This window comes from Mytilus californianus, unplaced genomic scaffold (assembly GCF_021869535.1).
Source record: "Mytilus californianus isolate M0D057914Y unplaced genomic scaffold, xbMytCali1.0.p SCAF_1, whole genome shotgun sequence".
NCBI lineage: Eukaryota > Metazoa > Mollusca > Bivalvia > Mytilida > Mytilidae > Mytilus > Mytilus californianus.
The window spans coordinates 44,092,747-44,153,694 of record NW_026262581.1 but is presented as its reverse complement, the minus strand read 5'-3'; the positions used below and the strand labels follow the sequence as shown (position 1 = coordinate 44,153,694).

The following is a 60,948-nucleotide window of genomic DNA, read 5'->3' as shown; positions in this document are numbered from 1 at the left end:
GAACGTTAAGGAGTATCAATACAAAAAGTGCCCAAAAATAATGGACAGTATAACGGACCACACCTATACCAACTGTACATATAAGCATTTTCAGATCATCTCCGAACAGTTTTGCCTATTTTCTTACTTACAATCAACTATATATACCAACATTAAAATCGAATATCGCTTTATACATGAAGCCAGAAATACCCCATTTCCCTCTGACACAAGACAAAAAGAAAAGATATTGGTTGGTAAATTTCTTCAACTTTCAAAGTTATATAAAAAATAGTTACTTTACGGCTAAGAACAATGATAGACATTCAAACAAAGTGTACTGCATCATTTACACTTCAGGCAAACTACGGCTTGGACATCACACCCTCAAAACAAATAACATCGATGTACTCAAGTGAAACAGATATTATCGAATACTATTATCATTGATTTTTTACACATAAAAATAGTAACAAAAATTCTTAAATCTGGTCTAGGATTAAAATTACAAATACGTAAGGTAAGTGAAGTAAGAACGGTCGATGATAAGGTCCTCGCTAAACTCATCTTTATAACGATCTACATTTTAAACTTTAAATTTGTTTTGTAATTCGAAAAGTCATGATCACATGTTTAACCCATAAAAATGTACGCATCAGGAAACACCAAGAATAGTTCCTTAAATACCAGCTACGTGAGATCAATTCAGGCCACAGCCAACATGGCTAATAACTAGTTAAATGGCTTATCATTGAAGGTGAAATGTAATATATAGTATATCTGGAATTATATACAAACTGTAAATAAGAGGTTTCATTTAGTTTTTGATAAGCAGGTAAGTCATACAAAACAGAAAGCTGGCTACACTGGCAGTAATACCGGTATCACATCAGCTTGCAAGATAATCTGCCAGTTTTTACTCATTGTTTAATGTTCAGGCTATGTGTATATTGAAGGTAATTTAATTGATGAATAATTTGATTGATGAATAATTTAGCTCAATAAAACCCTTTTCACAAAGAATTTTGGAGCACATATGTAGTTATAAAAAAATGATTGCGTAACATTATTTTTTTGCAGTACATATGAACTCATTAAAGGTACAACGTGACTTCGGATAATTATGTTTCTACTGTGAAATTGAATATTTAGAAATGTCAGTTACAGAAATATAAAAAAAAAAAATAAAGCTGTATCCATTTATTTTTCATTGAAAACTGCGTCAACTCATAATTAATTCATAAATTTATCCAAGTAAGGGAAACGTGGATAAATTTGATTGAAAAAGCTCGATTAGCATTTCAACAAAGTTTGTATACTGCTATACTGCTTCAAATAGTTTCATTTACATTGTGTTTTTCTATAATTCTGTTTAAATTGGATTTAAATTTTAATCTGACACCATATTGTTGGAAAAAAAATAAATGTATATTGTATCCTTAAGGGGTTAACCATTGATGATGATAAAGTATGCTGGATAAATAATTTCTGATATAATTTGAAATGATACAGGATGATCAATAATCCTGACAGGTAAAAATTATTGATCGATTGTTGACACAATTTTCAGGTGTGTAAATTGTGTGCTGGAACCATTTAAGAGCAAGTAAAACAAGATGTCACGATTGCAACAATTTGGATTACTTTTACACAAGAACTGGATACTACAAAAACGTAAAGTGTGTGTAACTGTTTTTGAAATTTTAATGCCGGTAGCTTTTGGGCTATTACTGTTGGTTATTCGAAATCTTATAGAGACAAACGATTACCCGAATGGGAAAATATGGAGCGCCTTCAAGCCTTCGCAAGCAGTATCAAACCTCACGAAGACAGAAATTCTATACGCTCCAAACGATGCAGCACTTGGTACAATAATGACTGCAGTCAAGAGCGACATGGACACAGATTTTCCAGGATTTTTAACTGCAGGTATACTTTTATTATGCAATCAGAATTTAATATACTACGCCCACATTCAAAGGGTTAATATTCTCGTAATTTGCACATTATTTAACATAATAATAAGGACGATACCAGCAAAAAACCATAAACATGTCTGGAATAACTATCAATTGGTTTATTATACCCCAATTCAGGTATAATCCACCATTTGACATATACGTGTTCATCAGAGCTTGATATGGTAAATGTAAAAAGATGCTCCAATATCTCTTCAATTTTTTTTTTGTTGATAAAAGCTGCATTATATCCAATTGGTGTATTTCATTATATGTCAAATGGTGAATTATACCTGAATTGGGGTTTATTCTACCAATTGATTGGTATTCATGACCTGAAAAATAGTCAAAAGAAAAGGCTAACACACTATCACTTAAAAGTGTGTATGTTTTCTAGGCTGTCATGTATTTACACAATTATTGACTATCGGAGAGGTTTTTAAAATAAATGATCCCAATCACCGTTGTAATATTTATGCCTTCTGTTACGTATATTCCAAGAGTGTACATGGAATAATTAGATTTGGTTTTGTTACAGTTTTCACAAAACCACAACTAAAGTGCTGAACTGGCTCCGTTTTATATGTAACTTTGCATACACTGCATATTGTTTGTCAGTCTTTCTCCTCCCGCAGACATGAAATTATCACCTGGTCCAACTTGAGAGCTTACTTGCACAGCTAATGTTTTATTAACAAACCACAGTTTTCGCAACGTTATGTGTCGCGGTGCCTCTACTAAGTTTTAATTTTACTCAATCTTTATTTTTTTCAGTTACTGGGTTTGCGTCTAACAGTGATGTAGAAACCTATCATACCAATAACCCAAGTAAAGTGTTAGCTGCTGTAGTGTTTGATGAATCAGTTAACTACACGTCGACTACTCTACCACAAAATGTGCAGTATTCTCTGAGGGTGTCGCTTCTTGATGGAGATACAAGATGGAGAACTGACCGCACATTCCCGTTCGTATTGACAACAGCTCCGAGAAACAACGACGCGACTGGCGGAGAACCGGGTATGTATTGTTATGTTAGAAAATTCATAAAACACCTTTAAAAATCCTTCTACAAAATGCATTGGCATAGAAACTAAAACTAGTACAAATACAAAAACCTAGGGCCATGGAAGGCAAAGGATACGAATAATGAATGATTATCATAGTCTGTTTGCTAAAATAATGTTGATCGTTGTTGACATTTTCTTGCATATCAAAGGCTCTCCTTCAAATTTATGGTCTGTATAAAATTATTAGATAAAAATCTGGTCATTTGTCACATACGTCTTTCATGAACATTGCATGAGGCCCAAACTCGGTAGTTGACTAAAAGAACAGTCGAGAAAACGCCAATACGGCTGCAACAATTTAATACAAATTACGGATATATGCATACGAATACGAATACTTTATTTCTCATAAAACTACAATTACATAGTTATAGAGAACATATATAAACGTAACTATCATGTACAATTATTACATGCATGTGTGAAAAGTACAATGACATTAATTTGGACGACTGACTTTCACATTTATAACTTTGGTAAATTTACATAATTTTTCTAATATTACAAATTACAATATTTGATGAGTTAAACATTTGATCAAATTTATAGATATTAGGGTTTGACCAACAGTATTGCGATAAAAAAAAATTTCTTTCTAACTCAAATGTTCTACAATTCATAACGTAATGGTACTCGTCACCAATGTCGTTTGAGTCACAGAGACGGCAGACTCTGTCTTCTCTCGGTAAACCCTGCCACCTTCCAGATTCAATCGGCAGATGGTGACTACCACATCTATATTTGCATAATGTATCAATGAAATTGTAAGGTAAAAATGAAAAATATTTTCAAATTGTACATTTTTAAAAAAATACGATAACATAAAGTTTTAGGTGATTCTGCAACAAAAGCAAAGCATTCTTGTTGAAACTGGTCTTAAATACTCTTTGAGTTTTTGCTCAATACATGTTGACACCTATTTATCAACAAACTGTGCATTCCATATATTGGACCTACCATAATTATCAAAAATATTTTTTATATGATATCCACTTAGTTTCTATTCCGTAATCATTATGATATACACACACAAGTTTGTATAATACAACACAAATTTTAATTTCTTTTCCATTAAGAAGTCTACTCCAGAAATTGATCATTCGCAACTTTACAGACACAGTAATGGGGTATCTTCCAAGCTCTGAATACACTATGAAATTTTGGGCTGTTTTAAATGTAAAATCATTTTACAAAATTGTAAATGTACACGTTCAAGTATATCTATATTTTGAAATCCCCATATTTCTGAACCATATAAAAGTATTGGTAAAACCATTTTATCAAACAGATCAAGTTGACATTCTATTGACAAATTGTTTTGTCTACATTTTGTTAATACACTATACATAGCTTTTGTGGCTTGTTCCTTGAGATATTTTTTATTTGATAAAAAGCATCCACTTCTAGAAAATAAAATACCTAAACATTTGTATGCTTTTACAATTTCAATATCGTTACAATTTACTGTGAACTTGAGATTTGCTGGCATTCTGCCACTGGAAAAGATCAAAACTTTAGTTTTGTTTGTATTTATTTTCATTTTCCATTCTTCACAATATTCGTAAAAAGTATTTAACATGTATTGTAGATCAGTACTATTCTCTGCTAATAAAACAGTATCATCCGCATATGAAAGTAAAAATAATTTCAAAAACATTGTCAGCTCATTTTCGATATCTTGTGATATCGATTTTAAGCCAGTTATATTTTTCTCTTCAAAAAAAGTTTGAAGATCATTTAAAAATATAGAAAACAGAGCAGGTGAAAGGTTTTCTCCTTGCCGTACCCCCATCTCACAAGGGAAGAAATCGGATTTTTTTGTCCTGATGTATAATACGAGATTTGGCATAATCATACACATTCTGAATAACACGAACAAATTTTCTATTTACTTCATTCTGCAATAATTTAAACAGAAGTAAATTTCGCTGTAAAGAGTCAAACGCTTTTTTCAAAGTCGATAAAAGCACAATGTAATTTTTTCTTTCTCAATTTCAATAATTCAAATAAAATATGTATGGTAAAAATGTATTCAGTCGTAGAGTAATCACTCCTAAAACCTGCTTGATTTTCATTTAGTATACATAATTCATCAAGATAATTGCATAATCTTGTGTTCAATATTGAAGTAAAAACTTTACCCAGAGTAGATAATAACGTTATAGGCCTATAGTTTTGTGGATCTTTTTCAGAGCCTTTGTTTTTTGATCGCATCTTTTTCATTTTGAAACGTAAATTTTCATTAGATGATCTAATATTTTTGTCCATGGTTTTTGTCGAGCCTGCGACTTTTGTCGCAAAAGCGAGTCATAGCGATCCTACATTCCGTCGGCGTCGGCGTCGGTGTCGTCGTCGGCGGCGGCGGCGTCCACAAATATTCACTCTGTGGTTAAAGTTTTTGAAATTTTAACAATTTTCTTAAACTATCCTGCATTTCAACCAAACTTGGACAGAAGCTTGTTTATGATCATAAGATAGTATCCAGAAGTAAATTTTGTAAAAAAAAAATCCTGTTTATCCGTATTTTACTCATAAATGGACTTAGTTTTTCTGCCAGTTAACATAACATTCACTCTGTGGTTAAAGTTTTTTCAAATTTTAATAACTTTCTTAAACTATCCTAGATTTGTACCAAACTTGGACAGAAGCTTGTTTGTGATCATAAGATAGCATTCAAAAGTAAATTTTGTTAAAAAAAATCTTGTTTATCCGTATTTTACTTATAAACGGACTTAGTTTTTCTGCCAGTTAACATTACATTGACTCGGTGGTTAAAGTTTTCAAAATTTTAATAACTTTCTTAAACTATCCTGGATTTGTACCAAACCTGGACAGAAGCTTGTTTATGATCAAAAGCTAGTATCCAGAAGTAAATTTTGTATAAAAAAATCCTGTTTATCCGTATTTTACTCATAAATGGACTTAGTTTTTCTGCCAGTTAACATAACATTCACTCTGTGGTTAAAGTTTTTCAAATTTTAATAACTTTCTTAAACTATCCTAGATTTGTACCAAACTTGGACAGAAGCTTGTTTGTGATCATAAGATAGCATTCAAAAGTAAATTTTGTTAAAAAAAAAATCTTGTTTATCCGTATTTTACTTATAAACGGACTTAGTTTTTCTGCCAGTTAACATTACATTGACTCGGTGGTTAAAGTTTTCAAAATTTTAATAACTTTCTTAAACTATCCTGGATTTGTACCAAACCTGGACAGAAGCTTGTTTATGATCAAAAGCTAGTATCTAGAAGGAAATTTTGTAAAAATTTATTTCCTGTTTTTCCGTATATTACTTATAAATGGACTTAGTTTTATTCCAGTTAACATTACGTACAGTCTGCAGTTAAAGTTTTTAAAACATTTATTAGATTCATAAACCTTCTTGGATTTTTACCAAACTTGAACAGAACTTCTTACAATCAAAAGATAGTATCTAGAGGAAAATTTTTAATAATTTTTTCCCCATTTTAGTTGAGCCTGCGACTAACAGCAAAAGTAGGCGAGACACTGGGTTCAGCGGAACCCTTACGAATATTTTTATATAGAGTCTCACTACGTCTCATTTGTTCCTTGAATATCCGTGAACCATACCGTTTATATAACCTTTTGATTTTCTAAACGCTCTCCTTTCCCGGCGGCATTCTGAGATAAACCAATCACTGTGATTTGGTTTCCCTCCCTTAAAATCATATCCATAAGTTTTTTGTACGAATTCCCCAAATATATTTCTAATTTCAAATTTCAATTGTATTTCTAGCAGAATTGAGTAAAACATCTCTTATTTCATTTACAATTTCATCAATAGTATTTTTATTAACATTTTGTACATTTTCTGTTTCTGTTTCTGCAAGCATATGCATTCAGTGTCCAAACTAGTTTTGAGCAGCATATACATATTTTCGGACGCATGAAATTATTAAACGTGTTGTTTTCAATTTTTTATATACATATTTTGTACTTTCAAGTAGTTGTTATAAAAAGAGTTTCATACGTAAAATAAAATGCATTCCTCTGGCTTTCTCATTTGTTTTGGCCAGTTTTGTTTCTTCGGTCACACTGGTGTTCGGAGATTTATTTTATTGGAAAAAGGTTGAATGAATTCAGTTTATTGGAAACTACTGAAAGTAATCCTCGTATAGTACCGCATTTATAATACGAGATATTGCAGCATTCTTTTTCGCTTTATTCACAGAGTATGGAAAAACAGGATTTCTATACATCCAGTATTTGGTTAACAAAAATATCATGGAAAATGGCGGTTATGCTTTGGTTAATAACCCTCTTCTCGGAACAACAAATGAAGTTTACCTCCGAAAAATGGCTTTTCCGCCCTATTTAGAAGATAACATGCTGACAACTGTACAGACGACATTACCATTGTTTTTTGTTCTTGGATTTATACTCTATGTTATTATGTTGGCGAAGAATCTGGTTTATGAAAAAGAAATGAAACTAAAGGTAAGTCTTCAGTGTTCAATAATTTATTGTAAACAAAAACACCTAACGTGTCCCTTTGTCCTGTTTCAAAGGGTATGTATCTTTTTTGTTGGCATACAAGTGGGGGTTTTAGGTAGCTATAAAACTGTGTTTAACCCATCATTTTCTTTGAAAAATGCCTGTACCAAGTAGGGAATATGGCAGTTGTTTTTAACTTGTTCCGTTGCTTGATAGTGTTTGATTTTGTCAGTTTTTATAGACTTCCCCTTTTTGAATTTGCCTTGAAGTTCGGTATTTTTGTTATACTTTTTTTTGATAATACTGGACTAGAGTTTGTTCTAGATTCTGCTATCTGCTGTAACAGAATAGCTGGTGACCTTATTATTACAATTTCAGAAGTATATCGTCAAATCTAAGCTAAGTTAATTCATAATGAAACAATTTTAACTAATTCACTTCCTTAATCATTATTATTACGACTTTTTATAGCGTGTAAAATATGTTTAAAACCCCATTTGTATATTACGTAGTGGTGAGTCAAAATCTGGAATGAAACGATCAATACCATAGTCTTTAAATATTTATTTAATGTTAAGGCAAATATTACAATGTATGTTAAAATGAACTGTTTGAACAATATTTAAAGGTAGTTTCTGTTCTGTCTGGGTTTAGTTTGGATGCTGTTATTTTATTCTTTGTTTACTAAAACCCCTGGCAATTCGTCAAAGACACTTAAGGTCGAAATACATGTATTTAAGTCTTTAACCTTTTATTGTTTTGAGAGCGTTAAGATCTATAGTAGTTTTGATTTGGTGGTTGTGTCATTGACCTGATCTTTATTTTTGAATTAATAAGATGAAAACAGTTACACTGGATGCAGTGTGCATACACAACACATGAACAGGCAAAGTCTATGACAGAACTAAGTGCGGGTGCTTTTTTTATTATGATCTTTTTAAATCCTGTATTTTCACAACTCAATGAAGAGGCCAAAAAATGTGAGACTTCCAAAATTCCACATTTCGTGCTGACTGAATAATATAGTTATTACATGGTCGATACTTAAGCAGATAGTTGATTTTAAGCAAGTATAGTTTTTTTTCATTTTTTTCTGTAACTGTTCTTATAAGTTCAATGTGATCTACCACGACAGGATGAATACCTGCGGTTTTAGTGTTCTTAAACAACGAACAACGAATGATAATAGAATATATGTACATTATGAAATTCACTAGCTTATCTTAATAGGACGACAAACATGGCTGCAGAAAATATAACCCATCCTAAATTGTTTATTTTGAGAATATTTCATCTTTACAAAGTTGAGCTTCATTAATATAACGAAATTTATCTTTGGAAAACACAGACCTTTTCTTGACAAGAAATCAAACGAAAGACTTAACATTCATATAACTGCCGCTTCTACCTTAAAGATTGTGATATTCTGTAGTGAAAGCAAAGACTGAACGAATTGGAGTCAATCTAATGCTTGCGAGAGGGTTTTAATGTTTCTGCGCGGAATCATTGCTTTTGAACTACCAGGTAAAAGTTAAAGCAATTGTGTCGGTCCAAGTACATACGGACATTTAACATTTATTCAGCATTCATCATATTTTAATATTTTTAAGTAACGAATGAAAGGAGATAACTCGCACAAGTTAAACATTAATTCACCCATCCATCATAGTCCAGCATTTTTATCAGTATGAATACAAGGAGACGTGGAATATACATAAGCAAGATATCAATCTAACAAAAAACACAGGTATCTAGAGGACAAGACACTGTCTATAACAATACATAAGTATATAATATAATACGCCAAGCTTTACTTTAGGAGCCCAAAAAGGAGAAGACATTGGAATTCTTAGTTCCCGATAGGAAATTAGAAGAAGGTAGTAGAACCTTCTTTAAAGTTTACACAACATATTACGCTGTAATAAAAGTGGATGTTGATTATCCTACGATCTTTTATTTCTATATTCATGAAAGGTGAATTCTTAAGTCAATGTTCGCTTTTCATAAACTAACTTATTCAGTAATTAATGTAAATATCGATCGATCGAGAGAGAGAGAGAGAGAGAGAAGATAGAAAACTACAATGATCTATTGAATAGTTGTCGTTAGATGGAAAAAAATATTATTAATAAGGCTGGATTCTAAAACTAATGAAGCCAGTAAGATAATCGTACATTAAAAATATGGCTGTACATCAGATCAAAGACGATAATGATTGATTTTATTACCTGTATGTGGGATAGGTTAGTCATATGCCAATATTTAAAAATAGACGTCAGAATGTAGAATGGTAAATTCTTTTAAAACAATATAAGGACATCACAGTGCATTTAGTACTGTTACTAAATACGTCTATTTCATGGTATATAATATACACTGTTATAAGTAAAACCAGTCATGATTCATTGATCAAAAAGATATACGATATTTATTAGTATAAAATCCAAACAATGGGATTGTTACTTAATACAAATATAACACAAATAAACAAAACAAATATGTACCATTGACAAAAAAAAAAACATAAGTTTGTTTATTTTTGCTATTTGTTATTTCTTAGATGCTAGACAACATGCATCTCCTCAAATTATGAAAAGTGTTGGCTTTTATTCACTGGGTTCGACAACCATTTCATTAAACTGATAAGTTATTCTATCTGAAATTATGGTATATGCATTAAATAAAGGCAATAGTAGTATACCGCTATTCGAAATTCATAAATCGATTGAGAAAAAAACAAATCCAGGTTACAAACTAAAACTGAGGGAAACACATCAAATATAAGAGGAGAACAACGACACAACAGAAACACAACACTAAAATGCAACACACACAGAAACGAACTATAATATAACAATGGCCATTTTCCTGACTTGGTACAGGACATTTTAAGAAAAAATGGTGGGTTGAACCTGGTTTTGTGGCTAGCCAAACTTCCCGCTTTTATGGCAATGTTAAATATAACATTAAAATGACAAGATTACATGACAGGACTACAATACAAATAAACGGGAGAACATACAGGACAGAGACATTAAAACTGACCATGACAAACATTTCAGAAGAATAAACTTAAAACAGATGGTCATCAATTATTAAAAGTGTCTTTATCGCCCCGAGTCTAGAAAAAGTTGTCAATAATTTAACGAGGCTATAACAAATCTGCAATAAATATAAAATTTCCTAGAGGACACACTATTTAGATTTCAAATTAGATTAAGACAACCGCTGACAAGGTTCACAACCTTCGGACAAGCATATGAATAAGCGGGGAAGGTTAAACTAGTCTTTTACCACATATTCTTATTTTTATAAAAACAGTTCATCTCAACTCGCTTTTTATAGTTATAAGCAAGATTTAAATTTTTTTTTTTTTTATTTTTCTGTATTGCAATTCTGTAATAATTTACACTTGACATTACACAAGAATAGGGCTTCCCGCAATGTTGATGGCGTAACTGTATGAACTACAGCGACCGATATTAGAATGTACGACACCATTGTTTCGTAATCATTAAAGTAGGTACTTTGAGCTGATTTCAGTAACTACCAGTAGTATTTGATGCGGTATTATTAAGAATTGTTTAAATATTACACTCTAAGTAATGTTTTTTTTCCATTGTCTCCAAAAGTTACGGAATCCTATTCAAATATCTGCATTGGAGATTTCATCTTATAATATGTTATACAAATAATGCTGTTCATTCTTAATATACAGATAGTCCCAATCACCTGCAAAACAGAGATTATGGTCTTTTTAAGGAGGTGAATGCGTTTAACCAATGGTAAAGAATTTAAATATTTATTCTACATCTAAGATTAGAATTCCCGTATAGACAAAGTTGACCTTAGATGATTTTGGCTGTTTTATATAAGCTTTTTGGGGTTTAATGAGTGTGTATTTGTATTTCCAACCTTCTGTTCTCACGTGTACTTGACGAAGACCTTTCCAGTAACAAGTGTTGTGCTCCTTGTAGATCTCCTAGACATGGTTTAATTTAGACGATTCTGTCTATTTTTGTTTTGGACCCTTTGGTTTCGGTGTTCAAAATTGACTTTTCAGACTTTGTGCATGGTCTCGAGCGTACAAAATGGAAGTTATTCCATAATCATGATCACGTGTCGTGGTGCAGTGAAATCGGTATCATACATCTTTATTGCTTGAAAAAAAAGCTTGACACAAATACTAGCCGACAAGGTGGCAAAAGCTATGTTTAATGAAGAAGATATTCAAAGGATACACATGGAAAAGAAAGGATACGGTGTATAAATTCATAACACAAAATCACTAAGAGCACATAAGAAGAACAGTACAAAAGGAACAGCGCTTTTATTGGAGTTCTTTATCATAAAGTAACAGCGAAACCTTGAACATGGAGCATAAATAAAACTCACCCTGCTGCAAGTTTAAGAATGCACCTTGCAACGGTTTGAACGATATTCTTTGCTAGATGTCAACCAAGCTACGTCTGTACATAGAAGAACACAGCTGTAGGTAATATCAACAAAAAGTATACTAGTATAGATTATACCTGGCAAAGAAATTTTACAAATTCTGTCATGAACTGCACGACAATCTTACTACAAGTTACATAAAACAAATAGTGACCTCGGTAGCCGAGTGGTCTTAATAGTTTAAATACTTTATCACTAGCCTGTCAATACTGAGGTTGTGAGTTCGAACCCCGCACATGGCAAGTAAGCTCGACTCTAATCTCAATTGACTAAGATAGTCAGTTTCCTTACCGAAGGTCCGGGCGACTTTGAAGGTCTTCTTTTTGACATTGACATTAAACTAAGGATCGTTTCTTTCAAGGATGACTTCAGTTATTATTCTTGAAAACCTAACCAAGTTATAGTCTATTACATTATATTATTACATAAAATGTAGACTGTAAATAATACCTTTATAAGAGATGTAAATATATCAAGAAATTTGATAAATGAAGTTTTGACAAATATATCAGACAATGAATCAGTCACGTAATCTTTTCTAAACGTGAAACTATTGTTGAATTCTCCGTAAAGGTTTTTCCTCTGGGGCAAGTTTTTTAAACAGCCAATTCATTTTGTTTTTTTTAAACTCGTAAATCAATTTTCAATGGAACATTGTGATCGACACATTTTTACTTTCTATAAGGGTTTATAAATGAAAACGGTAGGTTAACAAGGTTTTATGTCTCCCCTTACCCCCATTTAAATGGAATTTACTTCCGTATAAATAATTTCTCTGAGTTAGAGAAATCGAGAACTTTTACACAAACTAAACAAATCTGTAATGTCATATAAGCATACATATAGACGTGTGTCAAATATAGATAAAACACAAACAAGAAACAGATTTGAATATACACAAGCAAAACAACTAAGAGTGCCCTGTCCTCAGCTTTAATGACTGTTATCAAGGAAACTGCTACTTTTGCATGCTATAGATACTATAACCGGCTATTGGTACGGCAGATACAATAGGATCTGTGTTCCCGATGGCTATTAGAAACGGTAGTCTTGGCAATCGTGTTCAGCAAATTTTGATGTGTAACCTATTGCATCTGTCGTTCCAATAGCCTGTAGATAAACTCATCATAGATACCAGGGTACCAGATTTTTAACAGAGTGGGGTATATTTAAGGAAGACAACAGTACCACTAGTTTACAAACAGATTGTAGTAGAAACTTTAGTTTAATCAAGGAGGTTGTATGGTTCAATCATTGTTGGTCGCTCTTGAAGGCCATACGATAATGTGTAGTTTACATCCTTTTCCTTTGGTGGTTAGTCGTCCGATTGGCAATTATACCACATCTCACATTTTATATAAATAGTACTGTATACAAATAAAAAAGAAAATAGTCAAGTTTTAATCATAAGAGACAATATCTGAAGCGGCGAATGTACGTCGTTTAATTGTGTGCTCATATTGTGAAGATGTCCACTTTACAGTCCACCATTAGGACCTGTGATTATAGTACACTGAACTGTCAAACTCGAAAAACGTTTGACTACAAATATCTGTATTCATATCTACAAGCTTTCAGGCTATATCTATTATCTTTTATTTCCTTTGTGATCTATTTCTTTTATAATTGTATTTGCGAAAAGATCCCGTCATTATCTAGACGGTTTCAAGTTGTAATTTTAAATCATTTTTTTATGTAAATAATTGGTATTTTTCACGTTTTGCATTTTGGAGCAAAATGACTACATTTTTACATACTAATGTCACAAGTGTACTTGGTATCAAATAAAGAGCAGGACATTAAGACATATCTTTTCTTTTGAGTCATTTGTTTTATTTCCAGGATTTTCTTTCTTTACTGTTTTTATTTATTTATACATATATTTATCATGTATGAACAATGTTTTTTTTTTGTGCTTATTGTACTGATACAGAGAATACATGGTTAATTTATTTCATTATTATACCCTTTATCAGAATTTCTCACAGTATTTCGTCCAAAGCATAACTTCGAAGACGGGCAATTTTGAAGACAGGTTTCCGACCTTTTTTCATTACATTTTAAACATAGTTTTTGTGACTGTTTTGAATGTAGTTTGGCCCGAGTTTATCTCGTTCTTGCTGGGGTTTCTAGGTCGGCGGGATTGTTTAAGAAGGAGTATTTTTGATAATTTTTACGACTTATTATACAGTTATTTATTTTGATATACATTGTAGTTATACTACACATATTATAATATTTGTATTTATCAATTCGAAATAGATCCGGTGTCCTCGAGTTCATGTTTGACAGTCGGCAAATTTGATATTTGTTTTATTATCACATGTATTATTTATAATATTAAAATTTATGGGATAATTATCTATAAGATTACATTAGCAAAGTGTGTACCAAGTCATATTATCTATTTGGTCTTCGAATGGTTTTTTAATTCTTTAATCGGACCATAGTGATAGTTTTGTTTTGCGCTTGTTAGTTACCTACTAAACATCTTTTAACCATTTCATTTCGGAGATGGTAAATAATACTTCCTCCGACGGGAACATAATTACACGGCTTTAGCAAATCCTCTTGATTCAATGTCGGATTTTGTTGTTATATTTAAAAAATTTCAACTCTCAATGAAAAATTCTTAAGTCATTCCCAAAGCGGATGGATCAGATGTTTTAAATTGCGATTTTTGAATTTTTGAACTACAAAAAGAGCCACAAGTAAACCCTCATTCCTTTTTGGCAACACTCTTCGCAATAAGGGTGCATACTTTAACGACAGTCCTTTAACAACGAAAATTAATTGAACGCTACCTTCAGTATATAGGGCCTCAATATTATCCCAGATGCACTGGGCGAACCGTTGGATGCAATAAGCCCTTATCACAAGAGTCAAACGTTTCCTTTTTATTTTATTTATCACATGATTACAGTACATCCTATTTACAAAAACAAAATCCGAAAATTTCCCGTCCCAAACTCTCCTTGTTGAAAAGCCTGGATTTTTCATGTACTTTCATGCAATAAGTCATTGATAAGCTGAATAAGATGTTGTTTTGCACCAAACTTTCATAGACTTCTTCATTCCCCCTTCCATTTCATTGCCTTGGCAGATGCCATTTGAAGTAAGCTTCAAAGTTGCTCCATTGTTAATCTACTGACAAAATTGTGCTCAATTATGGATTATTGTTTAACGTCCAGTGGCAAACATAACATGAACATCAGATTAAGAATATGGTAATGTGATATGAATATGAACCCTGCTTTGTACAAGACTGACAGACTAAGTCGGGTTCTTGTGTGCTAGTTCACAAGGTAATTATAGTCCACAAGAAGACATGTCACCCTATACCCCAACACATTATTCCGACTCCAAGTCGACCAGATTTGCTCTTAAATGCCCTTGAGCTTTGATGAACCATTATCTACCCACCCTATCTCGTTAGATGACGTTGTATTCTGTATTCAAAGTACAGTGTATATCCCGGGTTTCCGGGTAACTATTCAGTACATTGTATTTGTAAAAGTTCCTGATTTTTCTTCATCATTATTTTTCTTTTTTTTTTTTATTTTATGGTTCATTACAATTTGATAGATTACAAAGATATAACATGTGTAACTTTTCCAAATAAAAGTCAGGGCACTGAAAGCAGGAGACAACAAAGGTCACTAAAATCAATTAGAATTATCATTATTTACATTGTTGTCAAAAAGTTTTCGACAAGAAAGCAATTGTGTCTTAGAAATAAAATTTTTAGAGCCGAGTGTAATGTGCTGTTAAGTGCCAAAAACAAGCATTTGAGTCTTCCTGGTAAAAAGATTAACACGTTGTTCTAAATGTGTAATATATATGAAAATAGCTGGTAATTGTATATGTACACCCACAATGGTTACGAGAACACAGATTATTGGTACAACAGGTTAATTGAAAGGCTAACTGTTCCTTTATTTAAGCAATTGATTTGCTAGACTATATCATATTTAAGTGAAATATCACTAACAAAACCATAATTGATTTTTAAAATCTATGATTAAAATTTTATTTTATCCGCAACTTCAAATGAATTAATCTTATCCATATTGTTTTATACCAATCAAGGGAGTTCGGATACAAATATTATCACCATGAATGATTCTAATTTTTTTCAGGAATCTATGAAACTGATGGGAATGCACGTGTCGATGTACTGGTTGTCATGGTTTATATTTTCATTGATATACATGCTCCTAGCCTGCATCTTCTTCACGATCTTTTTCTCCATTAAACTGAAAGGGGTTGCAGTTTTCACAAATTCCCAGCCGTCCATAGTATTTGTGTTTTTATTGAGTTACGGGTTATCGCTGATAGCATTTTCTTTCATGGTCAGCACATTTTTCCAGAGAGGTAATACTATGAAAATTATGTTTTTTCTGTCATATTATATAAAAACAAAAAGATGTGGTATGATTGCCAATGAGACAACTCTCCACCAGAGACCAAATGACGTAGAAATTAGTCCGTTTTTTAGATGTTATGAAATCGAAACGTAAATTATATTTACTGTAAAATGAAACAAGGAGATTATATAAAACGTACTGATTTTTTTTCTTCAAATTCATACCTTTAAAATGTACTTTATGATTTCTATGTTAGCTGAAACTATTAAAACAAAACAAAAAGGGTAGAAAAAGACGAATAAAGTTTAAAATTTTGAAATAAACAAATTCTTCAAAACTGATAAAATGTAATTATCTTTATTCAGCAAGTGTAGCAGCACCAGCTGCGGGAATTATATTCTTCTTGGTATATTTCCCGTACTTTTTCCTGAACCAGGACGAAACGTTTGCCAGTATGACCAGTATGCAAAAGGGACTAGCATGTGGCCTTAACAATGTTGGAATGGCAATAGGTGTAAAATTAATTGCTCAGTATGAAGGAACAGGTAAATTGTTTTACAATAATAACTTTATTGGCAAATTACATTCGTATAGTTCAAAATAATGTGTTCAAACTGTTGACATCAGCATTTTCATAACTGAATACTTTATATTTTAGAATTTGAAAAACTGATTAAAGTTTTGAAACTTTTCGTATAATGGAGTTCCATTTCGGGTGTTTGTTTGAGGGGAGAGATATTGGAGTATACACCATGTTTCCACGTCCGTTTTTGCACACACGTTTTTCTGTTGCACAACTTAGAAATAAATATTACTTCCTTCCTCATTACTAGCGGGGGAACCTTACTCAGTTGGAGGGGGAAGGGACAATTCATGTATCGTATGGTTAGTTGGAGTAGGCGATTTGAATACACTTGGCATTAACGCTCATATCCGCTTCTTTTCTGTAACACACCTTAAAAACTATGAATTTCTTCATAATAATTTTCAGAAGCGTAGCAAAGTTTCGATTAGACACAGATTCTAATTTCTAGTTTTCCAGTTTATACCTACTAATTTCAGGTGCAGGTTTGCAGTGGAATAACTTTGTTAATCCTCCTACTGTTGATCAAAACTTTTCCATGCTGGCAGTTATACTTATTTTACTTCTTGACACATTAGTATATATGCTGATTGCTTGGTACGTTGATGCCATTTGCCCAGGAGATTTTGGAGTGCCACAGCCGCTTTATTTCCCATTCACGGTCAGTAACCTCATCAAATACCAACATAGTAGTGATCTTTCTCATTTTAATGAAATTTAATGAATTTATACTTCGCATGTTCCCTCAAATTGTTGTTAATTGTATCCACAAAATTGTATGTGTTTTCATGGTGAACAAAAAAATTAGACTAAAAGATAAAGCTTATTATTTCTATATAGATTTCAAACCATTTTTTCGGTATACATTTCAAAGCAGATCTCAAAAAGTCTATTTTTACTATAGTTCACAGTATAACTCCAGCTTGTTTCTTAACATATGGCTAAATAAAAATCGCATGAAAATAACTCAAAGTCGCAATTTTGACAAATTTAAAACTTCAAAGAGGACCATACGTTCAGTGTCTTTTGAGAAGGCTTAAAACATATTGTATTTCATATATAGATTAATTCGTTTTGATAAAAGATGTTCTTCGATGTAAAATTCTATAAAAATCATTAAAGATTCGTTACAAAAATGTCTTTAACTTTGTTAATGATTTGGATTTCCAACTAATTTGATTTCAGCAACACTTAGGAGTCTTGTGTAGAATACACGCGCGTCTGGCGTACTAGATAATACGCCTAGTATCTTTGATGATTTTTGTCGAGCCTGCGACTTTTGTCGCAGAAAGCTCGACATAGGGATAGCGATCCGGCGGCGGCGGCGTTAGCTAACTTCTTAAAAGCTTTATATTTTAGAAGATGATAGACCTGGATGCTTCATACTTTGTATATGGATGCCTCATGTTACGAAGTTTCCGTCAGTCACATGTCCAATGTCCTTGACCTCATTTTCATGGTTCAGTGACTACTTGAAAAAAAAGTTCAGATTTTTTGTAATGTTAAATTCTCTCTTATTATAAGTAATAGGATAACTATATTTGGTATGTGCGTACCTTGCAAGGTCCTCATGCCCGTCAGACAGTTTTCACTTGACCTCGACCTCATTTCATGGATCAGTGAACAAGGTTAAGTTTTGGTGGTCAAGTCCATATCTCAGATACTATAAGCAATAGGTCTAGTATATTCGGTGTATGGAAGGACTGTAAGGTGTACATGTCCAACTGGCAGGTGTCATCTGACCTTGACCTCATTTTCATGGTTCAGTGGTTATAGTTAAGTTTTTGTGTTTTGGTCTGTTTTTCTTATACTGTATGCAATAGGTCTACTATATTTGGTGTATGGAATGATTGTAAGGTGTACATGTCTAGCTGGCAGGTGTCATCTGACCTTGACCTCATTTTCATGGTTCAGTGGTCAAAGTTAAGTTTTTGAGTTTTGGTCTTTTTTTCTAATACTGCATGCAATAGGTCAGCTATATTTGGTGTATGGAATGATTGTAAGGTGTACATGTCTAGCTGGCAGGTGTCATCTTACCTTGACCTCATTTTCATGGTTCAGTGGTCAAAGTTAAGTTTTTGAGTTTTGGTCTTTTTTTCTAATACTATATGCAATAGTTCAACTATATTTGGTGTATGGAAATATTTTATGATCTATATGTCAGTCACGCAGGTTTTATTTGACCTTGACCTCATTTTCAATGTTCATTGCTCAGTGTTAAGTTTTTGTGTTTTCGTCTGTTTTTCTTAAACTATAAGCAATAGGTCAACTATATTTGTTGTATGGAAGAATTGTTAGATGTACATGCCTGCCTAGCATGGTTCATCTGACCTTGACCTCATTTTCATGGTTCATTGGTCAATGTTTAGTTTACTTGGTTAATGTTAAGTTTATGTGACAGTTGTAATAAAGCTTTATATTTAGGACTATCAACATAATATCAATGATTAGTAAAGAAGGCGAGACATTTCAGCGTGTGCACTCTTGTTTAAAAGGATTATTGAATATGTTGAAAGTTCCTATGACAGTTCAGTACCTATTGAGGTGATCACCGAAACTTCAAAGAGGACCATACTTTCAGTGTCTTTTGAGAAGGCTTACAACATATTGTAAAATTTGTGTATACATGATTTAAATTTACTGAAGCCCCTTTACTGAATTCAGATATTACCACTCCTACATCAATCATTATTTTGTTCTTTTCTTTTTCTATTTGCCTTAAATCTTTTCAAGTATTATATAAAACATTTCTTTTTAGCTGAAATGCAAGCAATGTTAATACTGAAATAAGTAGGAATAACCAACATTTTGTGAAGACAACCAGGAGAATGGACAAACCATAAATTGAAACTAGTTTTTTCAAATAATAGCCATTTTGTTTGAGTAATCTTCTTAAGAGGTTTTATTTTAATATTTTGCTATTGTTAATTTGTAGAAAACTTACTGGTGTGGTCATAATCATCCAGAAGATTTCGACGATCTCCGTACATCACACACAGCTAATCCAGACTTATTTGAAAGAGAACCAAGTGGTCTAAAAGTAGGAATCAGCATTGAAAATCTCCGAAAGGTATGTTGACACACAATGCTTGATAAACATGCAAAAGGATTTTTTTTTGTAGTTTGTAATCCAGAATCCTTAAATTACAAAACTATTACATTGATGTATATAACACATTTAGGCAAAATTTACCTTAAACGGTTTTAGTTGATCTATCATTATACGCCCTTTTGTTTTTTATGCTACCAAACGTTTGATATTTTTGGCTTTCCGAGAGTAGCTGATGATGGTTTCTGAATATAAATGTGTTATACATAAAGGATTCATATGATTTGTTTTTTAGACTAACACTGCCTTGTAAATATCAGTGCAAGTACAAGTATTTCAAAACATTTGAACACATTGTTACTGTATCTAAATAAGTTAGATGTTTTTACTTTCAAATATTTTCTGAACAAAGTTGCTTGATTTTTTTAATTTACAGCTATTTATTACTTTTGGTTTATGTGTTTTTAACAGAAAGTGGACATACCTATTGAAACCAACTGTGTTTCTCTCCTTTCCAACTTATTCTAATTTTCGTATGATACCGATTTCCTGTAAGATCTCACAAAAAGATAGAAGATAAAAGATTTAACTTCCCATTCTGCTAGATAGATGGTGTTGTTGAATAATTTAAAATATGTGTCTTAATTGATCGCGTTTATCGCATTGAAGCTGAAATTAAGGATACCACGGATTACGATATAGTTAAGTCTGCTTCAAATCTTGCCTTAATCTAGAATTTGGCTGAAAACTACACTTTCAGACAAAATAAATTAATTAAATTTTCCAATTGTGTGTTTCATTATTTTTGTTGAGCAACATCACAGCAAAACCTATATATGAGTTGTACATTTCCAAGTTGATACAATATTTCAGAATTTACGTTTGAAATCAGGATTTCTTTGATAAAAGTTTTTGTTTACAAGAAATCAATTAAACAATGGTTTGAAGTCCTCTCTTTGAAAGTTTTAATGATGTTATCATAATTTGATTGTCCATTTTGAAAATATCAGACGCCCATGGGTATTTCCCATTTGAGTTAGTCACAATATTTGTTCTCCATTTCTCGTTAATGGCATCATCGAATGCGACATCACTGGAATTTGCATGACATGAACAACACAACGGATGATTCTGTTTGAACAGTTGATTACCGATTTTTAATGGGGTTCGTAATGCTCAATCTTTATTCTGTATTCTGCATATTGTATTAAGAACAATTGTATGTCTTTCCTCTTTTGGAAATGGTGTTGTCCGTCTTACTTAGACTTAATTATTTTTCATTGACTCCTTGGGGTATTTTCTTACTTTTGTTCATTTAGTTGAACATGACCATGTGATTTGAGTCAACGGTCTTTTTTTTTATATCGACAAGAAAAATACATTCCTGGTAATTTGCTATTAATGTAGTCTAAACTGTGTACAAATTAGTCGCTAAAAGTCCTTAATTTTTCCGGTGAAATGTCCTTTCGATATGCTAATATCGATCTTTAATTTAAAAAAAAATAATTTATTAGTTCATGAAATCTATGAAGACAACCAGGAGAATGGACAATCCATAAATTGAAAATAGTTTTTGTCGAGCCTGTGACTTTTGTCGCAGAAAGCTCGACATAGGGATAGTGATCCGGCGGCGGCGGCGGCGGCGGCGGCGTTAACTAACTTCTTAAAAGCTTAATATTTTAGAAGGTAGAAAACCTGGATGCTTCATACTTTGTACATAGATGCCTTATGACATGAAGTTTCCATCTGTCATATGTTCATTGTCCTTGACCTCATTTTCATGGTTCAGTGACTACTTGAAAAAAGAGATCCGATTTTTTGTAATGTTAATTTCTCTCTTATTATCAGGAATAGGATAACTATATTTGATATACATGTGCGTACCTTGCAAAGTTTTCATGCCTGTCAGATAGTTTTCACTTGACCTCGACCTCATTTCATGGATCAGTGAACAAGGTTAAGTTTTCGTGGTCAAGTCCATATCTCAGATACTATAAGCAATAGGTCTACTATATTTGGTGTATGAAATGTAGATTCATCAAGTTGGGCGTAAATAACATCTGAGTAAGGTTCTATTGGTTTATTATAGTAATCTCAAATAAACACCCTGTAACATATAAAACACACAATAAGACACAATACATACGTTCAAAGAACGATAACTCTAATTATAATCTCCATATTAATAAAATAAAATATAAATTATCCAAGTAGTTAACTTCAGTTCGAAATATACCATATTTAATAAAGTATGTTTTTCTACAAATCATAAACATCTATACCAAAGTATATTTCCGGTAACTGTTCAATATGCAATTCTACAGATATCAATAACACCTTGTGTCAACGATCATTATCTAAAGTAATCAATTCTGATACACTATTCTATTCGGAGATATTCGTAAACTAAACAATAACACATTACAAACACAGACAAGACACACATTAATTAAAACACATAAGTACAAATAGACAACACGTAAATAAATAAACATGTAAACACAGAACACAGCTTACCGTGTATATAATACAAGGGCTGAGCAGTGCTCCTCTATAAAGTTACTGTATACTCTTATACTTCACATACTGGAATCTGAATATAAAGAAATATGACTTCATAAGTCTTAATGTCAAAACTAGTAAATAATATAGTTAAACTCAATGCAAGACAATATTCTATGCTGAAATCTAATAACAGCCAAATATGAAAAATAATATAATAACTGTAATATTCTTTCTGTCTTGCAAATACCAACTTAAAGTAAAAATATGAACTCTTTCATACTCATGGAAATCAAAGTGGACTTTCATACACATTTTCATAACACATTCATATCTTTTATACCAAGATAAAAATACAGAAATACATGCATCAAATACTAATGTAAAGAATATAACTGACCTGAATATAAAGAATGGTTTCCAGAATAAGAAGAATAAATATCTATAAATCACAATAAAGTGTCAGTGTTCTATATCTCTTGTGTAGAATTTGAAAAAAGTGCCTCAATATCAAAGGAGTTCACAGAGTAACCAATCAGAATAAAGAAATAGAATACCCAGGATGTAAATACCCAAGTGAATAGAAAATCAAAGTACTGTCATACTGTATACTCTGTCAGAATCAGTCAACAAGTCAATGCATGAACAAATATATACAAATACTATTTATTAACATAAATGATAAAATCAAGCTGTACTACAAACTCCCCTGCATTGGGAAATGACGTCCCCGTCATTGCAGTCAAGTTTTAACAAAATACAATATATAATACACATGTGAAGTTCTGACTCTCAGTACTTCTTTAATAACAATTCATGAAATTAACTATCAAACATATAAAAGATAAAACACAGATCTCAATCACTGAATTTCTAAGATGATTTCAAAATAATGTCTATTAAAGCTTTCCCAGCTTCTTTTTCTAATCCAGATAGAGTTCCATCCTTAATTGCAGAAGCCATAAATTCTGCTTTTGCTTTCCAATCACAAATCACTGCACTTTTTACAACAAAATCTCCAGACCTTAGCCACTTTGGTTCTCTCCTAGCACGACGCGACCTTCTAGGTGGAGGTATCGGAGTATGAACCAAATTATCTAATGTATCACTATCATTATCAGATTGAACGGTTTCATCTGCGTTCAATAATTCATTACTAGATTCATCAATTCCAGAAGCGCTTCCTAATTCAGAATCATCTCTGATTTCCTGAATATCAGATTGGGCGTCCCCAACTGATTCTGTTGTATCCTGTTCAATTTCCACTTCCTGTAATGCAACAGTATCCTCAGTACTTGTTGGAGCACTATCTGTTGTCATAACAGGTACAAAATAATATTCATCCTCTGATGAAGATTCACTAGCTAAGTCTGAAGTGTCTGTAACTATAACTGATTTCGGTTTCGGTGGTGATTTCATCGGTTTTAATCTAGGTTTCGGTTTCGGTGGAGTTTTAACGGTTTTGTCTGAAATATGGCCAATAGGTAGAAGTAGATTTCTATGGAGTGATCTTAATCTTCCTTCTCCATTTTCCTTTTTAACATTGAAAACAGGTATTTCTAAATTCGGTTGCGATAAAATTATATACGGTTCATCCTCCCACTTATCAGCAATTTTATGTTTTCCGTCGAATGCAACTTTCCTAACTAAAACCTTATCTCCTTTTTCAATCACTGCACCTCTTGCTCTGAGATCATAACCTTCCTTTTGTTTCGCCTGAGCTTTCCTTGAGTGTGCAGCTGCTAATTCATACGCCTTTACTAATCTGTCTCTTAACTCCTGAACATATTTTGTTTGCGGTTTGCGTTGTTTTTCTGTAACTAATCCAAAAGCTAAATCTATAGGTAATTGCGGCTCTCTTCCAAACATTAAAAAGTATGGTGATTGATTGGTTGATTCGTGTTTTGTACAGTTATACGCATGAACAAGTGATCCTACATGTAATTTCCAATTAAGTTTTTGATTCGGTTCCAAAGTTCCTAACATTGAGAGTAAAGTACGGTTAAATCTTTCTGTCATTCCATTTCCCATTGCGTGATACGGTGTAGTTCTAGATTTTTTAGTTCCCAAAAGTTTACAAAGTTCCTGTATTAAATTCCCTTCAAAATTTGCTCCTTGATCTGAATGTATGCGTTTCGGTATTCCGTAATGGACAATAAACTGGTGAAATAAAACTTCTGCTGTAGTTTTAGCGGTCTGATTCCTTGTTGGATAGGCTTGAGCGTACCTAGTGAAATGATCTGTCACTACTAACATATGCTGATGTCCTCCTCTTGATTGTTCCAAAGTTAAAAAATCTATGCATACCAATTCCAAAGGTTGTGAAGTTGTAATACTTACCAGTGGTGCTCTTGATGGTTGTTTTTTCCTTTTTATACACCGATCGCAGTTCTCAATCCAATTGTCAATATCTTTCGACATACCTGGCCAATAAAATCTATCACGCAATAATGATGTAGTTCTATCACGTCCAGGGTGTCCCATTTCATTATGTAAAGCCTCTAATACTGTTTTAACATAATCTGATGGTAGTACAAGCTGATTTAGTATCTTACCATTCCTATCTGTTACTTCTCTGTATAAGATGTTGTCGATCAGTTTCATAAATAATAATATAATAGTAAATAATATAGTTAAACTCAATGCAAGACAATATTCTATGCTGAAATCTAATAACAGCCAAATATGAAAAATAATATAATAACTGTAATATTCTTTCTGTCTTGCAAATACCAACTTAAAGTAAAAATATGAACTCTTTCATACTCATGGAAATCAAAGTGGACTTTCATACACATTTTCATAACACATTCATATCTTTTATACCAAGATAAAAATACAGAAATACATGCATCAAATACTAATGTAAAGAATATAACTGACCTGAATATAAAGAATGGTTTCCAGATTAGGAAGAATAAATATCTATAAATCACAATAAAGTGTCAGTGTTCTATATCTCTTGTGTAGAATTTGAAAAGAGTGCCTCAATATCAAAGGAGTTCACAGAGTAACCAATCAGAATAAAGAAATAGAATACCCAGGATGTAAATACCCAAGTGAATAGAAAATCAAAGTACTGTCATACTGTATACTCTGTCAGAATCAGTCAACAAGTCAATGCATGAACAAATATATACAAATACTATTTATTAACATAAATGATAAAATCAAGCTGTACTACAGAAATGATTGTAAGGTGTTCATGTCCAACTGGCAGGTGTCATCTGACCTTGACCTCATTTTCACGGTTCATTGCTCAATGTTAAGTTTTTGTGTTTTGGTCTGTTTTTTCTAATACTGTATGCAGTAGGTCAACTGTATTTGGTGTATGGAAATATTTTACGATGTATATGTAAGTCTGGTAGGTATTATTTGACCTTGACCTCATTTTCACGGTTCATTGTTTAATGTTAAGTTTTTGTGTTTTGGTCTGTTTTTTGTCGAGCCTGCGACTTTTGTCGCAGAAAGCTCGACATAGGGATAGTGATCTGGCGGCGGCGGCGTTAGCTAACTTCTTAAAAGCTTCATATTTTAGAAGGTGGAAGGTCTGGATGCTTCATACTTTGTATATGGATGCCTCATGTTACGAAGTTTCCGTCAGTCACATGTCCAATGTCCTTGACCTCATTTTCATGGTTCAGTGACTACTTGAAAAATAGTTAAGATTTTTTGTAATGTTAAATTCTCTCTTATTATAAGTAAAAGGATAACTATATTTGGTATGTGCGTACCTTGCAAGGTCCTCATGCCCGTCAGACAGTTTTCACTTGACCTCGACCTCATTTCATGGATCAGTGAACAAGGTTAAGTTTTGGTGGTCAAGTCCATATCTCAGATACTATAAGCAATAGGTCTAGTATATTCGGTGTATGGAAGGACTGTAAGGTGTACATGTCCAACTGGCAGGTGTCATCTGACCTTGACCTCATTTTCATGGTTCAGTGGTTATAGTTAAGTTTTTGTGTTTTGGTCTGTTTTTCTTAAACTAAAAGCAATAGGTCAACTATATTTGTTGTATGGAAGAATTGTTAGCTGTACATGCCTGCCTAGCATGGTTCATCTGACCTTGACCTCATTTTCATGGTTCATTGGTCAATGTTTAGTTTACTTGGTTAATAATAAGTTTATGTGACAGTTGTAATAAAGCTTTATATTTAGGACTATCAACATAATATCAATAATTAGTAAAGAAGGCGAGACATTTCAGCGTGTGCACTCTTGTCTAATACTGTATGCAGTAGGTCAACTATATTTGGTGTATGGAAATATTTTACGATGTACATGTCAGTCTGGCAGGTTTTATTTGACCTTGTCCTCATTTTCATGGTTCATTGCTTATGTTAAGTTTTTGTGTTTAGGTCTGTTTTTCTTAAACTTTAAACAATAGGTCAACTATATTTGGTGTATGGAATGATTGTAAGGTGTATATGTCTGTCTGGCAGGGTTCATCTGACCTTGACTTCATTTTTATGGTTCATTGGTCAGTATAGAATTTACATGGTTTGGTCTGTTCCTTTTATACTATAAGCACTAGGTCATCTATATTCTGTGTACGGAATGATTGTATTACGGGTGTACATGTATTTCCAGGTTGGTTTATCTGACCTTGACCTCATTTTCTTGGATCATAAATGTTAATGTCATACTTATAGTAAGACTATCAACATAAAATCAATGGTCAGTATAGTAGGCGAGACATTTCAGCGTGTGCATTCTATTTTAAATAATAGCCATTTTGTTTGAGTAATCTTCTTAAGAAGTTTTTTTTAACACTTTGCTATTGTTAATTTGTAACATTTTCAGGTTTATGGAAAGGGAAAGAAAAGAAAGGTTGCTGTAGAAAATACCACTCTCAACGTCTTTGAAGGTCAGATAACAGTACTTCTAGGTCATAACGGTGCAGGAAAAACAACAACTATGTCTATGTTAACTGGTGAGTCAACTATGAAATAAGGTTAACTTCTTTGAAAACTAAGCTGTTCAACTTAATTACTATTCAATTGCTTAAATGTTTTATAATCAAATAAAAAGCAGATATAGCCATATGTAGCAACTCTTGCTGATTTTTTTTTTCTTTTTTTTTAGGCTTTATACCACCAACAAGAGGAACAGCTAAAATAAATTCCTATGATATAAGAAAGGACATAACGAATGTTAGACGTAGCCTGGGGTTGTGCCCGCAACACAACATACTTTTTGATACGCTCACAGTTAAAGAGCATCTTATATTTTACGCAAAGGTAACCTACAATTTTACGTCTTTTCGCGTTTTTGCGTTTTTACCTTTAAGAGGTCAACTGTATTTGGTGTATGGAATGATTAAAAAGTGTAAATGTTTGTCTGGTAGTGTTCATCTTACCTTGATCTGATTTTTGTCGAGCCTTCGACTTTTGTCGAAAAAGCGAGACATAGCGATCCTACATTCCGTCGTCGGCGTTGTCGTCGTCGTCGTCGTTGTTGTCGTCGTCGGCGGCGTCCACAAATATTCACTCTGTGGTTAAAGTTTTTGAAATTTTAATAACTTTCTTAAACTATCCTGGATTTCTACCAAACTTGGAAAGAAGCTTGTTTATGATCATAAGATAGTATCTAGAAGTAAATTTTGTAAAAAAAAAATCCATTTTTTCCGTATTTTACTTATAAATGGACTTAGTTTTTCTCCTAGGAAACATTACATTCACTCTGTGGTTAAAGTTTTTGACATTTTAATAACTTTCTTAAACTATCCTGGATTTGTACCAAACTTGGACAGAAGCTTGTTTATGATTAAAAGCTAGTATCTAGAAGGAAATTTTGTTAAAATTTTGTTCCATTTTTTCCGTATTTTACTTATAAATGGACTTAGTTTTTCTTCCAGTTAACATTACATACAGTCTGCAGTTTAAGTTTTTAAAACATTTATTAGATTCATAAACTATCCTGGATTTTTACCAAACTTGGACAGAAGCTACTTACAATCAAAAGATAGTATAGAGAGGAATATTTTTATTAATTTTTTTCCTCATTTTGGATGAGCCTGCGATTAACAGCAAAAGTAGGCGAGACACTGGGTTCCGCGGAACCCTTACGAATTTTTATGTTTTACTGACAAACGTTAGATTCAAGTTGTTATGGCCATTTCTCAGATACTATAAACAATATGTCAACTATATTTGGTGTTTAAAATGATTGTAAGGTGTACATGTCCTACTGGTAGGGTTCATCTGACCATGATCTCATTTTCATGTTGATTAGACAAACGTTTAGTTTTCGAGGTTAGGTCCGATTTAGAAATCAGTATTGTTAAAATTATTGACACTTAAGAAGGCTATTTGTTAAGCCGAAATATTTGTCAACACGATTTAATAACAACATCTTCGTATAATACCATCTTATTAGTATCGTTGTGCAAATCTCTAGACATATCATTTTTTCCTTATCTGCACAGTATCGTCTATTCTAGACGATCCGGTACATAGTAAATTTGCTGGTTGGTCCTTTTTATAGACTTCTATATATATATATATATATATATATATATAATACTTGCAGATGAAAGGCTGTCCAAGTGATCAAATTTCAAAGGAAGTGGAAGAAATGGTAAAAATAATTGGTCTGGAACAGAAGTTAAACAGATATTCAATGACATTATCTGGTGGGCAGAAACGAAAGTTATCTGTTGGAATCGCATTGATAGCAGGCTCAAAGGTAAGAACCCTGTTGGAACAACCATTTTACAAGCATGGATTAGGAATACATTGTAATTACATTGAAATTCTTAACTCCATCATCCTGTTTTTCCCATTTGAATTGCAAATTCCCTTCCCCGCAATTGAATGCTCGTTCCATATAAGACGGTACTCATACAATTTGCCAATACGGGACAGTGTGTTGTATAAACAATACCTTCATAATGATTGATCATCAGACCAAGGAATTCTTAAGAAAAATCACAAAGATAAATTGTAAAATAGACAGACTTTATTTAGAACAATAAACATGACACACAGTTAGTAATATTGCCTCTTTCGATTATTTGTTTGTTTAAAAACTTTTATAATCTCTTTCACTTGCTTAATGGGATTATTATGATTTACTGCTTTGATAATTTCTATTAAAATAAAGAACTAACTAGATATCAATATTTCCCTTGGTGTAAAAAGATACCTGGAATGTGAATTGCATGTAACCAAATGTAAGCTGCTTTGCTATAAAATTGTGTCTATTGCTAGTTTGTAATGCTTGACGAACCTACGTCTGGTATGGATCCAGCAGCTAGGCGACAAACTTGGGATGTCCTTCAAAAGTTTAGAAAAGATAGAACATTGGTTCTCACAACACATTTTATGGATGAAGCTGATCTTCTTGGAGACAGGATCGCTATAATGGCAGATGGTGTAGTGAAGTGTTGTGGAACTTCACATTTTCTAAAGAAGAAATATGGTAAGTTAAAGTAGCAGCTGTTTTTGGACAGATTTTATTTGAAGAAATCAAAATACAGAAATGATATTTCATATGTATATTTGTTATTTACAAACACGTCACATTTCAATATCTTTTAATTTATTTCAAGAGAATGTTACGCATTAATTTCACTATGTTATTAACGTTTTTTTTTCATATGATATTTGTGTGTGTTGATGTTCGATTTACAAGAATGCACGCATTGTCATCCTAAGCAAACCCCACAAGCAATTTAAAGTATCAGAAAAAAAGGAAGTAAGTTTCTTACAGATCCAACAATGTCGCAAACGCTTAAGATAATCCCTATCAAGCTGCTTTCAAAATATGCCTGATTGTATGAATTTTTCTTGATTGTATTTAAAGGTGCAGGATACCACCTTGTGATGGTAAAGAATCAGTCTTGTAACGTTAGTACAGTCACACAACTTATTCAATCTCACATACGTACTGCAACACTAGAAAGTGATATTAGTGCAGAACTATCATACTTGCTTCCATTTGATGAGTCGAGCAAATTTGAGAACCTGTTTAAGGATGTAGAGGCAAAGAAAAGTCAGCTTGGGTTGACTAGTTTTGGAACAACTGCTACTACTATGGAAGAAGTCTTTCTTAAGTAAGTCTGGAAGTAAATCTTAAGGACATTGAAAACCTTACTTGACACAGTAACGTAAAGTTCATTTTCGAGTGTTTGAATAGTTCTAGGTGAACGAAACCGTAGTTTTAGATGGTACATAATGAAAATAGATAAAAACGAAAACAGAAATCCCAGAAAATCTTTTAGAAAAAGCAAAACAGAGTGTTGACAGGGCGATTTTTTCTTAATATACAAACTTAACCTAACAATCGATTCAATGTCAAGTTCAGGAGGAGGTTAATCTGAGGTGGTATATTAGACTCAGTGATATGATCTATGATGATAAAACATGTACAAGTTGCCTCTATCAAGTATATTGATTTAATAAGAATTAAAACAACTCTTGAATGGATTTTGCTTAACTTAAACCCAAACGTAGGCTAGAAAGAAAAAGAACAAGTTTGAATCATGAATTTTCTTCTAAAGGAAAGATTTCTCTATCTTAGAATCAATACATACAAATGTCCCAAGCCGTATCGTTACTGCAACAAACAATCTCTTTTACTATGAATTTAGGTCTCATTGAAGTAAAGTTCACAGGGTGTCTCTATGATACAATAGACCAAAATTGGTCAAGAGTCCCATAACTCTTTAATAAAAATTTCAAACCAAAATGACGGTATATTATGTTCAGCTGCATATAAAAACAAACAATCCTTTTAAGTATGAACGATCTAGAGGAGTTGTGTTCATTTGTTGTAATTGCGGACGGACGACTGATATTACCATATTTTATTGATGTGGTGGTCGACAAAAACTGATTGAAATTTAGAATATATTAATCACCAATTTTATTCAATCATTTACTATATGTTCAAACTTAAGTTCTCTGTAATACCAAAAGTTGCAACAGTTACAAATTGTAAATCAGCTGAAATGCACAATGAACATATAGCTTTGACTTTCATTTTCTATTAACCATTTGTTTTTTACTCGCCCCGAAGAAGTCGACAAAGCGAGACTCAGGTGTGCTGTTTTCAGTGGCGGCATCAACAATGTAATAGTTTGTGATTAGTCCAGTTTATGGGGAACCACTTGTGGTAGGTCAATGGTCTTTGGTATGCAGTTGTATTAGCATTGGGACATCTCATTTCCATGGTCTTTTGACTTTGAATGTTTTGCATATTTTACATATTTAAGTTTGTGATTAGATCAGTTAAAGACGAACCACTTATGTAAAGTCAATGATATTTGGTATGCAGTTAATTAACATTTGCAAGTCTCATTTCCATGGAGATTATATGGCACTGCCCTCTCATCATGCTTCATTGACTTTGAAACTTTAACATAGTTTACTTGTTAAAGTTTGTGTTTAGGCTGGTTTAAAGGGAACCAGTAGTATTTGGCATAGAGTTTTATAAGCATTGGCATTTCTCATTTCTTTTAAATTATTTGTATATATAGCATATAATTTTGTTTATAATTGTTTCGATAGCTGCGTTTTATTGCTTGGTAGAGATGTCTTCTCTTAGTGATCTATAACGACTTTCGGGTGTTTGTTTTTGTTTTTCGTCAGGAATTTATAGCTTGGCGGTCAGAACATAGCCGTAAAAATAATTACTATTGAAAATTATTTTGATATATAACGCTCAGTCTTCTTGTCAGTTTGCAAGATGTCTTGTCTATCCAAAAAATATTCCCTCCGCCACCCCAATTCATTCATTTGACGGGTACATCTCAGCTACGCAGCAATACCTCTGCACTGCCATTCATTGCATTTTTTGTCACTGGTCAGTCTTTAAAATGACAATTTTTTATCCCCCAAGTTCTATCAACTTACAACTCACATTTCATAACATTTGTAGTTAGACTACAGTTGATAGGACAGGTCACGTCGAATTCCCCGCCAACCACTGTTTCGCAAGCATCCATAGTTCGCACAAAACTAAACGCTTTACAACAGATCAGGATTCAGGGAATTCGACGGAGAAATATTTTCAAAATTAGCTAAAATATTTTCAAAAGTAACTGAGATGATTTCCCAAGGGCGATACTATATTATTTCAATTTTTTTGGTAATAAATTTTATATTTCTTTTATATTTGTCAGTTTTTCTCTGTTGAAATTATTCGTTTTCAGTCAGACATTTTGTCTTTTTTATAGCACCACCAGCCACTTAATTACAGACAGCTTATCTTAACTTGGTACAGGTCATTAACGTCAATTACAAGTATATACCAGTTGCAACCTTCAGACGATAATCAATGTGTTCTAAAATATGTCACAGTGTAATTTACGAAATACCTTCTTGGAGAAACTAAGTGATTATAAACATGGCGATTATTTGGCCCTGCACCTTCAGTCATCGTTCCTTGACTTTGAATGTTTTACATAGTTTACATGTTTAAATATTGCCATATATAAAATCACAAAAAGGCGAGACATATCTCTGTGTCAACAGTATATTTAGATAAAAAATGATATTTTATTACGAAATACACAACTTCAAATTCTTTTCGCGCCGAAAGGAGTAAGTAGTTCATCTATTGTCAACACTGACGTTGTCAGTTCTTACCCCACAAGTGACTTGTGCATTCAACTCCAATTTTAATTATTTAGGATTGTTAGTTTTCCTGCTGAATGTCTGCTATCCTTTCTGGGTATTCCGGCTTCCCCAATAAAAACTGGCATCCATATAAAAGGCGATAGTGCTGAAATAGGCGTTAAGTAACAAAAATTATCAAGTCAATAAAATTCTTCTCAAACCACTGATTCTTAATTCATTTAAAGGGTTGGTGCATCTGCTACTGATGACGACGAGAAGGATCAAAACGGTGAAGCAAATGTGCTTTATCAAAATCAAGCTTTTGTGCATGATGAAAAAAGACCAATGAGTGATAGTGCAATTGTTGATACAAAGAATGTTCCACCACTCGCAAATAAAATGAATGGCGATTCAATAGAGAAACGGTCAAGTTTTAATGAAACGCCACCATTACCCAATATAAATGGACAGTCTAAATCCAACAATTTAATGCAGAATGGAACGTATAACGGTACGTATGAAATATGAATATCTTGATGAATGAAACAGTGAAAATAATTAAAAAATCGATACTGTACAACACAAATTACTATTGTATGTCAATAATCTATAGTTTGTAATGTTTTGTTATATTAGGTAGCAAGATACAAAGTTGAACACCCAACAGACAAAGCAATACCAAGCAAACACTACCTCGATCACAATAAATGTAAAAAAAAACACATACTTCGCTACAATTTTATCCTTTAATTGTATTTTGTTCAATATGAAAGCCAAAGGTTTATATTATAGATGATAGTTACTGAAGTTAGCTTTATTTCGAATCGTTTTGTCTCGGCAATACCATTGCTAGATGAAAGATGAATTTAGTAAGGCATACAGTGTTTTTTTTTCTAAATAATTATTGTCATTTAATCTATTTTTTTTGTGCTTTTAAACTACTTGAATAATTGTTGAAATAATTTTCAGAGCAAAATTTCGTTCTTTTTCCACAATGTAATTGTTATAGAATGGTGCATATAGATGAGCTACACATAAAAAAGATACTATGCTGGTCCATAAAAATTGCCAAAATTTAACCCTTCGCAGCACCACTATTTGAATGACACAAAATCAATCAAAATCAAAAAATATTGTCATCATTGCATTGTCATAACGGTATTAGAATCGCAGTTATAGAATCAGTGATTTTTTTATAAATATGTCAAGACCTGTTGATTTTAATAATGTATTTATTAAGTATTTTGATAAATTTTCCATTAACTGTTATTACTTAATTGAATTAAAGACAGAACGTTATTTTTTAATAATGACCTTTTCTTAAGATACTTCTTACAATTTATAGAAATGTGATGTAATATAAACACTATACAGTTTTAGTAATTTGACTGTTGATTAATCAATTTATGGATATTATCAGAAGTCCATTACCAGTAATGAACTTCTGATATTAATGATACCTCATTCAGAACTAAATATAGTTAAATATCAAAGAATGTATTCACGTCAACTAACATCAGAAAGTTTATTCAACTATTTTTTGCAGCATTTAATGAGAATGTCAAGAAAAATGCTGGACTTGCCTTGACAATGCAGCAGTTTTATGGAATGTTTGTAAAGAAAATGATTCAGACATGGAGAAATCGTGTGGTAACCTTAGTGCAACTGATAATGCCGGTTCTTTTCACTATCTTTGGATTGCTCGTCGTGGAGTCGTCGCCGGGTAATACCGCGGATCCTGCATTAGCTTTGGAGTTGTCGTCTTTTGGTTCTGGTTTAACAGCTATTTGGGATGATGGCAATGCAACCACAGGTGCTGAATTCGACATTGCCAATCAATATTCAAATGCTATTACTAGCAGCGGTAATGCCGCTTTAGATGCCGCCGCTGCATCCAATATCAGTACATACCTCATGAATAAAGCTGATAGCGTGGGAATATCAACATTCAACACAAAATATATGATAGGCGCTTATCTTGCAACTAGTAACAGTTGGATAGCCTATTTTAATGGCGAGCCATTCCACACACCTGCAATTTCTTTAGCATATTTGATGGATGCAATTTTTAAATACGCTATGAACAGTGATTTATATTCTATCAAAACAACAAACTCGCCCTTTAAACTTACAGTAGACGAGAATGAACGAGCTAACTTCTTTACATATATTGGAACAGCCTTTTCGCTTGCTTTTCAGATTATGTTCGGAATGGCGTTTTTGACAGCCACTTTTATCATTTTCCTGATCAAAGAACGGTCATCTGGAGCAAAGCATATCCAGAAAGTGAGCGGAGTTAGTTCTATTGCTTTCTGGGCATCAAATTTTCTATGGGATTTGATCAATTATCTTATTCCAGTTTTGCTGATATTGATTGTTTTTGCAGCATTTCAAACAGAGGCTTTTGTGGATGACAATCGCTTAGGGATAGTTTTCCTTATATTTGTATTCTATGCCTGGAGTTTTCTCCCATTAACGTATGCGGTCAGCTTTTTTTTCTCATCAGCTCCATCTGGAATGGTTGCTATGACTATGCTGAATATCATTATTGGTGAGTAAAATTTTTGAAAGGAAAAAAAAATATGAGTTAAACAGTATAAAACGCATTAAAATTTTAATATCTATGATCAGAGTATTAAGTATTGTATCAGAGTTCGGCTCACCTTTGTCAAGGGTCCTATTATATATTTCACAGTGGTCAGTTTTATTTCTGAAGAGAACCGAAGTGGTGGAGCAGACTCTATCAATGTTCTACAGTGTAAATATATAAACAATATATGTACACTGTCGGAAAGTATAAAATTTATTTGTACGAGCTTTAGAAACAGGACGAAAAGCGAAACTCGCCAAGCTTTTCTCCTGTTTCCTAGCGAATACAAATACATTTAATATTTCCAACAAGGTACACATAATGTTTTATCCTGCAATTTACACCTGACACTTGAAGCTTTAGTTGTTTAAATGAAAATCATTTTCTCTGATTTTTCCAAGAATAGACATATTTTAAACTCGTACCACAAAGAGGACCCCAAAATGAACTGTTACGCAAAAAGAAATAACCACGGTACTGCTTGCTCAACATTGACGCACGTTTATTTGTGTACCTGTTATTTGTACAATAGTTGGCTGATTGCAATATTTTCACATATAAGTAGATCTAGCTCACCGTAACATATTTTTAGACATCAGAAGTTTGAACCTAAATAGTGAAAAGTAAATGTTGACACAGACATCATGAAGTCAAAAGAAACAATATGATGTAGATTAAGTTGCAAATGAACATTTATTAGTATATTTAAATGAATTAATAAGTGTTAATATGGCCATTAAGAAAACTGTTACCACGCAAAAGAGAATGGGTAACCATTACCGAAAAGGCATGGACACTCTTCCATTTTTGATTATGCACTCTTCAATAAAACATCAAATCTATTGCAGGTCTTGCTACACTGATTGCAGTATTTGTCCTCAAAATACCCGGATTTAATACATACTCTATTGGTAGCGCGTTAGACCTTGCATTCGCCATATTGTTTCCAAACTACTGCATGGGAACTTCGTTAATGAGCATGTATGTCAACTGGGGGTATACCAAAGCATGTTCCGAAAGTGGATATCCAGCGTCCTGCCAGTCAAGTAAGTCTAGATATATATTTGCTCTAGATTTGTTAGATATTTATAATCGGGGAAGGTGTAGTGAACAAGTTTTACTACAAAATGGCTTAATTAAGAAATGAAATCACATAGAAATAAGTTTGCAATTAGATATTTTTATGGACTTTTAGTTTTGTCGCTCATTGGACAAAAGAAGCGGACAGCAAGGTGTAATTTCTCCGGTGACCTCAACAATGGTTAACTTTTGTAATTTGAATAATGTATCAGAAAACTGTACTGTTATGGAAACTATAATTTATGCCGGCCATCAGTACATATTATTTATTTAAAAGGGTTATTAATCTTCAGTTCGGTTATGGTATATTTACATGACTTACTTCAACGTATTTTAAGTTAGACATTATATTTTCATGATGAAACCTGTGTCCGAAGAGCAGTATATACAAATTTCATTTATTCTTAATACGTTTGCCAAGGTTTTTTACACGAGTTTTATAATACACTTATCAAAGAGTCAAGTAACTCCTAGTAGTCTGTTGTTATTTATGTATTATTGTCATTTTGTTTATTTTCTTTTGTTTCCTATTCTTACATCGGACTCGGACTTCTCTTGCACTGAGTTTTACTGTGCGTACTTTTGTGCGTTTGTTTTTTTATACATTGGCTAGAGGTATGAGGGGGTTGAGATCTCAAAAACATGTTTAACCCCGCCGAATTTTTGCGCCTGTCCCAAGTCAGGAGCCTCTGACCTTTGTTAGTCTTGTATCATTTTTAATTTTAGTTTCCTGTGTATAATTTGGAGTTTAGTATGACGTCCATTATCACTGAACTAGTATAAATATTTGTTTAGGGGCCAGCTGAAGGACGCCTCCGGGTGAACGAGTTTCTCGCTGCATTGAAGACCCATTGGTGGCCTTCGGCTGTTGTATGGTCGGGTTGTTGTCTCTTTGACACATTCCCCATTTTCATATTCAATTTTAAGGTTTATAATTATGTGCGCCAGATGCGCGTTTCATCTACACAAGACTCATCAGTGACGCTTGAATCAAAACAGTTGGAATGCCAAATCAAATATAAAGTTGAACAGCATTAAAAACCGAAAATTCCAAACAGTGGTGCCAATAATGCTATGTATATGCATTACTTGTCACGTTATTATTTGAATTTTTCATAGGGATATTCAATGTAGTATACATGTAATCGTTCCAACCAAGCTTTCGTTTGAATAGTCATTGGTTATGTTACAGTGCACCTACCCGCATTAAGTTCTAGTATGAATGTGAAAAAGGATGGAATGTATTCAATAAGTTCTTAGATCAATTGATACAATTCATGAACATATGCATTGGTGTACAACATCAATAATGAAAACTTAGCATAGTTTATTGAATATTTATCATGTATATATAAGTATTGTTTGGCAGATGTTAAATCTACTACATTATCACAAGCCCAGTAGTCAGCACTTCTATATTGACATGAATTATCATTAATATGGTTACGATAATGAATTAACTGTGAACAAAATTTTCGAAATACCAAAGATATTCTACCCCAGGAATAGATTGCAAAAGCGATATTTTCGGAATTTTGGGTTTTCAATGCTCTTCAACTTCGTACTTTATATGGCCTTTTTAACCTCTTTTGATTCGAGCGTCACTGATGAGTCTTTTGTAGACGAAATGCGCGTCTGGCACATATTATTTTGATCCTGGTACCTATGATGAGTTTATTATGGTCAGTGCAAATATTTTCAAATTGGTTTGTTTGGTTCAACGTCGATTTTGTTATTGGTTAGTTTCTCAAAAAAGATTAGTAAAAGCTTAAATATGAATGGTCAATAGGTCAAAGGTATACATGTCCATATGATAGGATTCACCTGATCATGACCTTATTTTTGAAAGTTTGAGTTCTAGGTCAACTTTATTTGTTCAATACAATCATTTCAAGGTAACCATAACTGATTTACAGATGTCACCTGGTCTTGACCATTACTTATGTTCATTAATCATCGTTACGTTTTCTTCGTTTTCTTGTCTCATCGAATACCTTTATTCCAAGAAACTATGCAAAACTATCGCCAAAAGAAAAAAAAACCGAACACATGGGCTTGTACTCGATGTGCGGTTGTAGCACAAGATTTTATTCGGTTATAATTAATTATGCAGTTCATTCTTGTTTCTGAAAAACAAACCTTGTCTAAAAAAGAAATATTCATCATCTTTTTAGAAATGTTACAAAATTGTGAAAGACAGCAGCTCCTTAATTTAAGGAATGCAGAACATATCTATTTGGACAAAACAAAGAAGAATTACATTTGCGTAAATTGAAAATGTTTGGAAGCAATTTTCAACAATTTCATTTTAATATAAATAATATAAACAGAAATACCGAACTCCAAGGTAAGTTAAAAAAGGGGTAAGTCCATTAAACCTGACAAAAAGTAAGACTATATCAGAATAAACTTGGTACAGGCATTTTCCGAAGCAATTGTGGATTAAACCTGGTTTTATAGCTAGCTAAACCTCTCACTTGTATGACAATTGGTTTTTTTTATTGACAAAATTTGGTGAGTAGCCTAAACAGACAGTTAATATGACAATAATTGCGATCCAAATATAAAGAATTGAATGTTTTTATACTTAAAACTAATCTATTCTGTATAGCTTATATTCATTTCAATAACTAGTTTCTTATTGACCTTCCTACAGGCTGTGATTCGAATGGCGGTGATATATGCTTCCCAAACTCTTCTAACTATCTCGACACTGCCTATCCAGGAGTTGGTCTTTACATATTGTTCCTAGTTGCACAAGGAGTTGTTTACTTTGCTATTCTGTTTATGATTGAAAATGATGTGTTCAATAAATGCAGATACAAAGTCAACAATGGAAATAGTACATCGGTCTCGGATTTTCCATCGGACGAAGCCTCCATTGATGGAAAACAAGAGGATAATGATGTCGCCGAGGAAAAACATAGAATAAATTCTAATTCTGTCACTCATTTAATGGAAACAGATTCCGTTATTGTTAAGAACCTTACAAAATATTATGGTAGGTTTCATGCAGTAGAATGTATCAGTTTTGGAATTGCACCTAACGAATGTTTTGGATTGTTGGGACAAAATGGCGCTGGAAAAACCACTACATTCAAAATGTTGACCGGGGATGTTCCTCTTACGAAGGGTAATGCCTTCATGAATAAATATGACATAAAACAACATATGAGACAAGTTCAACAAAATCTTGGTTATTGTCCTCAGTTTGATGCCCTAATTGATCAGATGACTGGAAGGGAAACTTTGTATATGTATGCTCGGCTGCGTGGCGTGCAAGAGAACCAAATCAAAGGTGTGGTTAATGATATAATGGACGTGATGATGTTGAAGAAGTACGCAGATCGGGAGTGTGGCACGTACAGGTAAATGTATTAGTATAAAAAAAAATTATACAAAAACTGTTTCACCAAATAACTTCAGATTAGAAAACCCAAATAAATTGTAAAATATGTACGAAATTCAACTTTTTGTATTCAGGTATATTTCAGTTTTGGCCATTCTTCGTTTTTTCTTTGGACATAAATTGTTACACATTCTCAGGTTGAGACTAGACGTATTTCAAGTGTCAATTATTATTGATTAAAACTTTTAAAAGTAAAAACAACACACATTTCAAACTTTCAGTTTTAATTGATTCTATATATGAAATGAAAAAAATGAATCAAATTTTCATTTACCAGTCAGTAAAAAACTGCGAGTTTTCAAGATCTAAAAACTAACCTGTAAAACTAAAGAATTATTTGTTTGTTGCCTCAGAGTTTTTTCTATATTTCTTCATATTTGTGACGGACGAAGAGTGAAATCTTGTATACAGATGCTTAAAGACTGAAGTTTCCGTCCAGTATTTGTCAGTTGTCAATGTGTCCTAGACCTGATTTTCATGCTTGAACGACTGCATAAAAAACTGTAAAGATTTAATCTCTTGACTTTACCATTTAGTTTGAGAATTGTATCTACTATAATTGGTATATAGAATTACTGTAAGGTATATATATGTCCGTCAGATACCTTGACATTATTTCATGTTTTAGTGATAAAAGAAGGTTTTTTTTGGTTTATTTTAGTTTCTCAAATACTTAAAGAAATAGGTCAACTAAAGTGTGTCAAATGATTGTAAGTTGTACATTTCTAAAAAGTATAACAAAAATACTAAACTCCAAGGTAAATTCAAAAAGGGGGAAGTCCATAAAGACTGACAAAATCAAACGTGGGACTTTATCATCCAACGGAATGAATGGAAAACAACCGTCATATTCCTGACTTGGTACAGGCATTTTCCGAAGAAAATGGTGGGTTAAACCTAGTTTTATAGCTAGCTACACCTCCCACTTATATGACAGTTGTTTATAGTTCCGTTATATTGAAAAAATTTGGTGAGCAACCCAAACAGACATAATAGGTTAATGTGACAATAATTGGGATCCAGCAGCCAAAACTGTGTAAACATACATCACAGACATACAACACAACTAACCAAATAATTCAAACAAACATACATTAAATCTAACAAAGACACCAACAAAAAAGATTTTGTAGTTAAGACATGCAGTATGTAGTATACACTTTCTCGATAGAGTATAACTTAAGTCAAATGTTTCATCTGAAAAATAACCTTTTGGAAGGATCAATTTTAAGTTTTTGTGAACGACCTCGATTTCAACTACTTTACACAAATAGATGTGCTGTTTATGTTAAAATAAGATCTGGTTTTCCTTTGACAGCGGTGGTAACAAGAGGAAATTAAGTACAGCTATGGCCTTAATTGGGGACCCTCCTTTTATTCTACTCGACGAACCAACGTCTGGAATGGATCCTGGTGCCAGACGACAACTATGGAATGTTCTTTCACAAGTTAGAGCCAGTGGGAGAACGTTAATTCTTACGTCACATAGGTATGTGTTTAGATTGAAGTTAACAGTCCTACCCCCATTTACTAGTAACATGTAAAGTTTAATATATGGTACTTTTACTTATTGTTTTTACTCCTCTGACCTCATACAACAATGTGTATTGTCAAGACGCTGTCGATGACTCTGCATCAATATTCTTGAGAATGCGTGAGAAAAGACATAGTTCCTTTCATTTTTTACATTATTTTCATTACAAAGTCAGTGGCTAATGTAAGAATAACTCATGTGCTACGTGCATTCGTGAATACATGTGTTGTACGATCACTCGTTTTACACTTTTCTTTATTTTAATTCTTGGATTAGTTATTCTATAATTTTAGTTTACTTATGTAAATAATTAAAAGTATTTCCCATTTATTTTTCAGTATGGAAGAGTGTGATGCCTTATGTACTAAAGTAGTCATCATGGTTAATGGAAAATTTGTTTGTTATGGAAGTCCACAACATTTAAAAAACAAGTTTGGTCATGGATACACACTTATTTGTCAAATGAAAATGGAGGAAAGTGGATTCCATGCTTCTACACAACCACTGAAACAGTTTGTTAAAACAACGTTTCCCAACAGTGAAATATTTGATCATCACCATGGCTACTGTCATTTCCAAATTCCGGATGCAGATATTCCATTGGCTGCGGTATTTAGTGCTATGGAACGTGCAAAGAAAGACTATAATATTGAAGACTATGCTGTTCATCAGACGACACTTGAACAGGTGTTTTTGACATTTACACAGAATCAGATTCCACCAAAAGAAGAGAAAAAGAAAGGTTGTTGTTCAAGTAATGGTGACAGTAGCCCTGCATGTTGTTGTTGTTTATAAAAATTGTTTTTCAGTATATGTAAAATCAACAACTTTCTTAAATATTTAGATTCCGGATCGCATAATTTATGAACGTCTATATTCAAAGACAAAGAAAGCCATATCATGTTTTATTGCATGGCTAGATATTAAATGCAACCAAGTACCACTTCTGTCGTAAACATTTTCTTGCACTATGTTATGAATGTTCTTATAAAACTAAGCTACCAGAGAGAAAAAAGTGCCAAGCAATGACATTCCAACGTATGATCTAGAGAAATATTACTTCATATTTGTAATACAAGGTCTTAAATATTACAAATTTCATTCTGTTCCCCGTTTGCATTAATCATGTTAATATACATCTATTTTTTGTCCAATCGACGAAGTTACAAAGTCGATCATGGTTGATTGACATTGTAAGTTGCATAGTTTACATGTTCAAGTTTTAAAATTTTATTTCAACATTTGAATTATGCTATCAAAACTACATACAGGCAAGACATGTATCTGTATCAACAATTTATTCAAATTATAAGGAAGTTTGGTATCTTAGCACGCCCTGTTTTAGATCAGGGGTGTGAAGTATTCTTAGCACCCTTTTAGAATGTAGAGAGGAAGAATTATACTCGGTTATATGACGATTTCTTGTATTTAATATAAAAAAACATGCTTTTTGTCAAGCCTATGGCAAATGCTTCTTTTTGATAAGTTAAGTTAACAACTAACTGTCCAGTTTTTGGATTTGTCATAAAAGAACATATCACTAATGTAGATATCCTGTTGAATTTACATCAAATTATTTCTGTTCCAAAGTTATATATGTAGAGTATTTATGTAATAAGTGCTATTCCATGAGTCAATATTTTGTTACCGATGTGATGTCAACCCCCTTAATTATTCTTCTTGAATAACTTGAGATTGCCTATCGTACTATGTTTTCTCATTTACTTGAAAGAAGTCGAAACGTTCCTATGTTAGTTTATTGATTTCAGTTGTTGGTTGATTAAAATATGATGTATGTTAAAATCATCCATGCAAAAAGTTTTAAATGTGTAGGAAATTAGATACGCATGAAAGGTTATTTCCAAAGTCGATAGTGTCCGATGATTTCAATGGCTAAGCCTCAAGTAGACTGTGATAATGTATATTTTTGCAATTTATTTAAAATGACATGGTATTGTTTTTATTATCTTATAAATGTTACATGTTGTAATTTGCTGTAAATCTTATTTACAATGAAAAGATGACATAAGATGCTAATCGAAAAAAACAGACAATATCATAACCAAACAATAATATGATGAAAATACAAATAGTAGTCAAGAAACACTACACTAAAACCCAAAGACTGAGCAGCACGAAACTCACCTAAAAGAGGGATAATCTCAGTTGCTCGTGACAAGTAAAAATTCGGTGACAAGTTGCATTAGATGATGTCAGAATCAATGAAAAAATAACTTATTTCAAAAAGTACAAAGAAAACACACTCATACAAGCAGATGATTAGAAGGAAAAATTGAAGTGATAATCAAAATTTAATTGTATAGTAAGCATATGTGATTTTTCATACTTAAAATACACATTTGAAGTAGACGTTAATCCGGTATTAGCCTTAAGGTTTTACAGTAACACTTAGGAAAATTCCTGTTTAATATGAAATTTACTTGTTTAGTTTCAAAGGGATACGTGCATACGTTCATTCAAATTTTGACTCCATGTCACAGACATAAAAACTACATACACCCTGTGTATACTCAAATGACCTACAGCACTTGTGTCGTAAGTAAGTCATGTACTTAAATAGTACAGAATAGTACAAGTCAATTATATTTTTATTTAATTTAAGATGATTGCCTCATGTATTTTTTTTTTTTTATTAAATGAATCTCATATCAGGACGCATAATATCATGACTTTGCAATCCAAGTTTTATTCATTTCGGATATATTTACATATTTGCTTTTATGTGTATTTTGTTTACATTTTGTACAAATCCTTTTTAACAAACCAGGTTGATGAGGTATGTTTTTTTTCATCAAATCAACAATTTAGTACAAATGAAGTACAGTACTAAGCGACTGAAATTTCATGGTTTAAAATAATTGAAAAAGAGTTGATTTGATTATCTAGTAATTTCTTTTAAAAGATGAAGAAAATGTCTAAGTGGATACGATTTATACAACAAGTAACACTTTATTTTTTCAAAAAATTAAAAATTAAAGTAACTTTTTTTTTATGTAAAAATACTATATTGAAATATATTTACATATATTTACGTTGATTTTAACTAATGAAAAATGAGAACATTTCTATAAATATTGGGATACGGATACATGTAAATAATAAATGATCAATTTGCATATCAAGGATGATTTTGTTTTCCGTTTATAACAACTGTTTTTTCTTCAATATTTTTTACCATTATAGAAAATCAATGACAAAACAACACTGTCAGCCTATTTCAAGATTTTTTTATTTTTATTTAATACTATATTATGTTTACCTTAAATTTTACCCCAGTTATCATTAACTGCATCATCAATTAACTAATGATATCAGACATAGACAATCATTTAATTATACATGAAGTTATGTATGATAAGTATCCAGTAAGTCGCACTAAGTTTTTTTTTATCTTGTTTAAATGTCACTGAGAACACTATTGTGGGAAAAATATTTTCTTTGTTCATCAACAATTGTTTATTAGAAAATAAAAGATAAGAATTTTTTTTATATACGTTTGTAGATTTTTGGGAACGTAATAAAAAAGATTTTAAGTTTTTTAATTTTTGCACAAAAGTTTTGCCTCTTTTTGTCCGTTCCACTGTATGTATTTTTAGATATTTGCATCGTATTATAATAGTTCAGTGGCCCCATTTAATGGTTTGATATTTTCAAGATTACTATAACAATCTGAACTTAAACACCGGTAAATGAACACTTGTGTAACAATATCTCATTCATGTTCTCTTAGATCTGTATTGTTATGTTTTGTGTATTGTAATAACATGATTGTTTTAATAAAAGTTGTAATACCATTATTCTGTATTTTCATAAACAGTCGTCATTGCTTTAAAATGCTTTTTTAAGGTTACAACCCCCTCAGGCAAATTTTGATAGATGGAAGTGAATATCATTTTAGGTTTGTTGGGTCATACAGCTCTTCAACTGTTTCGATTCTTATACATCCTCGCCTTTCAAATATTCTTCATTCAGTGTTCCTGGTGAAGGTAAACCCAGAAAAGCACTTCGGACACATGAAATTTATAACTTATTGTTGCCATATTTTACTTTCAGTTTGGTTTGTTTCTATTATTACCTTTAACCTTTGTTTGTCTTGCATGAAAGAAAGTCTTTTTTTTGGATACAAGATTTGTCGGGTACTGTAATATATCGAACTGATTTTTCCTTGGCTTGCAGGGTTCAATATATTTCTACAATTTAGTGACACCGCACAGTTACTTTTTACGCTTATGACATATATCTATAAGGCTGATTTTGTAGGTTTGATTTCTTTATCATGTACATTTTATTGTATCGAACTTATTGTTCCCAATTCACAAGAAAAGAACAGAAATTGTTAATCACAAAATGTGTTTAAAGGCCCAGTTATTCCAGTCACCATTTTGGTCTCTACACACACAAATAACAAACACACTAAACTATGAGCAAAATGCAAAGTAGTGTATTTTTCAAGGTATACTTCTGCATTAAAATAACAGTCATTATTCGCCTGATTCCAATGTAATTGCTGAGAGATCGACTTTTTATGGTACATCCAGGTCACGTGATGTAAATAAACTCTGTCTTTAGGACTTTGATATGTTCCGAACAATAATTTGCTCTATATATTTCTTGATACAGAACTCTTTCTCATATAAAATTGAATAAAGTGTTAAACGAATCTAATTATAAGTTTTAAACTCAGTATCATATTCCCCGAAATACAGAATGAAATTGTACAACTGTTATAAGATAAAATTTGAAAAAAAAAATATTTCCAGATGTAGTTCTGGCTAACGCTATTCAGAAACCAAGCTTTATGGCGGACACATAAATCCCGACTCTGTTGTATTGACTTTAAAACTTGGAACAAAAGCAACAAATAGCAACAAATCCTACAGTTATAAATTTCGAACAATCCCATATATATTTGATACTACCTGTACGAAATGGGACGCCCGTAAATGACACGGAAACCAGGCGTAGAAATCATACTCTATCAGGGCGTCATTGTAGTGTTTACGGAATGCATGTCCAGGCGTCAACCAGGCGTAAACCAGGCGGAAACCAAGCGTAACTGAGGCGGAAACCAGGCGTAAAATTAGGCGTAATATTTAAATGAGTACGCCTGGTCCACAGAAAACCAGGCGTTATATGCAAATGAGTACGCCTGGTCAATAAAAAAACCAGGCGTAATATCCTTACATAATACTACACTTATTTTAAATCAGTGTTACCCTTAAGCTGTGTATACTTTTGTGTATTTGATACAAACTTCTGTACTATTGCTTAAATTTCTCATTGTTTGACATGACACTTGAAATATTAACCATTAATTGAAGAAGCTATATAAATAAATACATATTAGACAGACACTGGCTCAAATAAGTTTAAGTTTAAATTAGAATTATGACAATTAATTCTTCCTGAAATAAAACCAGCATTTTAACTAAGTTTTTTTTTAAATTAATGTCATTTTAACCAAAATATCAATGATAATACTGCAATTTAACTTAATGTGAAAGATTTTAATGTTATCATCCAAGGATGAAGGTTTTCAGAATTCAAAATTACTGTTAAAAAAAAAAACTTAGTTACTCACATAATTATCTTTTACCATGTATATTACTTTCCTTTTATTTCACAATTTTCATTAATCAATTTGATTCCATAATTCCAATTTCTTCCAAAAAGCACAAAACAAGCTTAATTGTCCCTGAATATATAAAGCTGCCATAAGTCCAACTCTTGCAAAATAATACCAAAGAGCCAAATTTTGAAAAAAAATCCCATGATCCTTTATCAACAAAGCATTATGGGTATTATGATTTACGCCATACCAACAGTTTTACGCCCGTAGGAAAATTTACGCCTTGCTTATTTCAATTTACGCCAGGTTTACCATATTTTCTACGCCCGTAAGGACTACAAATTTACGTTTCCTGTTCCCTTACGCCTGGATCTGGACACGTAACTACCACTTACGCCTGGTTTACGCCAGATTTCCAGGCGTAATACGCCTTATAATTTCGTACGGGTAGTATTTTACGACATTTGCTCATCAATGTGCAAAAGGCTTTGGGTATCTCCAAGTGGCTGGTCATGTAAAAATGCAATAAAACTAGGTTAAGTGTGAACGTTATATGAGCTACACTTTGTTATAGGATTATGGATATAAATTAATTCTTACTTAAGTGATAAGGTCCAATTTGATCTTTTATCATTAATATCAAAGTATTTCATCAAGTTCTCAATACAACTAGACCTAACGTTTTTGGGTAAAGATTGCATTCATGCAATCAAAACCATTATGGGGCTGACTTGATAGCTATCAATTTTTCTCAAATTTAACCACTACTTTTGTGACTAGCACTACATAGTGCGTAACAGCATGTACATCCTATCCATCAAAATTTTAAGAAATTTATCAATGAAATATATACACAGGTATTCATGATACAAATGATGTGTATTTGTATAACTATACCTGTCAAGAAAATTAAATAAATTGTGCATCGTGCATGAATCTAGCATCTGTTCTTAAAATATCAATGATGTCTTTGTTATAGTTATATATAAAATTAGAATTATCTTCCTTTATCCATACAATTATACCTACACGTCATGGTATTACCTTTCAGATAGTAAAAAGACGACAAAGATATTGATTGATTCTCTTCTCAACCTGGCTTATCTTAAAAAAAATCATATCCTGCTTACAAAGTTACAAAAGAGAGGCGAAAGATATCAAAGGGAAATTTAAACTCAAAAATCGATGACAAATTGATAGACAACGCCATGAGTAAAGTACAGAAAATCACCAAAGAACAAACAACAGTATACAAAACACAGCAAAGAAAAATAGACTGAGCAACACTAACCCCACCAAAATCCGGGTGATTTCTCGGGTACACCTGAAAGGTGAGCAGATCCTGATTCACACGTGACATTGTAGTTACGACATTGAAACATATTCGTCGTCATTTGTGAAACAAATATGCAAAAACTTTAACCATTTTTATGCTATTGTTACATATTGACACCTTGTGAACGCATCTTGTCTTGAGATCGTTTACAAGTAAGCTCTCATACTTAGGATAGTTTGTCATCAGGTTCAGTTGATCATACCATATCGGCATTTTGTGTTTGACAAACTGCAGTAGTAATGGGACTTTGGTGGGGTTAAACAAGTGGCGTAAGAGTACAACATAAGAACACACTATAAAAATCAGTTAAAAAGGGCTTAACTCATCAGAATGATACAAAGCAGAAAAACATCTAACAAAAACAAGGACCTGACGTTGTAGGGTATTCATATACATCCATCACAACACAAAAGACACAAAGTACAGTACTGAGAGTACTCGAAGTTACTGACAGCTAGTTCAAAGACAATAACTAATAAAAAATCATGTATTTAAGACAAAATATGAAATAGTACACATCTAACATCCAATGTTGTTTGTCGTCAAGATAAATTGGCTTACTTTATTATCATCATTTTGGTTTGACAATTTGTTGCACTAGTTATTTGACACAAGGATATTTATTATGGTGGCACGGTAGTATTTCCTAGCCCATAGGGATAATGGTAGCCTTTTTAGAATTTTCATCACTTTCTAACACTGCCCAAAATTCTACATACACAGTTAACTGAAGTACTTTCATTATTATATTCAGAAATTAATTTGATTATGTAAGATGACCGTTTACTTTTTTTGCTATTTTAAGAAACTTAAGGCCACTAGTGCTTTTAGGTCTTTTATCATGCAGCGAATACATGATTTCAAAAAATTCTCAAAAATTCATTTTCACCTGTATAAAAAATTATTTCATATTTTTCTACACCTGATTCATTCCTCAGTTTGGGAAAGTATGTTCAGTAGATATTGTATTTTTTGTCCGATCACACTGTTCAGATACATTGACTTAAGAAGGGTACACAATAGGTGTCAGACCACCAATGACTCCCTCCAGCTTAGAACGTATGTAAAAGTAGGCCTACTCGGACAAAAAATAGTGCATTTGATGTCATTGTTTACTTAAACTAACCAACAAATTTGCAGAAATGAAACTTTTGGTGAAAGAGAAATATATTAAGATCATGTTGAGCCAAAATTTACTTGTCTATGAGTTTGCATTAAACGTTGAGGATTAATGCGCTCCATAGTATACTAATTTAAGATTTCCAGAAAACCAGGGGTTATTTTTAGTGGTACCTCAGTTCGGGAGGTCTCTTCTTTCTTATAAGATTTTAAAGGTATGTTGAAAATTGGCATGTAGAAAGGTGATACCTGTACGATTCAGGATATACCCGATTTCTATGAAGTTAAACTTAAGGTAAAATATTTAGAAAGATGTGAAAATTGCAAAATTTGGTTGAACAGATTGGGATTTTTAATTGGTGGTCTGACACCAAAAGAGCAACCTAAATTCCGGAATGTAAATACTACCGCGCCACCTTAACAAAGACATCACAAACTTGAAACCAGTCAATGATGCATAGACTTCTTTCATGGAAACATATTACAATAGGGAATACTAGTCTGCACTTATTTCTTACCCCCCCGCCCCCCCCCCCCCCCCCCCCAAAAAAATTATACCCCTACCCCAGCTGGCAGATTTTCACTTTTTTTCATCTTACCACTTTTACTTAAGGAGTGAACAAAAACCAATTATACAATGTTTCAAATCAGCACAGGAGTAAAACATGATGAGTCAGGAGGAATTATTGGATTGCAAACTCTATTTCTAGTTAATCTGACTGAAAGAAACAGTATAAGTACCAAATCATGAAAAAGATAGTAAAGTCCATTCCACATTTTACAGCATGCCTTACATTCCTTTAAGCATTTCCAGATTATGTAGGCAACATAACAAAATTCTTTAGATGGCAGTATACTATTATTTTTAAATCTTTTTGACAATACATGTACTAGAATATATCTTTAAGTTGGCTGTGTGTCTCTTTCTCATGTATGCATTTAGTTAATTTATGTCCCCTTTCATAATCAATTTACTTTTTTTGTGCTTTTCAAAGTCAGAAAATTAAAACAATTCATGACATTTGCATAGAAAATAAATAAACTATCTAATATTCTGACACACAATGATAATCACATTCTTTGTCCAAACAAATTGTCTTATCAATGTAAAGAAACCCCTAATACTAACTCTATTTCAGCAAAATATGGGGGCTAATTGAATAAGAAAGGACCCCTTAACCAATTACTGGTCCCAAAAAAGTTCATACTGGAGTCATGTTACCATAGAACTACAAATTAAACTTGTAGAAAACTAGTATAGCTGTACTTGTGTGGAAAAAAATAAAAACTTATGCACTTTATGCATTTCGTTGAAAGTTAAAGGATGTACAGGCAAATAAAATATATCGCGTCTTAAATTCCAGTAGTTGCACATGTGTCGAAAGGTTAAAGCGAGCATTTATAAATAAAAATCTATTGCAAGTTACATTAAAATTATAAAGTTCTACTTTCTAGGTAAATTTTGTCATTATTACCCACAGATCAGGCAAAATTTGCTGAAGCAGCAATTTTGACTCCCTGGGGTGGAATTTAAGGGCTGTTCTTATTCTATTTGCCCTTAATCAACTTTTTATTGATAAACTTACAAATTGAATAAGTAAAAAATACCTTAATTAATTTAGTGTACATCATATTTATACCAGTTAAGGTGGCACGGTAGTATTTTCTGGCCCATAGGGATAATGGTAACCTTTTTAGAATTTTCACCACTTTCTAACACTGCCCAAAATTCTGCATACACAGTTAACTGAAGTACTTTCATTATTATATTCAGAAATTAATTTGAATATGTATGATGACCGTTTACTTTTTTCAATTTTTAGAAACCTAAGGCCACTAGTGCTTTTAGGTCTTTTATCATGCAGCGAATACATGATTTCAAAAAATTCTCAAAAATTCATTTTCACCTGTATAAAAATTTATTTCATATTTTTCTACACCTGTTCATCCCTCAGTTTGGAAAAGTATGTTCAGTAGATATTGTATTTTTTGCCCAATCACAATGTTCAGATACATTGACTTAAGTAGGGTACACAAAAGAGCAACCTAAATTCCGGAATGTAAATACTACCGTGCCACCTTATGCGGCGGTGGCGGCGGCATTTACTATTAGTGTAAAGCTTCATAATATTTCAGAACGTAGCTAGCAGACATCGACGTTCCATACCTTGTTTTAAAAAAACATGCATAAAGATGACTTAAGCTTTGAAGTGTCCCTCTGTTAGATGTCCATTGTCCTGCACCCCATTCATGATTCAGCGAGTGTTTTAAAAACTGTATACTTTGTCACGAAAACCTCTCACTTACTATGAGTTATAGGATACTTACATTTGGTATATGGGATCCTTTGCAATGTCTATATCTCTTTGATACATCGCATGGATCATTAATAAAGTTTCTTGGTCAACTCGATATATCAGGTTAGACAGGAATCAACTGACATTGACCTCATGTACATGCATCATTGATAATCTTTATGTAATACATAATATAGTGGACATTACTATAATGTCATTTTAGTTGACTTTAGGGACTTTGACCAGACCATATTCTTACTATTGATACTCCATGACACCTTATTAACACAGCTGTTTCGAGAATGTTCAAAATGTTTCATAGTCAGCATAGTAGCAGGATTGTTTGCCAAAATTGGTGGAAAGATAAGTTGCTGTACACCCTTCCTTCCGCCCCCACCAATACAGATGGCATTGCGCTAGTAGTAAACATCCTTCTTGAAATACCCATGTTGATAGGACATATGCTTGTAGTTAACGTGAAGGATACTTACTCCAGCTATAAAAAAGTCATTTTAAAAGTAATAAACTAGTAATAAAATAACATTTGAGAAATAAACATGGTTCATGAGGAGCAGGCAAATGCTTATTGTTAGAAAAACATTACATATTGGTATCAAAAGGGTATTCAAAATTCCTTTACTTGTAAGATGAAGAGGACGTGAAAAAGAAGACCCTTGTACATATTACTGCGTAATGCATCCAGGATAACATGCATAAAAAGGATTGAATATATTAACTACTATTACTTTAATACAGACTTGTGTATTTCTTATAATGTTCTAACGGTAAGAAATCCTACTACCTAGTAGGGAAATTTAGTCACTGTCAAACACTATAAGATAATAACCAATAAGTTCTGTCACTGCCAGTAAATGTTAAAGATCCCACATTTTATATTATTTCTGATTTGCTACCTGTACATAAGAACGCAATCATCTTATTCCGAAGTATATATACCTCAACATAATTGAAAATTGCAACAAATTTAAAACAACTTGGATTCAAATGAAAGACAGTAATAGCTGGTTTATAGCTATTAAAGTTGTCCTCCTAAAATATGGAATTATATAAATACGTTTGATTTTATATTGCATTATAAATTATAATTCATTTGTGAAATAACCAAATAAAAATATGCCAAATTGCTAATTCATGTGATATACTAAACACATTTTTTTTATATATCGATTTGATATTGAGCAGCAATCTACATTACATTAAGATTGGATGATACATTGTTGTATTATTGGTTGGTATTCAACGTTAGTTTCAGCGCCCTTGGCTATATTATGGCGGTCATTTTATATTGGTGTAGAGACTAGCAAACCCACAGAGAACCACCAACCTTCGGCAGGATAGTCCAAGACACCTTGACACGATCAGGGTTCGAACTCTCAACCTATGAGTTGACTAAATAGTGATCACTTTAGAAGATTTAGATAGACTTCTCAAATATCGAGGCCCCGGATGAAACAAAGTAATTGTATATGTATCCAATGAACATGATAAATAATATCTCTTCTTAATAAAACGGTACATTAAGTGGCATTTAATAGTATCAATTTGCTAATACATACTGTCGTATCATAGGAGATACCTTAACTCTTGCAATAGTATTAAATAAAGGAAATAGTAGTATACCGCTGTTCAATAGTCATTAATCGATTTATCTGAAACAAATCCGGGTCACAAACCAAAACTGATGGAAACACATCAACTATAAGAGGAAACAAAACGAAACAACAGAAACATTGAACTGCTACAAAAACAAACGCCAACATACATAGAAACGGACTATGTGATAACAACTGCCATATTCCTGACTTGGTACAGGAAATTTTAAGAAAAAATGGTGGGTTGAACTTAGTTTTATGGCTAGCCAAACCTCCCGCTTACTTGGCAATGTTAAAAATACCGCTAAAATGACAACATTACGTGACAGGAATACAGTACAAATAAATGCAAGAACATTCAGGACAGAGAAATACATAAAATAAATGATATAATAGTACATTTTAACATGTAAACCAAATAATAACAACGAACACCTAAAATTAATTTACGACAGAACACAAATACAGCACAATATAACAATGAACTGTGAGTTACACGAATGCATCAACGCCACAAAAAGTGACATCACAGGCAAATTTCTAAACATAGATTATAAAATTGGGATTTAGTTTGTAATGGTGTTATTTGATGTATTTTCTAACCATTAAAAGAATATTTAAACATTTGACTTTTCTACACTTTATACAGTTATTCGCAATTCCAAACTTAAAGACAAATTGAAAGAATTGGCCCTGATTTGTTTCATAAAAAACAAGGGTCAACATAGATACAAGTATGTTTTATAGAGAGGGATCAGACTTTTAAAAAATCAATCTGATTCAAACAAAATTTATTCTGAATCTGACATTATCTAGATGCTTAATTTCTTGATTGACAACATATTTCCTACGTTTGAATGACGAGTTCGTCAACAAACAATCGGTACTCCCATAGGAACCAACTGTTCTCCTCTTCTACTCGACATTATTCATATGAAGCTGACATACAGGAGCTTCTTAGGAAGAACACAGGAGCTTCTTAGGAAGAACACAGGAGCTTCTTAGGAAGAACAAAAAGAGGTTGCATTATCTTTTAACTTCACGTTCTGCTATATAGATGATGTCTTCTCATTAAATAATTCAATTTGGTGAGTATGTTGAACTCATCTATCCAATCAAACTTGAAATAAAGCATACAACAAATTCAGTTACGTCTGCCTCATATCTTGACTTACATGTAGAAATTGACAATGAGAACAAAACTATTCGACAAAAGGGACGATTTTAGCACCCCAATTGTAAACTTTCCATTTCTATGTATCAACATTCCAGCAGTTCCTGTATATGGTGTATATATATCTGTCTCCAAGTTGATAGGAAATTACAGAGCTTTCGTTTCCTATCATGATTTCCTTGATAGAGAGTTGCTGATTACAAGGAAGCTATTAAACCAAGAGTTCCATGTAGTGAAGTTGCAATCATCCAATCACGAGTTGTTTAACTGTTATGGAAGATTTGTTTCACAGATGACGACGGATATGTTCAATATTATCTTAACCCCAATCTCGACTTCTTTTCCTCTAATGTGACATCAACGAATGAAACTTATCAACGAATTTGTACTTACATCAGCAACACGACGTGTGCCACACGTGGAGCATGATTTACTTACCCGACCGGAGCACCCGAGATCACCCCTGGTTTTTGGTGTTGCTCAGTCTTAAGTTTTCTATGCTATGTTTTGTATACTGTTGTTTGTCTTTGGGTCGTTTTTCTTTTTTTTTTTTTCCATGGCATTGTCAGACCTGTGAGTTGGAATATCCCTTTGGTATCTTGTGCCTTTCTTTGACCCCTTCTGGTGAACTGGTCCTCGATGTTATCATCAGCCCAATAGTCAGTGCTTCGCCACAAACATGATTTATAACAAACATTTCCGAAATTTTCCGTCGATAAATTAAGAAGTTAGGTAGAAACTCGGGTTGCAATTTCCTCAGGCAAAGTTGACCTTAGATAGTTAATGCTTTTCTTTTTATGTCTCGTTTGGTCATGCATATAGCTACTTATAAATCTTTGACTTTCAAAGTTTCGGTTGTGAACTCTCTTTGAATACATTAAATAAATATACTGTTCATTTTCTAGCATTTGTTCAATACCGCTGCATGTGAACATTTAGTCCCCGAGGTTAGTATCAGCTTAGTAATCAAGACGCGCCACTGACAAAATTTGTAACATACATTTTCGAAATTTTCCATTGATAAATTTCGATATATTCTATAGAAAGATTTCCTCAGATAAAGCTGACCTAATATGATTTAGGCTATTCTTTTCATTCCATTTAGGTCATATAGTTCCTCATTTATTTACTATAATCGTTGGCTTTCAATCGTTTTGTTTTTGTCTTTATTTGAGCGTTCCTGATGAAGATAAATCCAGATAATAGCTTTGGATTCATCAAATTAATAAAGTGTTATATAGCTCAACATATATTTTTACATCCTTGTCTTTCAAATTTTTGCATATGCGCGTTCCTGAGAAGGGTAAATTCAAACAAAAAATCGTCTCGAACACATCAAAATTATAAACTCTTCTTTTCATTTACAACAGTATTATTAAATGGCTAGGATGAGGGTATTTTTCTAGTGGAGCAAGGATATTCACTTTTACAGTGTTCAATCCAGGATTTCAATTGGCTCCTTTTTCTCAATATTTTGTTGTTGAAATTAATGCAAAATTGGAAAGATCATGATTGTAGATTTTGGAGAAGATCTTTAAATTTTTTTAGAATCCACATCTGATTGACACGGCAAGTTGAATATACCTCATCACAATATTTCTGAAGGCCACCTTTTAATGCAGAAAGAATAGTGATTATTAAAATTGCGATAACATACAAATGACTGAAATATAAATTGTTCGATATAAAGTCATATCCAAAGATGCTAAAATAATACAAGATTAAAATAATTGTTCATCTTTTTGTTATTACGAAATCAAGCATTTTTTTCAAAATATTTAAAGTAATTTTCATTCTCTAAAAAAAGAAGAAAATAAAGGAACGTATAGGATCATTCTTCGATTTTTTTCCCCTCTCGTTTTGATTCAATATTTAAACCATTCAAAACAATATCATAATTTTTTTAAAAATCAATGCAGTTTCCATAAACTATGTAATAAAATCATTAACATTGTACTAAAAGAATGTTGGCTAAGTTTTTCTGTTTGACATACATGTCATGTAAAGTATCTTATCTAAAGATTTTACTTTCATTTAAAATACCGGAAGCCTTGTGAATTGTGTTTACTGCAAATGCATAAATCATAAATATATTGATCTTTACATGTAATTATGTATACACTATAAACTTCTTCACTTTTAAAGTCAAATACAAGGATTTTTAAGTAATGCAAGTTCAAACAAATTCTATTTGTTTATTGAAAATGTAGACCATTTAAAGAATGTGCCATATCTGCATGTGATAATTAGACTTATAATCATTTAGAAAAAGAAAGATAACAAAAAGAATGTAAATAAAATAAAAACAAAACTGTACGAACAGCACAGTAATTTCCATAAACTACTTAACGTAATCGATTATCTTGGTATCTTTTCTGTTTGACCTACATTCTATGTGATGAATAAAATTTTGTGATTGTACTTTCATTTTAAATACCTGGAACTTTGGGAGTTGTGTTTACTGAAAATGAATAACTCATGAAAATACTGATTGAACGAATATGTATGGATATTTACACCATAAAACCTTAACATATTTTTTTTTAAAAACAGCAATCTAAATAATGTTTTCCTTATGCGTAGTTTTATTAAGTTCAGAGAGCTGTAGCATGTTAAAATAATTGAAATCAGTTTTTAAATAATTTACATAACGTATCTATATAGCAATGTATTGTTTATTTTACATAAAGGGTAACTAGGGGGGAGTGTAGTGTTATTGGACACATACTTCAAACTTTATGAAGGTTGTACAAGAGGACAGCACCAGACATCTGAGACCACTTTTTTTCACTTAATAACACAAAAGGAAGAGTAAGTAGACATAAATAAACACCTAGACAAGTTAAACAAATAAATAAAAACATGGGCGATAACAAATGCTCTAAAAATAAAACCGCCTTCGTTGCCTCAATATGATGCTTGGCGTTAACTATCAGGTTTTTAGGTTTTATTGCCGAAGTTTACCGATTGTGACCTTAATGATAACCACTACAGAGAATCATGGAGCACGTAAAAAATAAGTGAGATGATTGACATGAAATAAAGCTATGTTTATTATATTTTGTTTTTATATTTTCCATGATTTTTCTTTTGTTAATCAAACTTTTTCATAACAGTTATTAAATGATTTGGTTTTATATATTATTTTATTTCAAAATCTATTAACAATATCCAACTTCCGTGTTTTTTTTTTTACCTTTTCTTTCTTCGCGGATTTCCCATGCACTTGCGCTGTGCGGTTGTCGAAGTTTAAACGAGAGGTCTCGTGGTTAAAGTCACTGTATTAGGAAAAGCAATCGGCGAATTAGAGTACGGGAAGATGATAATTCAATAGCAGTACAATTCTGAAGATTTTGATAAGATAAAGTTTTTTTTTTTTTAAAAAAGCCCATGTATGCATGTATTTTAATTTGAAGTATCATATAACTTTAAATTATTACTAATATAGATTGCAAAAATAATAGTATAAAAAGAAAGGCTTTACAATATGACACTTTCTTGGATACCAAATCCTTATATTATCTTCAATCACCCAATATTTTTAATGGCAAAAAAACATGAAAAGAATAAAAACTATTCGATAGCTATATTTTAGCTCCCTGTTTGTTTATCGAAATCATCATGCAGTCTTTCCTGTCATTTTGCCTTATTCATACGTGTATTCTGCCTAGTTATTTAACAAATATCCTAATGTGTCCCGTGGTTGTCTTTATATTATGTGTTCTTCAATGCACCTGATGCTCGTTGTCAGGTTGTGTTCCGTGCCTCACTGTGACTTTGAGGTAAAGATTGCTTTGTGTTTTGTCAAGTGTATGTATAATTTACCATCTTCCTACTATTCTTATAAATGAAATATTGCACAGAAGCTCTTTGCAAGACAATTTTATCGCTGTTATTTGTGTGATTAAAAAATCTTTTTTTTAACGATTTGAAAACAAATATAAATCTATCCTTTTATAGTCACATGCTATTTTCATGAAATAAAAGACTGCTTCTTTAAAAAATCAATGTGCTTTATATATTGTAATCATATATAAAAAGGTATATATACCGATGTTAACAACAATATTGATAAAACTGGGAATTTCTTAGCTATTGATACAATGTATAACAAAGAATCATTTTTTTGCAGAAGTTTCCTTATTTTTCTATTAATACAGTTAAGTGATGTTTTTTTTAAATACTAAGTACCTGATATTTCATACAATTTCAATTATGAAAATAGACACAAAAAGATAGATCCGTTACAAATCTCGTAAAAGAAGGTGACAGTAGTTAAGCGATGTTCAAATCTCATCAAAAGATTAGAAAGAGACAAATCAAAGTGACACACAAAAACTGAAGGAATGGCATAAACGCCAAAAAGAGCAAGACAGCATGCGCCGATTGGGTTAGCAACTCCAGCGTTAGTCATGACCAGTTGGGTGTACTCACAATCAATTCTAATCGTTAATATTTTTGTGAAACGCAGGGCAGGATCTGTAATTTGCAATTTCCGTACAACGTTATTAATACAACTCAATATCGGTATTTGAAAAATATTAAATGAGAATAAACATGAAAATTTGAAAACGTTTAAGAAGCCTAAAATATTTGCAGAGTTATGTATTAGAAAAACATGATTGTTGTCATCGTTCGTTTTATTGGTATTTTGTGAGCTGTTTGTCTCCATTAATATTTTTAAGCTGTTTTCAATATGTTGTTAGAAAATAGGTTAACAAAAATACCAAACTCCAAGATAATTCTGAAAGGGGATGTCAATAAAACCTGACAAAACCAAATTTTCGATATATATAAACCAACGAAACGTTTGGAAAATTCGTGCCTGACTTGGTACAGGCTTTTTCCAATAAATGGGGGGTTAAACTTGGTTTTCTAGCTTGCTAAACCTACCATTTGTAGAACAGGCCTTTTGAAATCCACCATATTGACAGAATTGCGTCAAACAGACATAAACGGTTATCGTTAGAACACTGTATTTTGTGTTACACAATTTTCTGTGATTTTAACAGAAAACCCATTTTCTAGTCCCTGCTCTTCTATTACATTAAACTCATCATAGATACCAGTGCTAAAGTTTTGTACGCCAGACGCGCGTTTCGTCTACAAAAAACTAAACAGTGACGCTCGAATCAAAAAAGGTAAAAAGGACAAATAAAGTACAAAGTTGAGGAGCATAGAGGACAAAACATTCTGAAAGGTTTTGTTTAAAACAGCTAAGGTAATCTATTCCTGGGGTAAAATATCCTTAGAATATTGAAAATTCAAAAATTTATAACAGTTCATTAATGATTATGACCATATCAATGATAATTAATGTCAACACAGAAGTGCTGACTACTGAGCTGTTGATGGTTGAAGTCAAATCTATTTTGAAAAATGCATATTCTAGCTTTTAAAAAACGAATTATGTACTCCATTTAGAAATATTCAATGTTTTCATCCATCATATTGAATTTAAATAGGTCACAAAGGAAACTATTAAAAAATATGTAATATCATTAGGCATTTAAAATGGTGCGAGATTTTTCCGAAGTGCAAATTATATATATGAGAACTTTCTGATGCAATAGTATTTTTTACGAAACATTTTTCTCCACCCTTTACACAAACAGTAAGGTTCGGTTTTAGAAACATTTAAATAAAAGCCCAAATTACTACAAATCACTTGTTTAATGAAGGTACAAATAGTAGTCTGTTAAAAATATTCTGGCTGTAAGACATCTTTAAGATTTTGTCATTACGGGAATCTAGAACGGATGGCAAATCAACGATAGTCAAATTTAATTTAAAACAAAGTCAGAATCGGGTTGATAAAGAGCTTGACATGTTGTATAGACAATTGTTTATTGATAAAGATCTTGTGATGACCTAGATGATTTTCTTTTTTAAGTGGGGAATTATCGTATTGCAGGAGATTTCGGGACATAGCAATAGGAAATTCATAGAAAGCAAAAAACTTTGACGTCATTATTGAATTTTGACCAATAAAGAACTAAGATGAAACGAACCACGCTTTGATTAGATATTAATTCTACCACGATATTAAGTGTGATACGATATTTCTCCACTCGAGACAGTTAAGTTTTCAAAAAAAAACCTAGTTAGTCATTAGGCATTGTCACCTTTTTTATTGACGTCATAATAGGCAATTAAGAGTAAAACAAGAACATTTGACGTCATAATTGATTTTGACCAATAAAGAACTGAGATCAAATCAACCAT

General features: G+C 32.4%; 1 protein-coding gene and 1 long non-coding RNA gene across 2 annotated transcripts; one reads left to right on the top strand and one right to left on the bottom strand.

The window, feature by feature from the left end:
- The first annotated feature begins 640 nt into the window (after positions 1-640).
- On the top strand, positions 641-45,412 carry LOC127701586 (phospholipid-transporting ATPase ABCA3-like). Its single transcript, XM_052205550.1, has 19 exons — positions 641-814; positions 1,550-1,908; positions 2,712-2,954; positions 7,198-7,463; positions 16,055-16,289; positions 16,648-16,827; positions 17,345-17,526; positions 19,801-19,935; positions 27,223-27,352; positions 27,505-27,659; positions 28,951-29,106; positions 29,631-29,841; positions 30,226-30,475; positions 33,227-33,492; positions 34,528-35,532; positions 36,420-36,617; positions 39,308-40,019; positions 41,379-41,549; positions 41,933-45,412. Exons 2-19 carry the CDS (start codon positions 1,596-1,598, stop codon positions 42,387-42,389), a joined length of 5,265 nt encoding a protein of 1,754 aa, XP_052061510.1. The 5' UTR covers positions 641-814; positions 1,550-1,595; the 3' UTR covers positions 42,390-45,412.
- Positions 21,980-23,057, bottom strand: LOC127703829 (uncharacterized). The gene is made up of 2 exons (XR_007983066.1): positions 22,432-23,057; positions 21,980-22,021 (listed from the first exon to the last, which is right to left on the bottom strand). It is a non-coding gene; the product is annotated as an uncharacterized LOC127703829 (long non-coding RNA).
- Positions 45,413-60,948: the final 15,536 nt, after the last annotated feature.

Coding starts and splice junctions, on each gene's coding strand:
- LOC127701586 (XM_052205550.1), top strand. CDS start 1,596: ATGTCACGATTGCAACAATTTGGATTACTTTTACACAAGAACTGGATA. Junction 7,464..16,054: donor AAAAAGAAATGAAACTAAAG/GTAAGTCTTCAG, acceptor AATTTTTTTCAG/GAATCTATGAAACTGATGGG. Junction 19,936..27,222: donor GCATTGAAAATCTCCGAAAG/GTATGTTGACAC, acceptor TAACATTTTCAG/GTTTATGGAAAGGGAAAGAA.